The 64,419-nt window shown below is 40.5% G+C and overlaps 7 protein-coding genes across 13 annotated transcripts; 4 read left to right on the plus strand and 3 right to left on the minus strand.

The window, feature by feature from the left end:
* Nucleotides 1–383: 383 nt before the first annotated feature.
* Nucleotides 384–4,116, plus strand: LOC115691036 (vacuolar protein sorting-associated protein 2 homolog 1). Its single transcript, XM_030617586.2, has 5 exons — nucleotides 384–545; nucleotides 1,457–1,587; nucleotides 2,843–2,947; nucleotides 3,395–3,655; nucleotides 3,784–4,116. The coding sequence occupies exons 1-5, from the start codon at nucleotides 509–511 to the stop codon at nucleotides 3,919–3,921; spliced, it is 672 nt and encodes a 223-aa protein (XP_030473446.1). The 5' UTR covers nucleotides 384–508; the 3' UTR covers nucleotides 3,922–4,116.
* Nucleotides 4,117–5,541: 1,425 nt separating this feature from the next.
* LOC115691034 (putative pentatricopeptide repeat-containing protein At5g37570) lies at nucleotides 5,542–8,366 on the plus strand. Its single transcript, XM_030617582.2, has 2 exons — nucleotides 5,542–6,611; nucleotides 7,120–8,366. Exons 1-2 carry the CDS (start codon nucleotides 5,582–5,584, stop codon nucleotides 7,755–7,757), a joined length of 1,668 nt encoding a protein of 555 aa, XP_030473442.1. The 5' UTR covers nucleotides 5,542–5,581; the 3' UTR covers nucleotides 7,758–8,366.
* A 109-nt stretch (nucleotides 8,367–8,475) lies between these two features.
* Nucleotides 8,476–13,538, minus strand: LOC115691035 (developmentally-regulated G-protein 2). Its single transcript, XM_030617584.2, has 12 exons — nucleotides 13,381–13,538; nucleotides 13,123–13,211; nucleotides 12,733–12,800; nucleotides 12,363–12,439; nucleotides 12,085–12,265; nucleotides 11,884–11,940; nucleotides 11,166–11,240; nucleotides 10,549–10,668; nucleotides 10,012–10,182; nucleotides 9,372–9,485; nucleotides 9,101–9,271; nucleotides 8,476–8,932 (listed from the first exon to the last, which is right to left on the minus strand). The coding sequence occupies exons 2-12, from the start codon at nucleotides 13,190–13,192 to the stop codon at nucleotides 8,837–8,839; spliced, it is 1,200 nt and encodes a 399-aa protein (XP_030473444.1). The 5' UTR covers nucleotides 13,193–13,211; nucleotides 13,381–13,538; the 3' UTR covers nucleotides 8,476–8,836.
* Nucleotides 13,539–15,700: 2,162 nt separating this feature from the next.
* On the minus strand, nucleotides 15,701–25,235 carry LOC115691033 (uncharacterized). Of its 7 annotated transcripts, none has more exons than XM_056320334.1 (10): nucleotides 25,013–25,235; nucleotides 22,929–24,008; nucleotides 22,313–22,475; nucleotides 20,518–20,686; nucleotides 19,861–19,919; nucleotides 18,283–19,155; nucleotides 17,918–18,007; nucleotides 16,631–16,912; nucleotides 16,492–16,548; nucleotides 15,701–16,301 (listed from the first exon to the last, which is right to left on the minus strand). In XM_056320334.1, exons 3-10 carry the CDS (start codon nucleotides 22,439–22,441, stop codon nucleotides 16,140–16,142), a joined length of 1,821 nt encoding a protein of 606 aa, XP_056176309.1. In that variant the 5' UTR covers nucleotides 22,442–22,475; nucleotides 22,929–24,008; nucleotides 25,013–25,235; the 3' UTR covers nucleotides 15,701–16,139. The 7 variants fall into 7 exon arrangements, with proteins under 7 accessions (XP_056176309.1, XP_030473441.1, XP_030473438.1 ...); XM_030617581.2 differs by having other exon boundaries at nucleotides 16,631–16,921; nucleotides 22,313–22,431; nucleotides 25,013–25,234; XM_030617578.2 differs by having other exon boundaries at nucleotides 16,631–16,921; nucleotides 25,013–25,234.
* An 8,703-nt stretch (nucleotides 25,236–33,938) lies between these two features.
* LOC115691072 (protein ELF4-LIKE 4) lies at nucleotides 33,939–35,745 on the minus strand. The gene is made up of 2 exons (XM_030617636.2): nucleotides 35,577–35,745; nucleotides 33,939–34,522 (listed from the first exon to the last, which is right to left on the minus strand). Exon 2 carries the CDS (start codon nucleotides 34,481–34,483, stop codon nucleotides 34,151–34,153), a length of 333 nt encoding a protein of 110 aa, XP_030473496.1. The 5' UTR covers nucleotides 34,484–34,522; nucleotides 35,577–35,745; the 3' UTR covers nucleotides 33,939–34,150.
* A 3,417-nt stretch (nucleotides 35,746–39,162) lies between these two features.
* LOC115691030 (uncharacterized) lies at nucleotides 39,163–53,849 on the plus strand. The gene is made up of 17 exons (XM_030617573.2): nucleotides 39,163–39,788; nucleotides 41,083–41,485; nucleotides 41,595–41,669; nucleotides 41,779–41,841; nucleotides 42,218–42,427; nucleotides 42,634–43,212; nucleotides 43,314–44,066; nucleotides 46,175–46,459; nucleotides 46,685–46,837; nucleotides 47,059–47,441; nucleotides 48,007–48,484; nucleotides 48,797–49,132; nucleotides 50,461–51,241; nucleotides 51,347–51,405; nucleotides 51,849–52,334; nucleotides 52,686–52,724; nucleotides 53,398–53,849. The coding sequence occupies exons 1-17, from the start codon at nucleotides 39,409–39,411 to the stop codon at nucleotides 53,581–53,583; spliced, it is 5,649 nt and encodes a 1,882-aa protein (XP_030473433.1). The 5' UTR covers nucleotides 39,163–39,408; the 3' UTR covers nucleotides 53,584–53,849.
* A 1,663-nt stretch (nucleotides 53,850–55,512) lies between these two features.
* LOC115691020 (transcription factor MYB1-like) lies at nucleotides 55,513–57,735 on the plus strand. The gene is made up of 3 exons (XM_030617555.2): nucleotides 55,513–55,928; nucleotides 56,197–56,326; nucleotides 56,890–57,735. Exons 1-3 carry the CDS (start codon nucleotides 55,796–55,798, stop codon nucleotides 57,536–57,538), a joined length of 912 nt encoding a protein of 303 aa, XP_030473415.1. The 5' UTR covers nucleotides 55,513–55,795; the 3' UTR covers nucleotides 57,539–57,735.
* Nucleotides 57,736–64,419: the final 6,684 nt, after the last annotated feature.

Raw genomic sequence — 64,419 nt, forward strand, 5'->3', positions numbered from 1 at the left:
TCCTCATAAGGGCATTCGATTTTTTTTTCCCAAAAAACCGCCGTGCATTTATGGCTTGCAAGGTCATATTTTTACATTATTTCATTTAATCATAGTACGTCTGTCACGTGTCAATCCATGAGTGGATCTGACTAGATAAATGCGCGTCAAGTCAATCGCTGACGTGGCCCTCTGATTCCAACGAATATTTTTTCGTCGCAAAATAGCCTTTTTAGGCCCATGATTAGTTCGCCAATTGGTCCCAATTCTAATTTTTATGGGCCTCTGACGGAAGTCTCGATACAGGCCCAATAATTTAGTTGGGCTTCATACAGGCCCATTATCCAATTATTTGGGCCGTTGAACGGAATCCCGGCTCGATCTTAGCTTTCTTCGTCAGCGACCCGTTTGGTGAGAAGAACGTGCCGGCGAGCGATCGACACCACGAGGATCGGAGCGATCGATCGGAAGGGAAGCTTCGCCGTGCGTGTAAGCTGCGAGGATCTTCTGCGATTTTCCGGCGAGCACGATGAGTTTCCTCTTCGGCCAGAGAAAAACTCCCGCAGGTGCGCAGCTTCTGCTTTGCTGCTTCGTTTTCTGTGTCGAATTCATGAAAAAATTGCACTGCGAGCCTAAGATTTCATGCGCTCGTTACTGATCGTGAGCTGAGCGTGATCGATTCTGTGTAGAAGTTACTGCAGGAGGAGGAATCTGTTGAGGATATGACTCTTTTCTTGTGTTGAGCTCGTGTAAGGGTTTGATGAAATCGGACTGTGTGTTGGCGAAATCATGGTTGAATCACTGTCCGACTCTGCAATTTCAGCTTTGGTTGATTTTTTGATCATGTCTAGCGTCTCTGTAGTTGGCTTTGGGTTACGTGCAAAAATCCGTTCTGGATGACCGATTGATTACCATTTGTGCTGTGTTGCGAGCGGGTATTACGTTATCGAGAAGCTTGGCTTTCTTCAGGGATGACTTGATGGCGATGAATTCGAAACTGTATGCTGTAAGATGTGGCGAAAGATGTAATTGATAGGAGCGATTCCTCTGCTCTTCTTCGTGACCATGCATATAAGTCTGCTGAATTGAACAATCTGGAGTTGCCATTCGGTTTAGCTTTGGCAGTATGAATCTGGTGACGTGGAAGTTGCTTCATTGTCGTGGATCAGATCCATATAATATGAAATAGCAAGTTGCACTATTTGTATAAAGCTAGTAGTCGTCAATTTACCTTCGAGCTAAATAGCATTACGGAGCCTCTTGGCCTGAAATAGCAAGTTGCACTATTTGTATAAAGCTACAGTTTTTGCCGCTGTATAAACCTGGCCATTGTGATTTATGTGAATTACCTGCTCTACCTGCTCTAGTTGGATTTCCGTCTCTGCAGACGTTGAATCTCATGCATCCAATTTGCCGGTGCTAAAATCACTATTATTGCTCTTAAAGTCTAAGAAAACATGTCAATATTTCGGTGCAGAACTTCTGCGGGAAAATAAGAGGATGCTAGACAAGTCCATTAGAGAAATAGAAAGGGAAAGGCAAGGTCTTCAAACTCAAGAAAAGAAGTTGATCACTGAGATAAAGAAAAGTGCCAAACAAGGACAGATGGTATGACTCTATTATTCATTGCTTTTATGTAAGTTTTAGTTCTTCTTTGGGGTAATGATACCGCAAGTACCTGAGCTTTTGTCTGCTCTACAGTTGAATACTCAAGCTTTTTTTTTTTGGTTCAAATGAGCACCTCAACATTTCAAATTACGGATGGATAATGCCAAATTGGGCACTAACACCTTTAGATAGCCGTTAACTGTCCATATTAGCATCCGATTTGGTTTTTTTGAAATGATGTCACGTCAACAGAGATGTATTGGACGACCTAGATCGTCCAAGTAAGTAGTCTCTGTCTCTCCTCATCGCCCAACACTTAAATGGAGATGTCATAGTTTGTGCTTAGTAAGTGAGCCACGTGGCTAATTGGGGTTAGTTTTTGCTAAGCAAGTGAGTTCTGTAAACAAAATCACATAAAAAGGCAATTTATTTAACCAAGGCTTGACACTAAAAAAGTTACTTGATTGGAAAAAATAAAGTTTAGGTGCTTGATTGTAAAACGGACAAAAGTTCAGGTGCTTGCAGTGTCATTATCCTTTCTTTTTTGGTGGCTGATTTAAATCAACCACAGCGCACATTCCTTGACAATATTTCTGCTGCACCGCAGTTTCACTTGTGTTCACTTCTTTGTGTCTCCATTTGCGAAGTTATCAATCTATTTTAGGAGATGGTGAACTTAGGCAGATGAAAGAATGATACATATTCATGATAAATGTTGAAGATATCTTTGTCTGTGCTTAGGAAGTGACTTCATTTCTCAATCTTCCCCAGGTTGGATCTTCATTATTGACTTATAGTTTTGATCAAACAAATAAATATCAGTGGACTTGAAGAATTGGTGTAACTGCAGATCTATCTGGTAGATCAAAAGTATATTGGGAACTTGTTACACTTTAGTGGAAGTAGCTAAACACATATGCAACTGATACCGCACTTGTATGAAGTAGTGTTACTTGAAAGTGACTAGCAAAAATTATTCATTTTCCAAAGCTTCCTCTCCAGATGTCTGGTTATGTCGCTGTTTTCTTCATCTAAGTCATCCTCTCATTATTAGGTAACTGTCCTGTTTAATCTCGCATTCATCACACAGAAGAGGAAGCTTTGCCAGCTCGGAGTTTCTCTAACAATCTGTCTTCTTAGTCATTGCTCTTTGGAAGTTGTTTATCTTTAGTGCTTAGAAATGTTTCAATTGACTATGTAAAATGTGCTTACCAATTCAAAATAAGAATCAGCCGAACAATTGCTCTCCTTTCAGGGTGCTGTGAGAGTAATGGCTAAGGACCTCATCCGAACTCGACATCAGATCGAGAAATTTTACAAGCTGAAATCACAACTTCAGGGTGTAGCTTTAAGAATTCAGGTCTCTCTCTCTCTCTCTCTCTCTCTCTCTCTGTGATGTGTGTGTGTGTGCAGACAAAAATTTGTAATCAGAATTATATAGAGTATTGGTTAAATTTTTGACATGCGTGGTGACTGGACTGCTCCTCAAAGGCAGGCACAGCTGCACAGAATATGTTGTAGAACTTATTATGCCATATAGCTTTTTTATACTTATCATTTGAAAGAAGATATAGCCTTAGATCAAACTTCTGCAAAGGTTTATGTGGGAAAAAAAATTGATGTGGCAATCATATACCTGCATATGGAAAACATCCGTACTTTAGCACAACTGCGAAGAAATGAGAGTAAAAACTAATTATACTGTCGGCAAACTTGTAAACTGCTGAGTTTTCTTCTGCCCTTTTTGGTATGCATACACGTTTATACACCTTCCGGATTTTCTAAATTTTTCAATATATTCTTTTAGACGCTGAAATCAACTCAAGCAATGGGTGAGGCCATGAAAGGTGTAACCAAGGCAATGGGGCAGATGAACAGACAGATGAACTTGCCATCGTTGCAGAGGATAATGCAAGAATTCGAGAGGCAGAATGAGAAGATGGAGTTGGTGAGCGAGGTCATGGGAGATGCTATAGACGATGCCATGGAAGGCGACGAAGAAGAGGAGGAGACCGAAGAGCTAGTTAATCAGGTGCTCGATGAGATTGGTATTGATATGAACTCAGAGGTAATCCAATTCCTCGTCTCCTTTCTCTACCCCAGCATATTGTGATTAAGGAAATTACTTACCAATGACTATAATTATCCAACACAGCTCCCTGGGAGTGCTAATTTTTTTGCCCCTTTAAATTGCAGCTTCTAACTGCACCCTCAGGTGCTGTTGCTGCTCCCGCTGCGACGAACAAGGTTGCACAAGCCGAATCTGCAGGGACTGCTGACAGCGGAATCGATGATGACTTACAGGCGAGGTTGGATAATCTACGAAAGATGTAAATAATTGTCGAAAGGTAAAAGATAGACAAACATTCGGAAGTATGCTTGAATAACGAGATGAATTCAGTCTCACGCGCGCCGCTTCTTTGTAGATATATGGCTACAAGATGTTACCCAATTTTAAGATTGTAAAACGGGCAGGGAATGTAACGTACCCCTTTCAATTATAAGCAGAAATTCTTAATCCTTGTGCTAGTCAGAGGCCTTATCGCGCACATCAGGAGAAAGTTATGGAGGTCTGGGAAGACTCTTATTTTTGGGGAAGAAGGAAAACTGAATATCTAACGAAGAAGGAAAACTGAATATCTAACGAAAAGAGCCTCCTTTCATTCTTTTGCAGAATATCCAAGAAAAGAAGCTCAAAACGCAGTTAAATAGGTGTGCAGAAAATCATCCATGAAATTGAATTTTAGAGAAAATGACAGGCTTATAATATAATTTTAGGTGCTTTTCTGGGTTTAAATTCTCAAATCACTTGCTGCGTGGATAATTTTTTAAAAATATTTATTATATAAAATATCTTTCCATATTGACATCCATATCACACTCCGACGTTGTCTACAATAATTAAATTTTTCCATGCGTTCACGTGGGCATTCGTATATTTTATTCCCCATCATACTTAGGCATAGTACGTTGGTTATGTCGGTTGAATTAGATCGGATTTGGTATCGGAGGACCTTGATTAGAAAGTGCGAATATAAAGATGAAAATTAGCTTTTCCTTCACTGGATTTCGTTAATGCTATCAAAGCACACAACTTGATCTATTGCTATGAGAAGTTCAGTTCCTCGAGGAATTGTGACTCCTAAGGTTTCTTGTTTTTTGGTCGAAAACTCTTAAGGTTAAGAAGACTATTTTTGTTTAGATGATTTCAAATGAAAAAGAATATCATTTTCTCTATAAAGTAACAAATAACTAAGTATGATCATGTCCCCAAGTAATTTGTTTTGCAAATAATCGTCTCTTCTATTATGATCTTTCCTTCTTCTTTTTTCGTAATTAATCGAACGGGAAGCACTAATCCGTAATCAAGAGACGGATTATAAAGAAAATCAAATTTACTGCAAGTGAGAAATCTTCAAAAGAAATATGTTCTTTATTTTGTGGGAGAAAAGGAGAACTACGTCCATCCTTGAATGTTTCGTTGGATTTGTTTTCCCCATAATAAAAGATTAAGAATTCAAAAAAATATAAATAAGAGAGACTAGGATAAATAAAATAATTTCTTTGCATTATAAAAAAGAGATAATGACACAAATATAAACTTTGGTCCAATATGCAATATGGTCTATGAACTTTTAATTTGTTTAATATAGTCCCTGAACTTTAACCTAATGTCAACATAGTCACTAAATTTTTAATTTATTCAATATGGTCCTTGAAATTTTGGTATATGTCCAATGTAATCCTTGAACTATATGAAAATGTTCAATATATTCTCTAAATTTGAATAAATGAAAAGACTACATTGAATATTTTCATAAAGTTTAGGGACTAAATTCAATATGTATGACAAGTTCAGGGACAATATAAAATAAATTAAAAGTAGATGAATCACATTGTATATTTAGTCAAAGTTTAGGAACTGATTGTATTATTTTCCCTTATAAGAAAAAAAGCCGTCATCTTCTTGACCATCTCCACCGGTTTGTCATGCATGAATCGTCGTCACCAAGACCAACCGGCCATTGCTCTGCTAAAACATTACCTCCGAATCAGCAAGACCGTTGATCAACTGAAACAATCTCACGCTCTCATTCTCAAAACCCTGCCTGAACCAAACGCACATCGTTGCGAGAACGAACGTCTCCTGCCCCTTTTGCTCGTCAAGCTCCTCCGGTTTCCTGGCGACAACCTTCGCTATGCACGCCACCTGTTCGACGGAATACCCCACCGCGAGACCCAGTTCCTCTGGGCTTCTCTCGTCCGTGCCCACGTCGCCCGCGGCCAGTTCATCCGGTGTATCTCTTTGTACGCTCGGATGCACCGCACGGGCGTGTCGCCGTCGGCGTTTATCTTCTCGTCGGTGCTCAATGCCTGTGCCCGTGTGCCGGCCCTCTTGGAGGGCAGACAAGTCCATGCGAGAGCACTGAATCTTGGTTTCTTGGGCAACAAGATTGTGGAAACTGCTCTCCTGGACGTGTATGCCAAATCCGGGGCCATATCTGATGCGAGGAATATCTTCAACGGTATGGATGGGAAAGATGTTGTGACATGGACCGCAATGATACGTGGGTATGCCAAGTTGCGCATGATGGGGGATGCGCGGCAGTTGTTTGACGCGATGGAGACCCGAAACGACATGTGTTGGACGACCATGGTCGCAGGGTATGCAAATCGTGGTGACATGAATGCGGCTGGGGAGTTGTATGATAAGATGCCGGGCAAGAATTGTGTTACTTGGCTTGCTATGATTGCGGGTTATGGGAAGATTGGTGATGTGACTAAAGCGAAGAGAGTATTTGATGAGGCACAAGTGAAGGATGCGGCATGTTGGGCAGCGATGTTAAGTTGTTATGCACAGAATGGCTATGCAATGGAAGCTCTGGATATGTATAGGGAGATGAGGAAACTGCTAGTAAAAATCAATGACGTGGCCATGGTAGGGGCTATTTCTGCTTGTACACAACTTGCAGACATGAAAATGGCAAATGAACTGGCTGTGCATGTGGAGGAAACATGCTGTAGTGAGTTACTTTCGTACCTTAACCATTATTTTGATTTTCTGGTTTTGCTGACGTATCTCACAGAATAGGCGAAAACAAATCTGTCAAGAAGTTTTCATATTTCAAGCGAGGAAATTTTCACTGCAGTTTGTAAACTTTGAGGACATGACAACCATGCTAACAAGTATGCTTGGTAAATGGACTTCTCACAACATGAATAGGAACGCCAAGAAAATGAAATTTAGGGTATCGTCTTTTATTAGCACATTATGTGCTGTCATTGTTTTGGCTGCAACTGAATGCTACATCTGTTCTGGCATTGTTATAAGACAGAAGTCATCTGGCTAACCTGATATTGTAGCTGACTTTGCTAACCTCTGACATGAGAGTATCAGTTGAATATGCTTACAAGGGTTGTGAGGTTAAGATCTTGCAGCGTGCAACTACGTAGAAGCCAGAGCCTATATTAATGTTGCTTTAACTGGTTTGATGATCCACGTCAATTTATTTGCATGATTTGTGATTTCAGGAAGGACAAACTTTGTATCTGGTGCACTGATCAACATGCATTCGAGATGCGGAAATATTGATCAAGCATGGAAGGAATTTAGAAAAATGAAGAACAAGGATGTGATATCCTACAGTTCAATGATTAGAGCCCTCAGCGACCATGGGAAGGCTCTTGAAGCTCTGGAGCTGTTCCAGGAGATGCTAAAAGAAGGGATTGAACCGAACCAGATCACATTCGTTTCTGTACTTAGTGCATGTAGCCATGCTGGATTGGTGGAAGAAGGATTGATGTATTTCGGTTGGATGACAAAGACTTTCGGTATTGAGCCATTGATCGAACACTACTCAACCATTATCGACCTCCTTGGAAGGGCTGGCCAGCTTGAGAAGGCATTTGATATTGCGATAAACTCTCAGGGCATCTGTGATGCCGGTGTCTGGGGTGCTCTACTAGGAGCTTGCAGGGTCCATGGTAATGTGGAGTTGGGAGAGATGGTAGCGAGAAAGTTATTTGCGATCGAGCCTGAGAATGCTGGGAATTATATGCTTTTAGCAAGTATTTATGCATCTGCAAATAGATGGGAGGAGGCAGAGAGAGTGAAATGGCTGGTGAGTGAAAGAGGAATGAGAAAATTACCCGGAAGTAGCTGCATATGAATGTGGATATATCAGTTTGACAACATTTTCTAGGATATCTCGTCAGAGAGGCATCCTGTTCTTCTTCCCTTTATCATCGCGGGAGGTTAAGAACATGATTACTTGCTGACTGCTTCCTCGACAGTGCAGGTGATTAGTTTAGTCATCATGAAGCGATAATGGGAACAGCCCCCCGGATTATCCTGGCCGGAGCCTGTCGTGACGGAAGAATTGCAAAGTTGGCGATTTGTCAAACGTCGATGCATTCGTTTTAAGTCCAACTAGGACAATGAGTGCGTATTTATGACCTGAAGCGATAACTCCGAAGGATCAGTGGGATCTACACTCAGAGATCATGTGTTTCCCATAAGCAAGATGCAGAAAGCTCTAGCTTCCAATCCGTGGAATACGGCACACTTGGCATGAGACATGCTTCCTATCCTAGAAGATGGAAGAGGATGGTTTACTGCAGAGAATGTAACAATCTGTGTCTACTTGATTGCCTGGGCCTCGACAATTTCCCGTCACATGGCTCGTGCCTAGGCTTATGCGTAAGCCCTTCGATCTGAGTTTACTCTCTGAAGAAACTAAACACGAGAATTCTTTTCATTAAACGCATTTGCATTTGCAGACTTTGTCGAGTAAACTATCGTTATCGTTTAGGGTTAATCTTGTAAAGTTTTGTCGCTGAATAGCATCAGATATCTCTGATGCTTCATTAGACTCACAGCATACCACGTGATCCTTCAATGATAACCATTTTACAAAATAAGATTCAAAAACACCAAACAATGAGCTGATGTCTTCAAAGATTATCTTAATCTTGTTCCCATCACGATACCATACAAGAATCCTGGACTAGCTCTGAGGATTTCACCTGCGACCAAAGGTCAGAGAGAGTTCGCACTTCCAAGAAATTCAATCGACTCTAGAGATTCCATCTTTCGTCGATGCATGATGCACCGATGGGGTTTCTCACGAAAAGAAGCGAAACTATCAAGCACTTCGAGTTACTATGGCAGTTCAATAAGCGACCAAAATTTCCCGATGACTAATAATTCTTGGCACAATGTCCTGTTGGATCCCTTGCTTTGCAAAATTTATGTCTTCAAAGGAGCTTTCTTCTCTCTATCGGATATTCGAGAAGGAACATTTGAGTGCGACTTAAATCTTCCCCTTCCTCCATCTTCCTTTTCCTGTTCAACACAGATGGCATTTAGCTCAAGTTTGTGTTCGTCTAGTTGCAACGACATTCCAAGGCTTGCTAGCCTCGTCCATGGACATGGAATCAAGTGGCAGTCTAAGAGTGCAAGAAGGCAGAAAGGAGAACAGGACGGCAGAGAAAGTAGGAACTTCTCCCTGACCTTTTTCTTGACAATCTGAACGACATCCTCATCTTGGAGAACGTGACCGAGACCACAGTGCTGTGGATAGTGTCTTGCACTAATACCCCAAACCAGAACATACTTCACATCCTTCACCAAACTCCTGTGAATGTGGTTGCAGAAGTCCTCAACCGAGCAGCCACCTCTATCCTACATCCATGGAAAAGAAAGAAAGAAAGAATGGATGGGAATTAAGAAAACTCACGCCAAACTATAGTCTATGGATTTTCTAATGGCAGGATATACATACTGTGGAAAGAACTACTGGATCAGTAAAATCTGGTTGTTGGCCTTGTGGCTTTGTGTAAATTCTAACAAGCCCCATCTCTTCCCAAATCTTTGAAAGTAGTCGGTCAAAGTTGAGCTGCTTGAGCGATCATGAAAGCAGAAGCAATTAATTTTCCAAAAAGAAAACGTCAGATCCGATGAGCTATTGCAAACAGATCTAACAGTGTGAACATTATTAGAGCAACATGTATTATCATTTGCCTCAAAACTACGAAATCAAATGCTTAAAAGATCCTACAGTCAGTCCGCATGTGTATAAACGACATGCTGAGCTCCCATTGCGCTCATTAACAAAAACCTCTTCAAGGAACACACATCCTATAAAGCAGTTTCTTGGGGGCACCAATAAGATTTCATTAGCGATGTGCGAACTTCTTCGCATAACAAACAATTTGAACAAAAAATTAGATCATTAAGTCAAGTCAAGAAAATAGAGGATAAATCAGAGACGCAGAAAGATTGTCATGATATTTAGAAGAGGGCATAGGCAGCTCTACATGCCCCCACAGACACACTCCAAAGATTCAATGTGAAGTTCCTAACCTAAAAGCAAGATATGACTCCGTCAGCGGAAACTGTAAGAAATCACAAATGGAACTTGCCTTCAGATTGCAGCTAATAACAACGGAATTTGGCTGCCGGGCCAACCTGTCCACATCATCAATACCAATCACGTCTATTTTGTTATAAACATATACACACTTCATGTATTTTCGGTTTCCTTCAATGACATCTATGAGATCATCCACAGTAGCATCCTCACGAAAGAGCACCTGGCACCAGTTCCATTAACATCATAATAAGGTTCTTTTGGACTCCAGAACAAATATCAGAATATCACACGTTTACAATGCAAATTACCCATAGCAACCGGAAATTTGTACTTATTGAATTTATGGAAATCATCAACCCAAAAAGTTTTCCATGATCAAGAATTTAAGTTTTATCAATGAATCAATGACCACCAAGCAGCAACCGACTTTTGTAGCTTTCACAATTTCAAATATATATTCTCATTAACACACACACACACCAAAGAAAGAGATGTTCAACCTTTGACTGCATTTCTTATTATAAGGCCATATCATTACTTTGAATAACAAAAATCCACAAAAGAATAGGCAGGATAGGAGAGGTACCTCTGCATTATGAATTTTGTATTCATGCAGAATCTGATAACAGAGCTTCTCGTCCACATGAGTTAGAGGCATAGTGCTGTTGAACGAAATGCCACCAGTTTTTTTCTTCTTAAAATAAATCTGCCAATGATAGAAAATTTTGATACAAACAAGTCCAAGAATCACAGGGATGTATTTCAAAGAAAGAAAACTTTCGCTAACTATCTTAAGGCTGTTCATCAAATGTTAAATGCCTTCAGAAAAGCATAGTTCATCTTCATCATTAAATAACAGAAAAGGTGGACAAGAATCACAAAATATCATTTGCGCAGACCTTGAGCACGAATTTATTGCTGTAATATATCAAATGACCCCCATCCGCTCCTAAGAGACAATAAACAGCAGTTCTTGGGTTGATACTAAACACATCCTCAAAGAACCACCCTCAACTTGTTGACTCAAATCAATAAAAACATAATAAATGTGAGGTTAGCTTGACGAAAGACATGTTGAGTAGGATGCTAGTCTATCCCAGGCAACCAGAAAATCAGTTCATTGAGAAGAGACAAAACTATCATGGAAGAGAAAGTGTAACTGGGCAAGGGGGAAAAAGAAAAGGATGCTCCAATGAAACTCACTTGAGGTGGCCTCTTGTTCAAACGCAAACCCACAGCTTCCAGCTCCCTCGTCAGTATTTGCCGATGGCCCTCACTCTGCCAAAGTTTCAAGAAAATATCAAACAAGTGCAACGAGACTATAGTAAACAAGGATCGAGGCAGGCTGCAAGTTGAAAATGTGAAGTGTAAATTGCAAATCACAGTCCAACCAACTGAAATTACTTGCGAGGCAGGACAACAAGCACAAGGTACAGCCGAGAACAAATTCCAACACATTGATATTAGCCCTCCATGCCAAAAGGGCAAGAGAATATAGTCGATATATAATATAAAAAAACAGGAAGGCATATCAGGACAAAAAATTTCATGCAGAAAAGTTGCAATTAATTCTTGATTGGGTCTCTGCTATAATCAACATCCTAGGATGCTCTTACCAGCATATGCAGTTTAGCTGATTACGTCATGCTGATTAGAGGATCTGCTAGATGTTACATGATGAGCATCTGCTAGATGTCCCTGAGTAACATTGCTTGTTAGCCATCTGAAATTCATCCTTTATCCAATCTTGGTCTATGGGAGTTATTCAAATTAATTTATAAAACCTCCACTTGAGATTATGTTTTCAAGATTCAGCTCTTTGCTTAGATTGTTCCATGCAGTCATTGACACAGTGCAGGGATTTTACCCAAATAACAAAAATAAAACTTGCTGCTGCCTCTTATACATACATATCACTTACTTTGGAGGCATCAAGAACCATCAATACGATGTCGGAAGACTTTGCAACAGCAATAACCTGAGAAATTTCCATTAACATTCAGCTGAGCCCACAAATACGGAAAGTACAATCATGTAGCAAAATGGAGATCTGATCTAGCTTAACAGTTAAAAATTGAACGGAGAGCATAAGCTATCCTTCATGAAAATTTTACTGATATACCTGCCGACCCCGTCCCTTGCCTTCAGAAGCACCTTCTATAATTCCAGGAAGGTCCAACAACTGAATTTTAGTATCGTTGTAATGTACAATTCCAGGGATGCAAGTAAGAGTTGTGAACTCATAAGATGCAGCTTCCGAATGTGTGCCAGTTAACATAGTTAAAAGTGTCGACTTCCCCACACTACACATAAAACATCAGTAGAATTTTAAAAGGTTTGCTTCGTAAACCATGCAGAAAAGGATTAAATCTGCACCAAATAATATTGATGATAGAGAACCTTGGAAATCCTATGAGGGCCACACGCCCATGGCCATATTTTGTAACTTCAAAGCCCTCTCCAGCTCCACTAGAACCCTGATAAAACATTGTGAAAGCCAATCGGTAAATGACCCGACTCTAACCAGCTGCAGGACAAAGTAAATCTAGCAGAAAAAGAAGAAAACTGACGAAAGCAAATGACTTCAGAAAGTGAAGTTAATAAAGTAAAAGTGAATTTACTTCTGCTACGGCCTCTATATCGAACTCATAAACAGTAAAAAGTAAACCATGGGTTTTGTTAATCCTCTCTCTACATGGAAGTCTAGGCTAAATGAATCTGAACCATTCCGGATATATGTAGGTGAAACTAAAGAAAGAAATCATCATACTTTCGGAGGCTCCAGTAACTGCGTCCTCAGCTTTGCTATCTTCGCCTTGAGCTGACCAAGATGATACTCTGCACATTAAAAACCCGAATTCGAATCGCACATTCCATAATGCATTCCACAAAGAAGGAAAAAAAAAGAGAAGAAAAGGACAACAAACAATAAATAGGACTAACAATGCAATGACCAGCAGATTTCCGGTGCGCAATGGACAACAATACAAACCGATAACACCAAAAATTTAAGCGAACAGAGTTAAGAGACGGACGAGATAACACGAAAAGTTTGAGCGAACAAAGTTAAGCTCAAATTATACATAATCCGAAATTCATGCGTATCGACAAGGTTCAGTACATACGCAACAGAGCAGAAAACACACAAAAAAACACGAACCTGTGGCCTTATTCTTCTGTGTCCGGGCCATCTCGGCCTCAATCTCCTTGATCCTCTCGATGATCCCCATTGCTCAAAGGCTAAACAATCTGCGGGACTCAAAGAAGAAACGCGCGCTCAGGGAATCGGAGCATCCGCAAAGAACCGAGGAGCAATCACGGCTCTCGACGCCGGAATCATCGAGCGAGCAAGCAAGCAACCGAAGCTCGTACAATCATCAGTAAAAGAATCGATCGCTCGAGAACATTCAGCACATACCTCGAGCGCCCTTATGGCCTCCGGATTCTTGCTCGCGAGCAGGTGGAGTGAGCTTCGCAAGCACGGTGGGAGATTGAATCGCGAGGCGGCGTCAATGGAGCGAAGCTCCGCGAAGCATGGATGGCGACCAGAGAGAGAGAGAGAGAGAGAGAGAGGGAGGGTGGCTTTGGGAGGAGAATTGAGAGTGAAGAAGGAGGAAGAGGAGGAGGAGAAGAGACGAGCGAGCGTTAACGGGCCTGGGCGGGCTCTGGCCTGTTTTGGTGGTGGGCTGCGCGTTATGGGCTGGTTCGGGCCCTATTGGGCCAGTTGATTGGGCCCGTCTTCTTAACCCGAGGCCCGATTCGAGAGAGCTCCCGCCCCAGGCCCGCCCATGTTCCCCGCCAGAAGCCCGTGGGCTTCTTTTTTTAAGTGCTCGAATGGGGGGGAATCCGGAGAGAGCTAATCGGGTGCAGTCGTTACACGTGAGCCCCAACTCATATGGACCGTTCGATTGGATGATGCTCGATAACGGAACCAAACTCATCTATCGGTATCTGTGAGTCGGCTATCACGTGTATTGGGTGCATATAATTATTTTTCGGTTAGAATGGCGTGGGCTTTTTTAGGGTATTTTTGATTTTTCATTTATGAGTTCCGTTTAGACCTGATTATGTGCTTGAGCGGTCGAACAAGTTGGACCGGTCCATTCTCGTCATTAACGCTAGCCCATCTTACATTGCAACTCCGCGCTTGCATCTACATAAATTGGGTTTTATGCGTGCACTGCGCTAATGTACGGCATTTCCGCTGGACGAAGAAAATATTATTCAACATTGTTTGTTTTTTTTATAGCTGTACAGATCCTTGTTCATAAAAGGGAAAATTTCAATTAAGGACCCTAATTAGAGTCTTTTTCTCAAAAAAGACCCAAAGTGGACATAGTGTCAAATAAGGGTCCGAAGTGTCCAATCAGTCTCAAATAAGGACCCAAAGTGCCTAATTAGTCTCAAGTAAGGGCCTGGGTTCGCCGACCGGTCAAATGCTCACCGGCAGGCGAGTGCGTTACTGTTCCGGTGACCGGAGCGAGGGCATTTTCGTCTTTTTCTTTTTAATTTTTTTTCCTTTTTCTGTTTTTTTTTCTTTTCCTTTTCCTATCTGTTTTTTTTTCCTTCTTCCCTCCGGCGGCCATAGCCGGAGCCGATGGAGGTCGCCGGTATTGGGCGAGGGCCACCCTCACCTAGGCTGGCGAGGGTCGCCCTTGCCTAGGCTGGGTAGGCGAGGGCAACCCTCACCGGACCCTCGCCCGCCTAGCCTAGTCAAGGGCCACCCGACGCCAGCGTCGGGCAAGGGCGAAGGTGGGCGTCGCCGAATCTGGCGAGGGTGGCCCTTGCCCGATGCCGGCGAGGGTCGCCCTTGCTCGATCTGGCAAGCGAGGGTTGCCCTCGCCGGATCTGGCGAGCGTCACCCTCACCCGCCCAGCCCAGGCAAGGGCCGCCCTCTCTCGACGCCGATGAGGGTGGCCCTCGCCCGACGCCGGCGAGAGCAACCCTCGCCTGAGGGCGGCGGAGGGAAGAAGGAAAAAAAAAAACAGAAAAGGAAAAAGAAAAGGAAAAGTAAAAAACAGAAAAAGGAAAAAAAAGAATTTTTTTTAAAAAAGACGAAAATGCCCTCGTTCCAATCACCGAAACAGTAACGTGCTCGCCGGCCGGTGAGCATTTGACCAACCGCGCGAACCCAGGTTCTTATTTAAGACTGATTAGACACTTCAGGCCCTTATTTGACATTATGTCCACTTGAAGTCCTTTTTTGAGAAAAAGATCATACTTGGGGTCCTTAATTGGAATTTTCCCTTCATAAAATAAAAAAATTTCAATGAACATTTTCTTATTCCTCCAATGACAAAAAAACGAACTGTGCATTCAAATTTTAGAAAAAGATAGTAAGAGAAGGATAAAATTCGACACTTACAATTAAGGATTTCAAGTGCAGTTTCCAGTGGAAAATTGATAGTTCCCTCCACATTTCACGTTTTTGACCTTTTTCTTTGGAAATTTTTTACAGTTTCTCCCTTTGAAGCCAAATTGCATGGAAATATCAAAGTACTCTATAGACATATGTGTACTGTAGATATTTCAAGCTCTTCGGGTAAGTACCGTCTCTTTTACCTTCTGAAGATGAATTTCTAATTACTCTCTTTGTCAATGAAACCGAACAGGTAAAGTGTAAGCTAGTAATCCCACATTGCTAATAAACTATGCTCGGATGCACGCGCTGAACTCATCGGGAACTAAGCTCAGAAATTAGTCCCCAAGAACGTTCTTGCAGAGTTAAGCTCGTTAAATTGAGTTCCCAAGAGGAGAGAAATGATTATAACAGTCAAAGCATACGACATTTATCTAGTGGCATACTAAGCCACGTCAAAATAAAAGGTCAAAGCCTAGGTCTTAAGTCTCTCAAACTTACTCAAGCTAAGCCTTAGTATTTTTGGCTCCCATCTTCATACAGAATACAGATTTACCTGCATATCTAGCTCCGCGGCTGAAATGTTCCTATGATCACGTGCGTCGATACCATAACGGATGACGAACCCCACATCAGACTCGACATTTCGACCCACCAGGTGAATCATGATTACTCATCTAAATCAGGAGAGACCAACAGTTACATACTTACATATGGTGATCCGTCTGATTGCACTAGCTCAAAGTCTGAGAACTTGGCTACTTCGGGGGGGTTTTTATTCAAAGTTAGACAAACTAAACCTGTTTTATTTACAATGGCTACAAGTAACCTGATCTGGTCCCATTTACACTTGCAACACAACCCACTGACTTGCTCGTGCTCAGATTTGGTGAAGCCTGAGCATGCAACTCGGCTAGTTCTCTGACCCGCAACAAGATCTGAGCTGGAATCGGCGCTGACACATGTTTCCTTGGATTCATCTGGAGCATTCACACAAAACAAACAATCCATTTGATAACTGAACTGTTTCTGGATGCAAGTAGACCAATAAAAATGCCTCATAGGCATGGCAGGTCATATAGTATAACAACCTCAAAGCGAACCCAAATCCCCAATCTAACATCCATGTGAGATATTGGGAAGACATGGAGAAAACTAGAAATTGCTTACCACTTTATCTGCAGGTGCTGGTGCAAAGCTAGCCTTCAGCAAGTTTCTCCATTTGTCCTAGATAACACATTCTACTCTTAAGGGAACCAAAAAGGAGTACTCTAGTTTTTAAACCAGACAAGGGGAGTGCATGAAATACCTTAAGATCTACAGAGGTACGGTATGAATAGGATGCAAAGGCAAGCCGTTTGATCTCAGACCACCTCCCAGCTCCATACCTTGAAACGCCTTCTACTAGTCTCATCACTTCTGCAAGAGTCCAAGCTCGATGATGTTTCCTTCTTATTCCACCTTTTGCTGTTGGCACGGTAACTATATTGTCTTTTGATGCATCATCCGATGAATCTCCATGCTTCGCCTCCAGATTCTGCTCAGGCTCAACTCTATCAATGGCCATGCATTGGTTATCTTTCTCCACCAACTGAACACCCTGAATCAGGCCAGTAAGACTCAAACTAATGCATGTAACTAACTGGATCATCAAAAATCAAACCAAGATATGATGAAATTATCTTGACAAACAAATGGCACAAAAGTACCAATGAAAGAATGCTGAAGTAAAAGATTTGCAACTCAAAAGGCCCTTCTCATTCATCTTGTTAAACCAAGAGAAACAGAACCACAATATACATTGACAGAACATTAATCTTACTACAGATCACAAGAATTCAAAATTCTCTGAACTAGTTTCCTCGAGTGAATAAATCCTCTCACATAAAGAATCAGAGTCCCCTCGAACCAAAACTTCCAAGGAAACAAATACATGAAGAAGACTGACGTGTTGAATCTCAGGAGATTGTCCACTACTCACACTTCCATTTTTTCCATTATTATCTTACTATGCATGTCCAGCAATGTCAAATGTTTGTCTACGACTTCTATCATCTTAATGTGAGGGAGTCCACAGCCAAGACAAACTAAGACTCTGCATTTCATTGAATGATTCTCAAGAATAACGTGCTTAGTTCTATGTATAAACATACTCAATCAGTAAGGCTATGACAAAGATTCATACATCTTTTTGGTATTATTAACCTCCTGATCTCCTTTTCTGGCTCGACCCTAATCCCATTTTTCATGTTGATATTAACAGCTCAAAAGTTTTAGGTCAATAAGTGACGGGAAAATAATATTAAAGAAATGAACTAGCTGTGCCAGCTTCCTTCTCACATATTGAGTCAAGCTCCCCGGTTCTGCCACAGGATCTACTTGATTACTGTCTTCCAAAATTGAAACACGAACTCCACAGAGATGAGCGTGAAGTTAAACGTTCTCATGTAGATGAGCAACAACAACAACCAAAACCCACATAGAAAGAATCACTCAGGGATCGAGTAACACATAGTCTACTTCTCAAGATCAAATAATCAAAGCCCCATATACAAGATTTTAACGCATAACATGAAAACAAAAAGTCTTATCTTACTTGGTGTTGTATCTTTTTAGGATCAGAACTGGTTCCAAGGGTCTTGCTCACCAATTTCCCAGACAAGCCCCCACTACTATGATAAAATCCCTACCGAGTACAGGCAAAAGAAGCATCAGGGATTGCATCAATTAGAATAATATCAATCCCTGCTAATGGCTCCACGTAAATGATAAGACAAGGTTGTAAAAAGTTCCCACTCAAAGATATTTCCCATCACTTCCTCTTATAAGCCTTTTGTACATTCACAAATGAAATGTTATTCTACAAAGAAAACAGACACTAACAGATAAGTTATTAAGTGTATTATCCCAAAGATATCACACTCTAATTGTAACTTGAAAGAATAAGAGTCCGCTAATTACCACAAGAGCCATAATATCTTTACGGGGACGGCTTCTTCTGACCCGAGAAACACATGGGACTCGTAGACCGGCAAGAGAATCCAGCCTTGTGACATAAGTTCTACTATCAAGAGAGACATTTTTGGCAGGTCTAGCACAGGATTTCGGACAATCCCATCCACAGCTTTTAGCTGGACTTATTGACCTCCCAGTACGCTCATGATGTTCAACTTCAGAAACTTCTTCGATATACCTTCTTGTAGGCTTCCGTAATCTCTTGACAGTTTTCTGCTCCTGACTTAGAACTTCTGGCTGAGAATCCTCAATAGACCCACAGTTTCTCAATCTCTTGACAGTTTTCTGCTCCTGACTTATAACTTCTGGCTGAGAATCCTCAATAGACCCACAGTTTCTCAATCTCTTTCCAGATAATTGACAATCTTCCAACTGCTTTTTCTGAGAAATGTCCGAGTCCGTGTGTTGGTCATTTATTGCCACAACATCCTGATCAGTCGCAACAGCACAATTAAAATTGTTGGATTTTTCTTCTTCACCAAGTTTCAGTATTTGGTTGTCTTTTATGACAAAACTTGTACTTGGAATATCGCAAGAGTGGATCAATCCCATGGCAATTCTTCTTTTTAGCCACGTCTTGTCTTTGACAGTAGTCACTCGCCCAAAGGTAGCTCTAAAAGTTTCATGTAGTTCTCTGATAGATAGATTATCTAGGCAGATTTTTCCTTCTAATTTCGAAAAATCAGGCACCAAGCTGGTAGCGGCACATGACGACTCACTTTCTCTTATTTGATCTGGAGAATTTGAGCATTCTGCAGCATCTACAGATTGTTTCATCTGATCGATGTCCGGACTTGGAGCTACAGGAGCAGCAGTTTCCTGCATTCGAATACCAAATAGGAGCTTCTAATCAATAACCGGTAAACTATATCCTTACAAAAATACTGTGCGCCCAATTTCAGTTTAGCCGAAAAACTATGAGCAGATCTGTAACGTAAACAGATATTCTATTCCTGTTGGTAGAAAGAGCATAGACTATAGTCAAGATACCACCAAGATGAATCCGACTACACCTACTCGGAAAAACAGGGGTTGTCACACATTCAGAAAAATACGCTTCACAAGCCAAGCCACAGATACTAGACCCCACCCAAGGAGAGTTCTACATTTATATGCTGTCAAGAAAATAATTATCATCCTACAAGGACAGAAACTGTATTTTGCTCAACGAGCACAATGAGATTATAGTAAGAAACTCAATGGTGCCCTAAACTTGCAAACAATCACATTGAGTATCATAGAGCCGTACTTAAATTACCATTCCGGCTTTAACATCGACCATTTGCTGTGAAGGAGAGAAAACTAGTAGCAGGAATCACACACTTTAAAATGGAACTAGAGGAATATAACATAAGGGAAAATATGATGATCATTAACCATATCAAATAACTAGTAGCATACTTTTGGAGGATGCGCAAAAAACTACTAATGTATTAAAGTGACTCAGTAGTATTACACTGCTCCCCCCCAGTCTCTGATCATGCAATCTGTAATAAAAAAAAAAAAAATCAAACGAATCAGTACCTGAATTGGTGCTTCCAAATTCTCTGCATCAGCATACACATCCTCAAGCTTGGAAAAACCTGGGAAAACAACCTGTGAGATGGAATAGAACAAACTACACATGCTACAAACATTATGTTCTGCTATTAGTATCTGATCATGTCTAACTAGAACTCTGACGAGGATGTTAACTATCCAGTAAGTCACAGAAGCCCACATTAAGAATAAACCACCGCAATTAAGAAAGAAAGTCACATGCCATTCTAAACTTCAGGTTTAGGAAATAAGCAAAAGAACTTACTGATACTACTCTGAATGGAAAAGACAACAAATGAAATGTGAAATTCTTTTTATTTGCTGAGAATTATGACATCATAAATGCCAAACCAAAAACAAGGAGAAAAGCAAGAAGGTCGAATGAAGCTTCCCAGATTCAGTGAAACTGACTAATTCAATGCACAATGAGTACACAGGGAAGAAACGGATGAAGGGAGTTACAAACAGATATTCAGGCACTAGACACACAGCTTTTCTTTTTTAAATCATGCAGAGCATAATCATTTTTTAATGTATTTTCATGAGCTACGAAGAAGCAATGGGGTTTTGATGCCAGAAAGGTCTTCGACACTGTGTTGACTGTGCTGGTGGTGAAGACAGTATCAACAAATGGCTACAAACCTGAAATCTCTGACAGAGATTTGCCGGATGAAGAATCCTCAATGGAAATTCCCATTGCCTGCCCAGGCTCTGGAACAATATGCATTTCGTTGGTGTCATCTTTAAGCAGATCCACAACCTCCATGATTTCATCATCTGTTGCAGGCACTAGTCTCCCATCACCTTCCACCTAAGATCAAGTAAACTAATGATAAGAATGAACTGAAAGAAAGGATAATTCGGCAATGCAGTAGAGAAACGAAAATCTTTGCAAAAGATATGGTGCGAGCTACACAACACGATACCCAATGCGAGGTAATCTTGTTCCACCTCCTGTCTTCCATCAAAAGGAATCGCTTCATGGACAAAGAAAACCAAATATACTTCGTAGAGGTCACCAGCGTGCCTACCATTGGATAATTTGCCTATAAAAGTATGATGTATGATCGGGATTGCTACTAAAATTATCCCAATTTGAACAACTTCCCACAGTTTCTGATTAATCTCATCGCTTATGCTATTTTAAGTTTGTGCAGAACCAGATTGATTTTCTTCATTCAATTCCTGAAACGAAGTCCTATGAAACTTTCCAAAGGTCAGGTTAGGCATATCCTTGATCAGATACTTGACAACCAGTAAAGATAATAAGGTTGAAGCAGAAGAAGTTTTGCTGCGCAAGATAAACAACGGAAAGAAAAGTAAAACCTTAAATATCCAAATTTAATGACCCAGTCAGAAAATTCAATTTGTTAGTTTCCTGGTTGAGTTTGGTTTGAACAGAAGAAAAAGAATTCTTTTAATTCAATATTGACGTGCCAACCGATGACTCCATATGGCATCTTTATTTCATGTTCAAATCTATAATCGACAATATGTGGATTATAGTTCACAAAGATATGGCAGAAAAAGTATTTCGAAAGCAAATGAAAAGCGAAGCAAACTAAACTTACATTCCAGTCAATTTTGTTTGTTGGTTTCTCAACTTCTGTCTAATGTGGTTCTGGTTTGATTATTCCTCTAAACAAAAATGGGGTGCACAACCCTCACTGGTCAGTATTGGCAGATCAGAGAAACTGTTGGCAATTACCACCACTATAACCCAAATATGATGATGGTTTTATCCTTAGTATACCGGTCGTGAATGGTAGTAACAAAATTTGATTCCAAATGACCAAGCATCCATTCAAATGTCTTCTTCGAATGCATCAATTATGACAGCCATTCGCTCCTCTAGTTTAGGAATCAAGACACCAAATTCTGAGCATATAATTGCTACCTTTCTCATGGAAATGTCAGTCGAGATATTTAACTGCACTAGATTAGCCTTCTAAATCAACTATACCAATTTCCATTCACTAATACGATAAACTTTAACCCGAAAAGGGACGGTAAACATTAATCTAAGATAACAGCCATAGATAACAATTTCAGCCAAAAATAAAAGCAAATAAGAGACCGGCTTTGCTACATTGAATTATATTTTATTTTTATGGATTACAAAAATTGATCAAAGGTCATTACTTTGGCATCCCAATCTACTTCGGCAGACTTGGAATGTCTTCTAAGAGTTGATAAGTTTAGCCAATTACCGCATTGAGATGGCCTATACCCCTAGCACAGCGTGTCTGTGACTCTACTTAGCATTTCCATCTAAGACATCCGAGAGAGTACCAGACAGTGTAACACTACCGCAGGCGTTCAACATAATAACATTGGTCGAATGATCAAACACAAGGACCCAAACACCAAGTGCAGCCACAAATATGATAACTTGTTGAAAAATATCTGATACGAGGATGGCCAGGAGATCAATTACCCGGACGAGCTTATAGACGACTGGGTCCGAAATCTGCTTTGTGGGGGAAGTCGAGGGGGAGATCTTCCCAACCCCACCATCCTCGAACATGGCTTCATCAACCCCCTCAGCTCCGGCCACTGTTTCCATGGAAAATCCACCACATGCAACTCAAATACACTAACTGGAAGCTCAGAAAATTACCAAAAGAAGAAAAAGTAAGAACATTTCCCCCTCAAAGTTCGCAAATTTAAGACATAAACGTAGCTATCGAAACCATCCTTCCTCTACCGAACACAGAAAAATCACTCCCACGCATCAAACTCATTCAATCCGGCCCCCGATCATCAAATTCAAGCAATCGCAACACAACCAATTACCAACGCCCTAAGGAAAGACGCATTCCCCCCCATTCGACAGATAAAGGAAGACAAGACATGCACGGGCCTCCTCGCACGCATTGCGAGATCAAGAATCCGGAATACAAAACCAACTCAATCCAGATAAGGCGAAACCGGGAACCCCCACCCGCGCGAAGCACCAAACCCCAAAACCAGAGCACTCGCCGGTTTCCAATCGGACTGAGAAGCGACCGACATTCCAATCGCGGGGAGCCCAAGAGAGCTCCGGCACTCACCATGGGAGGGACCGGCGCCGCTGCGGCGGCCGACCGAGCTCGACCCAGCCACCGGAGACCGAAGGTAAGGTAAGGTAAGGAAGGAAGGAAACCCCGCCGGCAGCAACCGGGTCGGTGGCAAGACTTGATCGACAAGGAAATGGAATTTGCCGGGAGATATGTCGCGACCCCTTTTTTGGCTTCCTCCTCTTCTTCTTCTTCTTCTTCTTCGCTGCTGTTTCGGGCTCTTTTTCCTCTATTTTTTTCCTCTTTTTTTTTTTTGGGGTTTTTTTTGGGTTGGGTTCTTGCTTTTGTAGTACGCAGAGTGTGAGAGTCCACACTCCGCGGACTCCAAAGCGCCTCTGAGCTGCAGTTTAACGGGCTCCCGTTTGAAATCCGCGTTTGGTGGGTGCGGGGTTGACTTGTACGGGCTGCCAGGTCAACGGTCGGTTCCTCTTCATCTCTAACGAGCTTCGGATGGTTCGATGATGGATCGAGCGATCCGAACCGCCGGCTAGAACTGTCGTCCCGTCCGTCCGTGGCGGACCGAGTAGGTGTCGTTAGCAATGCTTTTGCTTTTGGTAATGCCGTGCCCGCAAAAGAGAAGTTATTGCGTGGACCGGATGCATGCGCTTTCTAGTATTGATGCCAAGAGTGGATAAAGGAAGGAGTCAATTGCGAATTTTCCGATAGATAAGATTAGGGAAACCATACAAGGTTTTTTCCTTCCGGGTACGATGCTAAACTAAGAGGTGCGGATCAAAGCTAAGAGACGCGAGAAACAAGTTCAGCAGAACCAGAGAAAAAGGAAGGAAACAGGGGCTGTTAATTGAATTTAGCTCTAGAAATAGCCATTTTGGCCATCAGTTCAACTGCTGTTGTGAATGCAGCAGAGCTCATACAACCCATTCCGCAATTTAAAACCCGAAATGGCCTGCCGCCCTAGACCGTGCTAAAAGTTGAGCTCTTCCCATCCGCGGGAGGATGTCGCCTTGCAGAGCACGCGGTCTCGTCGGTGGACTTACTCCGCCTGCGAATCGGTCTTCGAATGTCACCCACCCCCTCGGCACACGGACCCTCCGATTCTCTGTTCATAGTAAGCTGCGAGAAGCAACAAACGCAGTTAATGTTCATTGTCGTGTTTCTGCAGCAGAAAGCGGGTGTACGGTTAACAACATAGTAGTAACTGATGGCGGATGCAGAGAGACTGAGAAATTTCCGGCAAAGTATCCACCGGAAAATTGAAACACGAAAAGAATTTAAAAGGGTCATTATTGGGCAAATCATCAAAGTTCCAGCGTCTCCAAAGACTTTAAAAGGGTCATTTGTGACCGATTATCAGCACAAAAAGATTCTGTTGGCCGGAAAACAGCAACGGGTTCTCAATTACCCTTTAAATAATCAAAGGGATCAAAGCCCGTGCTCGAGCAAAATTCACTGAACCGATCATTGCGTTCGTGGTAAAACGATGATCGGGATGCACGGGGACGATGTAGGAGAAACCGAACTCCGAGAACTGAATGAGCCGTTCAGAGAGACTAACTAACTCCATCGAATCAATATGAGCATTCTTTGAGATCCCCTCAACCATTGTCATTAGGGAAAAGAAGACTTGTATCATGAATGCTAAGGACTAATAAACTTCTCATAAAAGAAACACCATTTCAGATCACCAAAAAGAAGAAAACATGATGACGTTCACCTTTAACACCTTCACAAATTATAGATCTTCAGCTTAGATCCATGTTAGAAGCAACATCAAGACCCCGACATCTTGCATGAATTCGCCTGACTAAAGTTCATCTTCCGCTTACAGACTATAAAGAATACAGATCCTCATTCATCAATGGATCTGTCTTCTACAGTTGCAGGGAAGCAAAGTCTCCAAACTACACAGATCAACGATCCGTTCTTGCTTTCCTTGTTCCACCGAATTTCCACCGGTCACACGCACAAGCAATCAAAAACACGAGTAGAAAAACAAGAAAGAAAGCAGCAGCAGCATCGATCTATAGTTCCAATTCGATGGAACTAAAACAAAAACGAAATGATACGAATAAACGCAACGGGGACCATGATAAAACTCGAGATCGAGCTGTACTCACCCATCGCAGCGACAAACCGACCGAGAGAGCAACTACAGGCGCGAGGCCATGGTTAAGGAGCTCGAGAGGATTGGGATGGAAACAGTGAGACTTTGTGGTGGAAATTGGAAGGTGGGGACACGATCTGCCGGCAAGAATCCAATGAGAAGCAACTGAACAGGATCTACGAGGTTCGCGCGGCCGAAGGACACTTCGGTCCGGTTCGAACCGTTTCGGAGAAAAAAAGGATTAATCAACAACAATTTAAGGCTACGTATTTTTGTTGACGGTGAAATTTTTTTCGATTATTCATTTGTGTAATCAATATAACCGATCATTATTCTAGCAAATATTTTTTAAATTATTCATTTTTGCGAATCAAACGAAGCGTGGAGTCGTGAATCCAATCGATTTGAATTATGGTATAGAGTCGGAGCGAACAAGTCTTTTTTCTTTAAGTAGAATATATTTTGTGTCGCACATCACGATAATGTCATATGACAGGGATTTGTGAAAAAGCAAGCCCAAAGAAAAATACCGATTGGGAAGCATGCCATCCGGTAATGTGATCGATCGAATTATGCCAAGTCAATGATACACATTATATTTAAAAGTACTTTCTCCTAAGAACGGATCATACTTCGAAATAAGATCTTTGGTATCTTCAATTCATGTGAAAGCATCGCTTATATGAATCCGCTCGGGATAATCACAATAAAATAACTACTCTCGCACTTTAAGTATTATGTACATAACTTTGAATGATTTAAAAATACCGGCGTTTACGTACTTTCTAACGATTTAGAGCGTTTAGTAATAAACAAAATCAAATCCGAGATATCAACAGTGAAAGCCAAAGATGTTCAAAGGAAGAGTCACTTCATATGTGCAAAAAATGGGAATTGTTTGAGAATTAAGATGAGACATATTATTCTGTATTAACCATTTTATATAGACGTTGGTAAACAAAAAAGTGACTAATAAGTTTCTTGTTTTTAGTAAAAATGTGAGGTAAGTTACCGGCTCTTGTGTTGTTTTTGTCAACTTTTATTTGATTGTTTATAAATTACAAAGAACTTAATAATTTATCGACTTCTTTTGCATAACTTCCCAAAGCGTCGAAATTATCTAACTTTTATATGAAATTATCGATCCTAATTTGAGCGAGTTATATGATTCTTCTTTAATTAAGTCGCAACTAATTATAGATTATCATACCTAACTTGAGCTACTTGCGAATGTATTGGAAAGGCAGCTGTGATATGCTTTTATTTAGGCCGTTTACTTAGGAAGTTTTGTGTGCACATCTTTTATTACTTTTTATTGTGTGATCCTTGTATTTTTAGTAGTTTAGCCTAATTAGGAGTTTGTTTGATAGCCGTATCTTCTTGTATATATGTTACGTTTCTGTGGCAATGAAGAACAGAATTCTCATTCCAAAATTCCTCAGTTCTTTTACATGGTATTAGAGCCATGGCTTATGGAAAAAAAGATGAGGAGAGTTCTGGAGCGGACAAGAAAACCTTTAGTCCTTACACATTGAATTCGAATGACAACCCGGGTAACCTGATTACCCAAGTTCAGTTGAAGGGCGAGAATTATGAAGAATGGGCGCGAGCTATGCGGACTGCATTACGAACCAAGAAGAAATATGGTTTTATTGATGGATCTGTCAAGCAACCAGCAGATGATTCACTGGAACTTGAAGATTGGTGGACGGTTAATTCCATGTTGGTTTCTTGGGTGTTTAATACCATTGAACCGACACTTCGCTCGACTATCTCTCACATGGAGAATGTGAAAGATCTGTGGGAGGATATCAAGCAGAGATTTTCGATTGGGAATGGTCCACGGATGCAGCAACTAAGATCGGATTTGGCCAATTGTAGGCAAGATGGTCAACCCATCGTGTCCTATTTCGGTAAACTCAAAACCTTGTGGGATGAAATAAATAACTATGATCAGATACCAGTGTGTGTTTGTACAGGTTGCAGATGCGATCTTACCATTGTATTGGAAAGAAAGCGTGAAGAAGAGAGAGTTCATCAGTTTTTGATGGGCTTAGATGAAGAAGGATATGGAACAGTGCGCGCTCATATTTTGAGCACTGAACCTTTGCCTAATCTGAATCGTGTCTATGCTATGGTTGTTCAGCAAGAGCGAGTGCGAACTATGACACGAACCAAGGATGAAAGAGGCAATCCCATGAGTTTTGCAATCCGGACAGGTGGTCAAAATTCAAGGGGGGATAAAGATAAAATCCCGTTTTGTTCTAATTGCAACCGAGAGGGACATGATGCTGAAAGTTGTTTCCAGCTGATAGGATATCCAGAATGGTGGGGCAATAGACCACGTGGAACCTTTGCTGGACAAGGTAGTGGTCAAAAGTGTGGTAATAGAGATGGACGAAACAAGGGAGGAGGTGCTCGTGCCAACGTCTCACAGGCAACTGGAGTTGATGGTGGGCGAGGAGTTGTGACGGATTCAGATCGAAAGGGTCTTAGTGGATTGAATGATGAGCAGTGGGCGACTTTGCTAGGAATGTTAAGTTCTCATTAGAATGGTGCCCATGAGAGGTTGATAGGTAAGCAGAGTATTTTTCCTTGGATTATTGACACGGGAGCTTCCCACCATATGACAGGAACGTTGGCATTTTTGAGAGAATTGCGTGACATTATACCATGCTCAGTCGAATTACCTGATGGAGAAAAGACCATGGCAGTGAAAGAAGGAACTGTGTTGCTTGGAGGAGACTTGAAATTGCGACGAGTTCTTTTTGTGCCCAATTTGAAATGCAATCTGATTTCTGTATCACAACTTCTTAATGATTCAAATTTGGTTATCCAACTCACTAACAAAATATGTGCTATACATGACCTAAATTCGAGGAACCTGACTGGAGCGGGTGAGCAACGCGAGGGGCTTTACTTTCTCAAGGGAGTGACTTCGGTACATGCTTGCAAGGTAGATGATATGGAATCCTTTGAACTTTGGCATAAAAGAATGGGTCATCCTTCTTCTAAGGTGGTGGAGTTAATTCCAGAAGCTGGCAAAATGGTTAGGAAAACCAATAAAACTTGTGAGGTTTGTTTTAGAGCAAAACAAACAAGAGAGATCTTCTTTTCTAGTGACAATAAAGCTAAAGATTGTTTTGAATTGATGCATTGTGATTTGTGGGGACCTTATAGAGTCCCAGCTTCATGTGGAGCAATTTATTTCTTGACAATTGTTGATGATTACTCTCGTACTGTGTGGATATATTTGCTGAATGGAAAAAATGAAGTGGCCTGTGTTCTTAGGAAATTTGTTGCGATGGTTAAATGCCAATTTGAGAAAAATGTGAAAATCGTTAGAAGTGATAACGGAAGTGAATTTTTGTGTTTGAAAGAATATTTTGATGAACATGGGATATTGCATCAAACTTCTTGTGTTGGAACACCTCAACAAAATGGCCGAGTGGAAAGAAAGCATCGCCGTATCCTTAATGTTGCAAGAGCTTTGCGTTTCCAAGCAAATTTACCCATAGAATTTTGGGGAGAATGTGTACTTGCAGCTGGGTATTTGATTAACAGGACTCCATCTATATTGTTGAATGGTAAAACCCCATATGAGATTATCTTTGGCCAACCTCCTTCTTACAAATATATTCGGATTTTTGGTTGTTTGTGCTATGCGCATAATCAGAATCGGGATAAAGATAAATTTGCTAGTAGAAGTCGTCGGTGTATTTTTGTTGGTTATCCGTTGGGAAAGAAAGGGTGGAGATTGTATGATTTAGAAGCTGATGAATACTTTGTATCAAGAGATGTAGTGTTTGCTGAAACGGAATTTCCATATCCTGATGAGAAAACAGTAAGTGATGAACTCATTAAAAATAGAGTTATGGAGTTGGGTGATGAAGTTGATGATTTAAAAAGTGACTTGAGGGAGGAATTGATCCACACAAACAATGAGGACGTGGAAAGAAGTGAAGTCATCGCCGAAAGTGTAGATAGAGAAAATGAAGTGAATCATGAAATGGAGGAATTGATCCACACAAACAATGAGGACGTGGAAAGAAGTGAAGTCGTCGAAGAGCAGCTAGGCAGGGGACAAAGGGTCAAGCAACCTTCTATTCGTTTGAAAGATTATGTGACAAACGCCATCAGAATAAGCCCCTCGACATTGTCATCTACCCAATCTGATTCCTCAGGTACGCCTTATTCTATAGCACGTTATGTGAGTTATGAAAAATTTTCTGCGCAACACCGGTGTTTCTTGGCAGCAATTACTGCAGGACATGAACCAAACTCTTATGCGGAAGCGATTAAAGATGAACGGTGGAGAGAGGCCATGAGTAAAGAAATACAGGCTTTAGAAGATAATGGCACATGGACAGTCGAAAATTTGCCGCCTGGAAAGAAAGCAATTGGGAGCAAGTGGGTGTATAAAATTAAGTACAATTCTGATAGAAGTGTTGAACGATACAAGGCGCGATTGGTGATACTGGGAAATAATCAAGTTGAAGGCATAGATTATCAGGAGACTTTTGCTCCTACGGCAAAAATGTGCACTGTACGCACCTTTCTTGCCATTGCGGCTGCAAAGAATTGGGAACTTCATCAGATGGACGTTCAAAATGCTTTCTTACATGGCGATTTAGAGGAAGAGGTTTACATGAAGATGCCACCTGGCTTTGCCTCTCAATCATCAGGGAAGGTATGCAGACTCCGGAAATCTCTATACGGTTTGCGGCAAGCACCTAGATGTTGGTTTGCGAATTTGGCTACATCTTTGAAAGCTTATGGATTTCAACAATCATATTCAGATTACTCCTTGTTCACTTTTCGAGTTGGGACTGTTCAATTGAATGTGCTTATTTATGTTGATGATCTCATTATCTCCGGTAATGATATTTCCGCTGTGCAAAAGTTCAAGAACTATTTGAGTCGTTGTTTTCATATGAAAGACTTGGGGAAGCTGAAATTTTCCTTGGGGATTGAAGTGGCGAGAAACTCGGATGGTATTTTCTTGTGTCAACGTAAGTATGCGTTGGATGTGATTTCTGAGGTCGGATTACTGGGTTCCAAGCCGGCTAAAACTCCTCTTGAACAAAATCACAAGCTAGCCCTTACTGAGAGCGATGATGTAGACAACCCTGCTCAGTATAGGCGCCTAGTGGGTCGGCTTATTTATCTAACAATAACTCGACTTGAATTGTCTTACTGTGTGCATATTCTTGCACAGTTCATGCAGCGGCCAAAGAAAGCTCATTGGGAGGCAGCTGTGAGAGTTCTGCGTTATCTGAAAGGAAATCCAGGTCAGGGTATTATGTTGCGTGCCAATTGTGACTTGAAATTGTCTGCTTACTGCGATTCTGACTGGGCTAGTTGTCCTTTGACGAGACGATCTTTGACTGGTTACTTTGTTCTTTTGGGAGAATCTCCTATCTCGTGGAAGACTAAGAAGCAACAGACAGTGTCTCGCTCATCCGCTGAGCGGAATACAGGTCTATGACTACTACAGTTTGTGAACTTAAGTGATTGAAAGGATTATTGGATTCTCTTGGTGTGGCACATTCTCAACCTATGCACTTGTATTGCGACAATCAGGCAGCTTTACATATAGCCGCCAATCCTGTCTATCATGAGCGTACCAAGCATATTGAAGTGTACTGTCATTTTATTCGTAATGAGATACTTAATGGTAACATTCAAGCAGATTACGTACGTAGTTCAATGCAGCCAGCTGATATCTTCACGAAGGCGTTGGGAAAGGATCAATTTAACTTTATTCTTCGCAAGTTGGGCATTCGAGATCCCCATGCTCCAACTTGAGGGGGGTATTGGAAAGGCAGCTGTGATCTGCTTTTATTTAGGCCGTTTATTTAGGCCGCTTACTTAGAAAGTTTTGTGTGCACATCTTTTATTACTTTTTATTGTGTGATCCTTGTATTTTTAGTAGTTTAGCCTAATTAGGAGTTTGTTTGATAGTTGTATCTTCTTGTATATATGTTACGTTTCTGTGGCAATGAAGAACAGAATTTTCATTCCAAAATTCCTCAGTTCTTTTACATAATGTATATTTGGTCAACTCCGAATTGCCCGCTTTCCTAATGACATGTCCATTGATCAGTTGTATTCGAGTCACTCACCAACTTCCATCTCTTATAAAAGTAATAATGAGTTTTACATCATCAACTCTCGTTTTTTATCACTAACTAGCATCGAGTAGGTCATTTTCGAATAACTAACTGTTTCTAAATTTTCCAACTTTTATTGAATCTGCCATCTCTTATACGAACTTACTAACTCTATTTAAATTACTTGTCAACTCCCTACCAATAAGTTACCAACAAGATTAACAACTTTCATTTGTACCACGGTTCATTTATTCGACTCCGAATCACCAACTCAAAGGATGAGATGTGGCATGATGGTTGGGAAAGAATTGGACATTTTCCAGTTACAAACGAATCTAGTCATCTCATCCTTTTTTTTTTTGGTCAGATAGTCATCTAATCTTGAGCAATTATTCTGGATCAATTTTTGCAAGTTTAGAGTTGAGTGAAAAAAAAAAAAAGAGGGGCATTTCGAGAGACCAATCCTTCGTCCTAATACTTTGTACCAAATTCTTGTAATTCCTCTGCAAAGTGCCAAATCACATAAATGACTGTAAATAAGGAATTTCTAAACAGTTATATGATGCGACGTTTCTTTAAAGAAGTTGCGATAGAACGGACTTGAATATGACTTGTCGTCACGATATCATGAAGGGATAACTCGAGGAGAGATCCGTAGATAAAACCCGGATGCCTATCCTGTACTTTGTGAGAGATCTAAATGTAGGGCAAAAAAGAGGATTCGCAAGTTAGTGCGCGTCCATCCGAAAGCAAACATATCAGGCCGACGACATGGAGTGGAAGTAATCTCATGTATCAATCCATGGACAAAGAAAGATTCAAAGAAAAAATCTCCATCACGAATCACTTTCGACAAAGAAGCATGGAGTCCCAACTTTCCTTCCCTTCACTTTCTCCTTGCAGTATCTCGCTTTTTGGATGTTACATGTGTTCCTGCCTTTCGCCCTTTCTTCCATGGATGAAGATTTCAGGTGGTCCAAAAAAGATCTCCGAAAGTCATCCCACAGATTCCATACAACAACCACCCACGAAGCAAACAACAGAGAGATACCTTCACATTTCATACCATGACCAGATTAAGTAATTCATGCTTTCCCCATAAGTTGTCCGGTTAAAAGGTAGGTAACAGTTGCCGAAAGCAATACACTCATTCCCGGAAAGATTTAAACAAGGAGGCTCGGTCGTTACATGTCCGGAAAAGATCTTCCCAGATGAACATGTTCCTTAGAAGTTCTGTTTCATGCTGACTTCTTGAATGCTTGTACCAATCGCATTGACAATTCACAGATCAAGCCGCCGCCCGGATAAAAGTGCAATTAGCGGTGTTGTTTGACAATATCAGAAGCTTCTGATGCACGACAGACCGAGATATTTGAATTTACATCATGAGATAATATTCTAATCCACCATTTTATGCCACCCAATTGCACAAAAGGAACATATATTCTATGCTCACATGTTTCCAGTACTTTGATTAAAATATTTTAAGTCTCCTTGACTTCCAACAACTCCAGAAACGAGCAATGCATAATGCTACTGTGCCAGAGAATAAGTTTGGTAATCTTCCAACACATAACTTTGAATTGTCTGACCCATCCCATGATTGCAATGTCGAAAACAAAAGGCGAACAGCATAATGCTTTTTGCTACCAATAAAAAAGCAACTTATACTATAAAAGAATATGTAAGAATAAATCACACATCTTTAGAGATGTGATCAGACATGTATTCCCACAGTCAGTAGATCAATAGCACGAAGCCACAGATTGTCTTGCTAGACAAATTAGGATGACCATCTTCCATGAACTCAACAGCTTAACTAGTATGCAACTTTGAATAAGACACTAGCTGTTATGGCATTCATTATAATTGTCTTCCACCCACTTTTATGTAAATGCAAGTTAAATTGAATGGAGTAAGTAAATAAATTCCAGTAAATTTCATCCCATGATCACCTGCGAGCTCTTCCCTACATGCTATCTAATCTGGAGGACAATTCAGCATACAGAAAACCTTTTACCCTATTCCTACAGCTAACAAATAGGTCTACTACTTGAAGAAAACTGACGAGCAGTAATGAGAATATTGAAAGTAGTAAATTTAAAATAAAACTAAAGCTAACGCGCAAACAGGAAAACTGTGTCCCTAGTAAATGATACAAGATTAAAGACAAAGGGTAACTATAGGCGAAATGAGAATCTGACATACGGCACATAACTCAAGCTAAGCTATCGTTTTTAAGCCAAAGCATCTTCAACAAAGGGCCTGACAAATTCCAAAGACATACAGGGAGTGCATGATTAACACAAGCCAATACATATATAGGGCTGAAGGGATCATGCGCACACAAAGTGGAAAAGAAAGAAAGCCATTCCAGGGTCAGACGAACAGCATAGAACAAAACCATTCCTGTAACCATCAATCAGCATATTCGCATCATGGGGATTTCATTTTACACAACAAAAAGAAGGTTGAGAATTCAGATCGATATCTCACACAAACCAAATTAATAGAGAAGTGATCAGGATCAGTCAAGACTTCATAACCAAAAAATGAAGTGAATCCACATTGCTTAAGTATTGATTGGCTTCAAGTGCAGGTCAAAAGACCAAGCACTCATCCATTAGACCAAAGCCTATAACCGTGCCACGAGGTTTTGATCCTCCAGAACCACACTCCGTCTTTAAGCCCAAGGCCGTGCGTAACCCACACCAAAGTCTCAACTACCTCCAATAAGGGATCCAAGCCCCATATCTCACAATTAGGAAAATAACAAAAAACTCAAGACTGGCTATTCAAAATTCGAAGAATTGATATGAACCTCCATATTGAAATACTATAAGATGAATTTCATTGATTACAATTACAGATTTGCACGACTGTCATGTTTTTATTCAAGTAATGACAGGTAAAGAAAGAGAAAGATCCTAAAGTACTTGTGGATAAAACAATCCAATATTTTGATGCATCCTTCCCTGCTCATTGCATGGTCTACTCTATGGTGAAAGATTAAATGAGGGGAATCTTTCCTTCATTAGTTACCCAGATCTAATTCTCTTCTGAATGGATTTACCATCTGATCTAGATTCCCCCTCGGAGGAAGCTTCCACAGACCTAGTAAATGAGCTGGAGAGATCAGCATAGAGATCGACCACTCTTCTGATATTGTTATTCAGCTCTCTAATCAGACCTACGTTCCTGCTCAAGTTATCGGGGATCTTCGACTCCTGATTTAGGTTAATCTCATTGATCAGTAACCTATTCTGATCCAATATGCCCTGAACCTGCAGAAAGCTCTTTTGGAACATCTGCAATATCTTGGCATCAACTGGCGTTCCATTACTGATGCCTGAAAAAATGTCACCTTCCATTTCAGTTGTTCTCGAACTGGATCAATCTTACAACAACACCTGTAACAAAGATGATACGAAGAGTAAGAGCACTACAACAAAAAACCCTCGGCGCAAGGCAAAAGTCGCAGTCTCAAGCCCAAGATATCGATACAGACGAAGTTCTCAACCAATTTATGGATGCTGAAAAAGTTGCGAATCCAAGAACTACATTGAATCTTCACTATCACAAACCACAATAAAGAGAAGCTTTTATGGCTCTTTCCTACTTTTACCAGTCCTGCAATTCAGCTGCTATCTTAATTCTATTCAACCATTTGACAGAAAATCAATGGTAAATAAGGGAAGACGAGATAGACAGTCTAATGAACTCAAATGACTTCAACTTTTCTGTTGCCTTGCTCTACAGAAAAAGACTTGAATAAATAACAAACAGGACCCAATAAAAGCCGACCCAAAAGCCTCTATGCAATTGGCACCAATACCCAAGGAAGAAAATTCCCAGCTTTCAGGTGAATGGTTGCAATTTTCCGCTCTCGTGTCTCATTTTCCTTCACAATTAATATAAAGAATAGAAAAAAGAGAAAGGTCTTGAGAGGCAAAAGGAATGAAAGAAAGAAAACACGAAAAGTTGAGGCCTGCCAAGCATAACCCCATTCTTTCTTTCTCCTTAATTTATACGCATCGCCACCCAAAGGAACCTTCCGACCAAGTTCTCTCAAAAAACCCATGCCGAGTCCTTTTCACGGCGAGAGACAAATTTTCAGTAGCCCGTAGATCCCAAAGAAAAAAGGCAAGTCGTCGTCAAGCTCGACGAGCTCATAAAGACACAGACACCCTCTAAGAAACTAGCAAGGCCCTGCAATCATCACGAGCAATCACGAAATCGAGAATTCGCGAAGAGCGCGAAGACGAAGACCAAAGCAATCAGCAGCCACGACAACGCGTCACAAACAAGGTGCGAACTTGCGAAACCCGGGGGGAAAACCCAAAAGAAAGATCAGGGCGGCCGAGCTCATCAGCCGAGCGTGAGCACCGCAGCAGCAGAGCCGGCAGAGCCGACAAAGCGTGGCGAATTAGATTGGGTTCCGCGACGCCAGCGCGCTTTGCTTACCTCGATGACCGCGTCCTCGTGGCCCAGCGACATTGTCGGCGGCGGTTTCGAGCAGGGGGGAAAGAAAATGTCAATGGCGTCGAGGGTGGTCCTCTGCGGATTTTCTCGAGAAAGGGGGGAGAAAACTGGGTGGGGAAATCGAACGCAGGGTCGGAATCCCACGAAAGGAACGGGTAGAGGTAAATAGAGAGAGAGAGAGAGAGAAAGAGAGAGAGAGACTGAGGTGCGCGAGATTTCTTCGTCGACCTTCGCTCGTTTTGGTCGGAGAGCGAAATCCACTTTTGTTTGTTTTTTTTTTGGGAAAAAACCACCAAAAACCCCAAACTTTACCTGTGACACATTTACCCCGAACTTTTTTTTGTAACACCAAAAACCCCGAACTTTACTTTTTGTGACACATTTACCCCAATGTATTTAGTCCATAGGCATTTTCGTTTTTTTTGCTTTTTCTTTTTTTTCCTTTCCGGCGAGGGGGGGCCTCGCCGGATCCGGCGAGGGCTACCCATCGCCGGATCCGGCGAAGGGGGCCCTCGCCGGCGTCGAGCGAGGGCGGCCCTCGCCGGCGTCGGGCGAGGTTCGCCCTCGCCTGGGCGAGCGAGGGCGGCCCTCGCCCAACTCAGGCGAGGTCGACCCTCGCCCGACGCCGGTGAGGGTCGACCTCGCCTGAGTCGGGCAAGGGCCGCCCTCGCTCGCCCAGGCGAGGGCGAACCTCACCGGATCTGGCGAGGGCCGCCCTCGCTCGACACCGGCGAGGGCCCCCCTCGCCGGAAAGGAAAAAAAAAAAAAGCAAAAAAGACGAAAATGCCCATGAACTAAATACATTGGGGTAAATGTGTCACAAAAAGCAAAATTCTGGGTTTTTGGTGTCACAAAAAAAAGTTCGGGGTAAATGTGTCACAGATGGCAAAATTTTAGGTTTTTGGTGGTTTTTTCCCTTTTTTTTTTGAGTACTTTACTCTCTTTTTAGGTGAATTCCCCAAAAAAAAATTACAAACTTTAGATCAAGTTTCAAATCTACCCCGAACTTTTTTTTATTCCAGAAAAAATCCCAAACTTTATTTTCAGTCTCAAAAATATCAGTTCCAACTTAACGTGGCACTTCCACGTTATAACAAATCCATATCAGCAAAGTAATTGAGCAATAGGTACAGACCAACATCGCATTTCCACTTCAACAATAAATCAAACCAAATGAAAATTATTGAAATTCTCAAAAATAAAACCATTTTAGGATATGAAAGTTAGGGACAATAATAAATCCACCCAAAAAATAATTTAATTTAAAAAAAACCTAATTTTTAACGTTCAGTCCAAATTTGCTCCGAACTTTTTGTTGTCTAAAAAAAAAACCCATTATTTTGTTGATGTGGATTTATTATCGACGTGGAAGTGCCACGTCAAGTTGGAACTGAAAATTTTTGAAAATAAAATTTTTGTGATTTTTTTTTACACAACAAATTTCGGGACAAATTTGGGACTGGACTTTAAGTTTATGGTTTTTTTTAGACAAAAAAAAGTTTGAGGCAGATTTGGGACTGGACCCAAAGTTGGAGGGTTTTTTAGAAAATTAGGCCCTCTCTTTTTTAGACACTTATCGAATTTACCTGAGCAAAATGATACTTCATTTTCTAAAGGGAAAATGATACAAAGAACTTTGGCCAAATGTGTAATGTGATCCTTGAACTTTTAATCTATTCAATGTTATCCCTAACCTTTGACTCAATGTGCAATGTGATTACTAAACTTTTAATTTGTTCAATGTCGTCCTTGAACTTTTGGTATATGTTCAATTTAGTCCCTGAACTATTTGAAAATGGCCAATGTAATTCTTCCATTAATTCAAATTCATGGACAACATTAAACATTTTCATATAATTCAAGGACTATATTGAACATGTTTCAAAAGTCCATGGACCACATTGAATAAATAAAAGTTCAAGGATGATATTGAATATTAAACTAAAGTTCATGGATTACATTAAACAAATTAAAAGTTAAGGGACTATATTATATTAGGCCAAAGTTCCGGGACTGTTTGTGTGATTATCTCTTTTCTAAACGTTAATCATGCATAATATAGTCATTGTAATTGTACTGTATCGGATTGTTTAAAGAGCATCTCGAGAGCAGCTTTCGACGAACCCATTCCATAAAAGTAAAGCACGTTGATTTTCTAAAATCGCAGGACGAAATTTGAAGAAATTACTAATTTGGTGAGGACCTTTTATCGTTAATCAAAATTTTGTTACTTCTGTGTTTCTGCATTGATTAGTGTATTGTTGCTTCTCTTTTGATTACTTCGGTTGAGATTTAATTTCTTCTTATGGGAAAAGTGAATATGAGAGTGGAGACGAGTGTTGGTGTGTTTATTGGTGAAAGCCGGCTCGAACACACGAGAGGAGCCAAGAGCTCATAGGATTTAGCATGCTAGTTCCTCAATGGTTTACCTCATTAATCGCGCCGAATTAACCTCATTAATCGCGCCGAATTATGTTATAAGTCACTTGACTCATTCATGCATATCTAATGTTCTTATGAGCATTTTCAATTCACTTGGACCCATTAATACGCTCATGCATGTCCATCCGGAATTTAAGTAGGCTTCGATTCATTTTTATTCTCGGTTTTGTAGCTAAAAAAATGGCAAAAATGGATTGTTTTCACAAGCACAGTAGCATCACTCCGTAGGTGTAATTTTCATTAAATCGATTTATAGTGATTTGATGAAACTCGTGAATCGAGAGCTTATAGAGCTTAGCACGCTAATTTCAAGATGATGAACCTAAACGGGAAATCAGGCTAATGCAAAACCCAACCCGAACTTCAATTCATCTTGAGCGATCATACACTTGTACTCAAGTATCTTGAGCTCAACTACTGGGGCTGCGTTTGGTCGACCGGATAAAAGCCAGGATATGATATGTTTTATCCTATCTTGTGTTTGGTGGTGGTCCAGGATAAGATAAGGTCGGATATAGACCGGATATAGCCCGGATAAAAAAATCCGAGGGGGGATGGGATAGACCTGGATAGGATTTCTAATGCCTATTTTTCCAGAAACTCTATGCTCCACTCGCTGTCATCCCCACACCTTGTGCGCTTTCACCAAAAAAATTTCTCTGCTTTTTTCCTTCACCGACTCCTCCGGACCTGTGAATAGCAAAAAAAAAAAAATTATCCTATCCGACTTTAAATTCGTAATCCACCAAACAGTGGATAGGATATGAAGAAATCCCAGGATTTCTTATCTTATCCTATCCAGTCCTATCCTGTTTAGAAATCCGGACAACCAAACGCAGCCTGGGGTTTACCCCAATGGCCACCCTTCTCACTTGAGAAAGGGGGAGGTGGGGAGTTCGAATCCCCACCTTCGCAGGGGGTAGGAGTGAGACCGCGTAGTTTAAGATGTGGGTTTTGACGCTCACGCCCTGCAAGAGGTGAGGCGCAAGTCTGAGTGTGTATTGTGAGTGAGAGATAGAGTAGGACCGATAAAAAACAAATATCTTGAGCTCGGTCCCACCTAGAAAAATCCCATAAGGCAACCTCTTTTTTTTTTTTTGGACATAATCCATAAGGCAACCTCGTATGATCGATCATATGATGATCGAGCGAAGCCCGGGCTATTCAGGCGGGCGGTCAACCCGACCCGTTTTCGAATCCCGGACCTCCACCTCCTCTTCCGCCGCCCCCGCCACGCCCCCGTGAATCTTCCCAGGCAAACACTTTCTCTCTCATCGCCGCCAAACGCCGCACAAACACACACACACACAAACTCTCTGTCTCTCTCTCTCTCTCCGTCTCGCTCTCTGCGCATGCCCTCCATCTCCGCCTCATGGACTCCATCACCTCCTCCGCGCTCGAGGAGATCTGCTCGGCCGGCGGCGCCGGCCTCTCCCTCCCCAGCCTCTGGTCCAAGCTCGCCCCGACCCTCTCCTCCGGCGGCCTCGACCCCTCGCCGGGCGTCAAGAGCGCCGTCTGGACCGGCCTGCTGAGAAACCCTAGCCTCGAGTTCCGCGCTCGGGGCCGCGCGCTCGGCCCGGCCGACTGTGAGGCGACGATCCAGCGGTTCGAGGACGCGGAGAAGGCGGATGTGAAGGTCGTCGCCAGCGAGAGCCTGCGAGACGTCTTCGTCGGGCTCTACGACGCTCAGTTCGCCACGGCGAACATCAAAGGCAATCAGCGCCGGGCCCTCGAGCGGTTGGCTCTCGGGAGGTAAGTCTCACTAAGAGATATCTCTCCTTGCGCGGCTTTATAAGCACATTGGCTAGTTCATATGGTACGGAAATGTGTGTGCACATCACGAAGTTGTGGCAGTCATGGAAATGGCGCATCTTTTGTTTCAATCAATGACAAGGGTGTTAGAAGTTCCTGCAGCTTAAGCTCGGGGTGCATTCAATTCTTATAACAGTTAAATGAAGTCCGATAACTTGAAAAGAATCGTGTGAAAGTCTCTCCATTAGCTCCACTTATGTTGTGTGTAGAAAAAAAATCCTACATGGCTTAGTTTAATCGTCTATCTCTCCCACATTGCTATTAGAACTATGGCTTCTAGATAACCACCAAGATGATGCCGTTTCCGATATATTTTGTTCAAAGCACCACCGTGTCGCTCACTTGTGTCGCTCACTTGGCCAAGTACATTTGCTTGCCTATCCATGCTGAAAGCACCCGATTGCCGTTTGGGCTTATCGTAGACCCTTTTCATTGACGTATTTTTTCGTCATCACTGATAGTTTGGGTTATTTCGAGGCAAACATAGGCAAATTAGCTCTGAATTGACTTCCATAGAAGCTATGCCAACTATTTGCCTCATGTTTCTTATACTCACCATCCCTCTTTTGGGTAAAAAGAGAAGGCCAAAAGGCTGTATATCGACTCAAAATAATATTACGCAGTGCACAAACTTCTACCTAATTACCAAGTAGCATAGGAATCAAATCTGCAGGTGGAAAATCTAAATAGTCATGTCACATATCAGAGTTCAAAGCAAAATTCGCTACCCAATCTGTGCAAGAATTTCCTTCTCTGTACACATGAGAAAGCCTTATGTGATCAAAATGCTAAAGCGGATCTTGGATACGAGGAGTGAGACTATCTGCAAAAGAAGTTGGCTTAGATTTAATAGTCCAATTATGGGCTGAATTGAACTTTGTGGAAGAGGGTCGTTTTGAACAATCAGTTCGAAAATGACATCGTTTTCATGGATATTACTCTCGGTGAAGAAGATACTTTCTCTCAGTCGATCTTGAGTTTGCCTTAGTCAATCATCTCTGAACGCCATGCAGGAAAGAGAAATGATTAAAATAAGCCATCCAGTTTGGAAAAACAGATGAGCTATTGAAGAGATTTGATTGCACAATTTTCACTAGTTTTAGGACGGGAATACACTATTGGAAACTTTTAAGACTTGGTTGCACTTGGGTGTAAGCATTAGGATTTTTGGTGCACTCAACCCATTTGTCATTAACAGTTGATGATGTTTGCTCGTTGCAATGGCTGTGCTCAGGATGAAGGGAGTGACTCAGAGTCAACTTTGTAAGGAATTCGGCATGGGCGGGAAGTACATGTTCTATATACTAAAAAGTCTCGAGTCTCGAGGCTTAATTATGAAGCATTCAGCTCTCGTACGAACTAATGAACCTGGTGCTGAGGGAGAGTCTATAAACAGTTCGAGTGTGACGACTAATGTGTTATACTTGTATAGATACGCAAAGCAATTAGGACTGCAACAAAAGTTTGAAATTACCAAGGACGAAGAGCAGACTTACGAGGGTTTTGAGGATTCTAGCGAAACTTTCGTGAGTGAAGAATGTTTACCTGGAGATTATGCTAAAGAAAATGTGGTTGTGAAGGATTATCTACCAGCAATGAAAGCTATATGTGACAAACTTGAAGCCACAGAAGGCAAGGTATGTCATATCTGAAGTTCTGTGGCAGAAATTTACTTACCCAATTTCTTTTCATATTACATACTTTTGCACTAATTTCGATCGTATCGAACCGTTTTTTTTATTCAAGGTTCTTGTCGTCTCAGATGTCAAGCAGCATCTTGGTTATCATGGAGCACCATCGGCCCATAGGGCTTGGAGAAATGTAAATTTGCAACCACTGTCACACTTTATCATTGCTACTTGAATGGAGTTACTGGTGATGATGGTGGTGATAAAATTCCTCTAATATTCCTCAAGTTCTTTGTTCCCAGATTTGTCGGCGACTGAGGGATGCTCATTTAGTGGAGGAATTTGAGGCAAAAGTGAATGGGAAGGTGATAATGAAGCATCTAAGTTGGACTGCGCGTTCATTGACTATGTTTGCTATAATACAATATATAGAAATGTGACTTCATTTTTCAATCTTTGCTTGAAGGCAAGCTGTTAGCTTGGTTTGTTGCTGGAAATAAGTTGTTCCGCATGTTTTTGTTTTACCATTCTACTAGTAAAGATATCTGCATATGTCTTTACAAGCTATCAATCGAATGATCTAAGTTGGGTTTCTGTTGCTTTTCATGCCTGTACCTCTTCCAGCTTTTAGTTTGAGGTTGGCATAAAGGTCAACAGCGCAAAGCTCCCTCTCATTTCTTTTGTTAGTGCGAGTATCCATGTAATATAGCTTGATGAAAAATTTCAAACTGTCTTTTGCAGGTTCAAAAATGCTTACGATTACTGAAGAATTTCCCTCCAGAAAGTATTGAGCCTCAACCCCTTGGAAGTGGAAAGAGTGATCAGAGTGAAGAGTTTCTGAACTTTGGGAGGAGATCTCTTATTGCTGAGCAAACTGCCGAGCTTCCTATTGAGCATCAAATTTTTGACATGATTGATGCTGAAGGACCTAAGGGTCTAGTGATGAAGGAGGTCTCCGTACTTTCCTCTTTCTTTTGAGAAGCTTCTTATTATGTTTCCACATTAATAATCTGTAGTGGTTATGATTCCTCGGGAACTTAAATTCAGCTGGAGAATAGTACGATGTACAGAGAAAAAGGAATAGAGGAAAGAAAAGGGGATTTAGATACTCTTGTACACAAACTGTTTCCGTACATCTCACATCTTGTTTTCAACAGGCATGCAAGAGGCTTGGTATTGGTAGTAAACAGAACCACAGTCGGCTTCTTAACATGTTCTCTAGATTTGGGATACATCTTGAGGCTCAAAATAGTAAGAAAGGTTTTGTTTATCGAGCCTGGACCCCAAAAAATTTCAATAAGATTGCAGCTGATGCATTTGCATTCAAGGCAAAAAATGTTGATAGTGGCAGTGGAAATTCAAAGCTAGACCTGGTCGACCAAGTAGCTCCATATCCGCCAGAGAATTTTACCTCATCTTCTGAAAACGCCTTTGTTCAGCTGAATAGCACGGAAACTTTATCAGAGCTTCCTTGTGGAAATAAAGGAGATATAGAGGCTGACAATGTGCTCGCCTCAGTGGTTGAGGCCAAAGGATTACTCCATCAGCCTGAAGTTTCTGGTCCAAATTCAGAAGTTGACTTAGTGGTTTTGCCAAATGAAAAAAGCATCGTCCCTTCTGAGGCAAGCCCTCCTCCTTCGAGATCTTGTAAATCAGAGTCACATCAGAGGTATCCATGTTTATCCTTGACCGCCGATGGAGCTAGGAGGGAGCAGAGGATATTGGAAAAAGTGCAGGTCTTGTTCTCCATCTTTTCTGGTGGCTTATGTACAAACCTATTTATATTTTCTCCTGTGACAAATATATAATTGGAGTTATTTTCTGTTGTCTTTTGCAGAGGGAGAAATTTATCTTGAGAGGTGAACTTTATAGGTGGCTTGTGAGTTTCGAGAAGGAAAAATGCACAACAATGGACAGGAAGACTATAGATCGCATAGTAAACAAGCTACAGAAGCAAGGGCAGTGCAAATGTGCTTATTTGGAGGTCCCAACTGTCACAAATTGTAGGCGTACCCGCAGCATTCAGGTGGTTCTTCATCCATCTATCCAAAATTTGTCTCCTGAACTGATCAGTGAAATCCATGACAGAATGAGGTCCTTTGAGATGCTGACTCGCGGCCATGGCTCATCTAATCAGAAGAACAAACAATCTGTTCCTGTGCTTGACAGTGTTGAAAGGATTCAGAGTCGTTTATATTCTGATGTGACTGCTACCAAATCAGAAGCAATGCGTGCTAATGGATTTGTGTTGGCAAAGATGGTCCGCGCGAAGCTGTTGCATTGCTTTCTTTGGGATTATTTGCACACTGCTCCTGGTTGTTATCATGAATTTGTGCCTACATCAACAAGTGATGCAAACAGTCCTCATAGCAGCTGTAGACTGTTTTCTCTAGAAGAGGCTATTAAAGCCATTCCACTGGAGTTATTCTTACAGGTTGCAGGTTCCACTCAGAAGTTTGATGACATGATTAACAAGTGTAAAAGAGGCTTTTGTCTCACAGATCTTCCTCATGAGGAATACAAGGTCTTAATGGATACTCAGGCAACAGGGAGACTATCCGTGATCATCGATATTTTACGGAGGTTGAAGGTATATTAACTTTTGGACCATGTTTTCCTGCAACTAGTTTTTTGATTGGTGGGACAGAATGATGAATATCGCCCACAATTTATTTTTAGTTATGTTTGCAAGGGGGTGATGTCCATATTGGGTAATCCACCAGTTAAAAGCATGGCAGAGGAAATTTTCTCCTATCAGGGATGGAGGAAATATAGCCCTTAATTTTCACCATTCATGTTCTTACGTAGACCGAAGGCCATCCTCTATGGCTATTGCCTATTGTCTGTGTTTTATCTTGTGGAGTAGCTTCATTGCTTCTACTTTGACGTTGAAAATAGCGATGATACGAAACCCCTTTGTAATTACTTAAAATATTGTGATTAAAGTCTCGAGTATATATGCCTCCAAAAGTTTGCATAAATGCCCCAGAGCTGACCTTGTGTTTCTACTTTCTTTGGTGGCAATTAAAAAAAGATAGCAGTCAAGTAAAATGGTTCATGAAATCCCGTAAACCCCTTTGTAGCCACACATATACTAAGATATTCTATGTGTGCATGTTGACGTATGCTATTAGTCATTCTGGAAGCTAGCAGCTTGGATGAAGGAGACATAAGATTGGTGAGTTGCGTGGAACAAGTGGGAATTTGGTGATAAATATATGGGTTGTCAAAACTGGTTCCCGACTTCTAGCTGTTAATCAAGATCACAATTGGTGATATGTGATATGATTTGCATGCTTGAATAATAGAGGAGCATCTGCATAGATGGTAGTCTACGTTGTTTCATCGTTGGTCCTCATCAGTTCTTAGTGGAGAGTATGACCATAACCACAGCAAACTAAGCTTTTTCTCCTCTTACGGGATTTCATGAACCATTTTACTTGACTGCTGTCTTTTTTAATTGCCTCCTCCATGTCCTTTTTGGTCTTTTACTTCCCTTTTCGTTTGAGTGTCCATCTTCTAATTATATATTGGCCTTGGAGTACTCGGAGGTCTTCATTGCATGTGTCCAGACCACCTCAAATGACGTTTTTCATTTATCCTCAATTGGGGCCATACCACCTTTTCTTGTATAAATTCATTTTCAGTTGTCCTTTCTCTAGTGCTTGCGCGTCCAACAAGACATTTTCATTCTACTACGTATTTTGTGCACGAATTGGCATTTGTTGGTCACATAGAACACCAGATGCACTTCGATCTATTTTTCTTGTACTTAGCAAAGATAATGGAAGATCGAAACCATTTTGTTGAGGTTTGATTTGGGTTGCCTACCAAAAATAACATTTAATTCCAAGTTCATTGACCTCAGATCTATTTTTATACAGTTTGTATTGTTTCTTGAAAATATTGTTCTTTTTCGTATATGGTGTCACGACTAGTTTAGCATCAAAACTTTTTTGTCTTTTCTTAGCATAGTTTTTGCACTAAGCCTTTATCAATTATGTCCATTGGTGCTGCTTTTTTGGTATTATTTTTTGGTCAGAGCTTTTTTGGTATTATTTTTGGTCAGAGCTTTTTTGGTATTAGCTGCCATTAAAATCATACACTGTTGATTGAGAACCCTTTTTTTCGTAATGTACATGATTTTTTTGCTCGAACTTTGTACTTCCCATTTCATATGTTCATGTTTCAGTGACTCTGGTTCGTCTTTAGTGTAGTTAATGACAGTTTTGTCTCGGACGTTTTTCATTGCAATTTATGTGTATGCTTAGGATTTTGCAGGATTTTCTTCAACTACTGACCTTCTCCAGTGGAGTTTTTGGGTTCATTATATTAATGGCATTAGCATAAATAAGTGCCTCAATTGTAGATCTTTCTTCTGGGCCATTCTTCAACTGCAGATCTTTGAATGCCATAGAACATAAGCAAAGCTGCTTCTTCATAAACTAAGTCCTGAGAAAGTTCTTGTCTATGATACAAATTAAATGTGTATAACTTTCTAGGATCGTTCACTGATTAACTCCTCAGCCTTCTATAGCTAGATCACATGGTTGCTTCGAATAATCAATGTGGACCTGCGTGATCCTTCTGAACTAAAATGCTAACTTTCACTTTAAAGTTTCCTTCCATTTGAAGTTAATATGCATTAAAAAATTTTCTGACTGTAATAAGGTTTTAACTGATAATTTTATCGTGTAGTTGATCAGACTGGTGAATTATGGGCCTAGGGAGGATGGAGTCAAGGTTCCACATGCAGTTTTAACACATGCAATGGAGCTTAAACCTTACATTGAGGAGCCACTGTCAAGTGTCGCAGAGTCAATGAGTCTTGTATCTCTTGATCTCCGCCCTCGAATAAGACACGATTTCTTTTTATCAAACAGAGGTGCTGTTGATGAATACTGGCAAACTCTGGAATATTGTTATGCTACTACAGATCCAAGGGCAGCTATTCATGCATTTCCTGGATCTGCTGTTCATGAAGTACTCTCTCTCTCTCTTTCTCTCAGACTTAAGCTCTTACAAAAGAAATGGAATACGATGTTATTTTTGGTTTTTGCCCTTTTCGATGGTCCTTACTAGAGACTAGCTTTTGCATAGCAGCTTGTGTTTGTAAGCTACTGGACTCTAGGACATTAAGCATCTCTCAAATGGTCAATACTGTAGCATCGGGGAGTGATCTGGTGATGGGATACTTAAATTTTGCAGGTCTTCTTTTTCCGTTCATGGGCTTCGGTTCGGGTTATGACGGCTGAGCAACGTGCTGAACTTCTCAAGCGCATTGTGACTGATACCAACGAGAAACTTCCATACCATGAATGTGAGAAGATCGCAAAGGATCTCAATATTACCTTAGAACAGGTGATTGTCCCGTCAGTTTGAAGCTGATTGCCTGTATTAATCATCAACTTTCTAGCTTGCTCCACTTATCTTATTTGCTTATATGTATATCCGCTGGTTCATAATTTTCTTTCCAATTTGTCCCGACACCCTTAACACATAAGCATCCTTCCATTCAATTGAACCTCAACAGAAAAGTTTCTTACATATAATCTGCATCACTAGTTTGTACCTCTTATCAGGTGCTTCGAGTGTATTATGATAGGCGCCAAAAGCGTCTGAATAGATTTCATGGCGTTCGAAATGCTTCCCGGAAACGAAAGAGATCTTCAGAAGAGGTGCTGTCAGAGCATAATGGAATTGGTGCGGTGACCGAACTTGGCCATGGTAACAATGATCTACTATCTGATAATGCTGAGCAGTTTACTGAAGAGCAGGTTAAATTCTTACCTTCATTAGACAAGCCCGAATCTCAATGTCAAGATGGTGAACTCGTTGATTGCTTTGAAGAGCCTGGACCAAATGAAGGAGATGAAGGGTGCTTTTCCAGAACTAGCCAGCATGAGCCTACAGGGACTAGAGCAGCACGGCGAAGAAGGTTCTTGTGGTCGGATGAATCAGATAGGTAAGTGGGTGCAGGAGAAAGGCTAAAGATCATTGATAGGTGACCACCGCAATCTGTCGTTGACTGTGTGGAGAGCATTGGTTCTTGTAGAATTTCTTGACTAATTTCCCTACCAGCCATCAATTATTTTGTGGCAGCTTATCGGATCCGCTAACAAGATTTTACTGCCCCAATGACTATTTTATTTTCAGACAGTAATAAATAAAAATAACGCTTCAAGCAGGTCCTATTGAAACTTGGTTTATAGAGACGTAGTTTCTCCATTTGTTGCATACATCCAGAGGATAACTCCAGTCTGAGTGCTGAATTATTTATTTTGAGTACTTGAGGAAGTGGTTTGGCAAATATAGCCAGTACAGTTTCATCAAGCTTATAGATGGACGATCTTGAACTTTGCCTTTTCCATAAGTTTTTGTGGGTGGCATTAGGGATTGGGCAGCCTTCTATCGAATTAGTAGCATTGTAATGGTCTCTTCATCTTTGATACTCGGTTTCTTTGTTAAATTCTTACAATGTTCTTGAATGTGTTTTTTCACCTTTTGAATTCACTAGCGTATCTCTTCAGGCAATTGGTCATCCTATATGCAAGAAACCGAGCATTTGTTGGGGCAAAATTTCACAGGACGGATTGGGCTTCTCTTCCTGACCTTCCTGCACCACCAAGTGCCTGTGGCAAAAGAATGGCATCTCTTAAAAAAAGTGATGCTTTTAGGAAAGCTTTAATGAGGCTTTGTAACTTGCTTGGTGAACGATATATCAAGCACCTGCAGAAGAATCAAGAAAAGCCATTTAATTGTGGTGATGATGGACAACTTGTGCGAAGTACAGACGAGCATGGTCGCAGTGCTGATTTCTCTACCATATCTCAAATAACTGGGCATAATGCTTTTGAGGAAGAGAGATGGGATGACTTTAGTGCTGAACCCATCAAGACAGTGCTTGAGGAGGTTCTCCGGTGCAAGAGGATGAATAAGATGGAGCTCTCTAAAAGTGTTGGATCTAGCACTAGGGAATGGTCTAATCTAAATATTGGTTCCCAGCATGTAAGTGGTAGCTTCTTGCTTATGTGTTGTATTTCCTCTGTTAGAGAAAGAAAAATGAGTAGAGTAAAACTCCCAACCCAATTGCATATTGAAGCACTTTTCTGGTTGCGTATCCTCGCAAACTTTGGGTAAAACCTGCCTGTGTTTTAAACTTGCTCCATCGTTCATAGATTCCTGTACTCGCTTCAGTTTAGTTTGCTTCTTTTGAAGGATTTAATCCTACTCATTACTGCACTTTTTGGTGTCATGTGAGTTTTTGTGCTGTCAGGTGCTTTGTTTGCTATACTTCGGGATAATTTGTTTTACTCGCAGGATTCCCAAGTTTTGGGATATGTTTCTTCTGCTAATACCCACAAGGATATCCAGGAGAAAACTGGTGGCCAGAATAAGGGTACTCTCCGTAGATCTAAGTCCAGCTGCCGTCGTTTTCAACGGAAATTTATCAGGCTTTGGAATGATGGAGGGCACGTAGGTGGACATATCTGTGAATCATTGGCCGTTTCGAATGCCATAGAGCTGTTCAAGCTTGTCTTTTTGAACTCCTCAACAGCTCCCGAAGTGCCAGGTCTCTTGGCAGAATCTCTACGGCGATATTCCCAACATGATCTTTTTTCAGCCTTTAGTTATCTCAGAGAGAAAAAAATCCTGGTAGATCATTCTTATTTAAATAATTCCTCATTATTGCCGACATCATTCCATTAAGTTTACTTTTCATGCGTTGATTTTCTTGATACACGGTTCTAGTTGCTAAAATGTTACTAATAACATGAGATTACTTAGTTGCTCTCACTGAATATTTGCTAAATTGGTGCCGTCTACGGACCCTTCACACAATGACTTGGTTTCCAGAGATTATTCATAATTGGTTACCTTTTGCATAGCATTGTTCTGCCTTGTCTGAATGTCACTTTTTCTGAATCTACAATGGATGTGCTTTCCAGTCATGTAACTAGGTTGAAGGCATCGATCGGTCATGTGCCTCAATTTTGGCATAAGAATCTAGGAACTCATTCTTAGCACCATTGGTCGAGTAATTTCACATATATCTGCCATTATGGGCTAGCTTCATTCCCAGAACTAGGGACTGATCTGACAGAATCTTTCAGAATTTTGTTAATGTTTGCTATTCCAGACTATTTAATATCAGTTAACACATCAAATGAATTCAGAAACTGCAGCTGGATCACCATGGTGCCCATGCTTAATTCTTTCGACTTGTTAGGTATCAATCAACCTAAATTCTGCTCTGACTTCTAGCACAGAATGTGCTTGAGGAGGTCATAGGCATTTTTTAAAGCTTTTTTTGGTGATTACAAGATGTTTCTAGTAGTAGCTGCCATTTGATGCTTCAAAGTTCTGGCTGCAATAAGCTGGAACAAAAGTTTTATGCTGCACATTCATGTGAAGTTACATCCTCTTCTAAGCCTGTGGTGTAACTGGATACTTTTGTAACGCTCTCACGGGTCATTAAATAGTCTCTTCCCTCTTTCTTCCTTCTACTGCTTCCCATCTTAAAGAACTTATAATGATACCCAAAGTGCTCTCTGAAGGAACTGAGGTCAAGTATGTTATGGGTGCATCAAGGCTGATTATAGAATAGAGATTCTCTTCATCTTTGGAAAGGAGCTTCTATGTTGGATGTTGCCATAATGTTTGTATTTTTGTCTAGATAACTATGATCTGTTGTCTTAGGGTACATCTAGAACGACTTTTCTATCACCTTTTTCCTTTCCCTTGTAGCTTTTCAGTTGGATGTCTATTTGACATGAACACCCAAAACCTTGTAAAGCATAAAAATGTTGAGATATAAAGTCTATTAGAATTGTTTTTCATAAGTTTTAAAACTCAAGATTTGTTTGTCTATAAGAAAATATCAATTATTTGTTTTCACATTTTCAAAACTCTGGAGGGAATGCAAAACACGACTTCTTTTAATGCGCGGAGAATAGACCCTTACCTTTTCCTTCTTTTGGCAGATTGGGGGTAGTGGAAGTCAACCATTCACACTTTCTCAGAATTTTTTGCACGACATTTCGAAGTCTATGTTTCCTGCCAACACTGGAAAGAGAGTTGCTAAATTTTCAAAGTGGCTTCATGAAAGGGAAAATGATCTTGATAATGAAAAGATTGTTCCTACAGATGATTTGCAATGTGGGGATACCATCTACTTGTTTGCTTTAGTATCTTCTGGTGAATTTTCTCTCTCTCCCTCTTTGCCAGAGGAAGGTGTTGGAGAAGCTGAAGAGTCGAGAAATTTGAAACGTAGAGCTGATGATAATGAATCTTATGGTGGAAGTAAATATAAGAAACTGAAGTCTACATCAGAAAGTGAGGTTGTTTCCCGCAGGGAAAAAGGATTTCCTGGTATTATGGTGTCTGTACAACGTGCTACAATTTTAAAGGCTAGCTCTCTGGAGCTGTTCAAGGATGCAGAACTTCGTGCTGGGCATCTGAGTATCCAAAATAATGACACTAGATGCTCTATGTTGCTTCAGACAGAGAGCAATCCATCTAGTTCTGCTTGTGTGGAGGAAATAGTCACTTCTGCCAACACTACCAACATTTCAGGGCTTGGTAATGGAACAATCTGGGATTCTATGACAAGATATGCAAATGAAGTTTATTTTTCCCATACTGCTCTCAAACAGGGAAGTGTCATTAATCCTAATGTCTTCAGAGTTATGTATAGTGCAATTCAAAGAGCTGGTGATCAAGGACTGAGCATGCGAGAAATTTCAGATGTTGTAGATATGCCTGGTATGTTGGTTTTCTTGTTCTCGTCTAGATAATTATCCTTAAAACACTATTTGGTGAAATATGTCTGTAATCTCCTATTGTTTTACTTCATTTTCTGTTCCTCAGGGCTAAATACGCCGGAACTTCTTATTGAAGTGCTGCAGTTGTTTGGTTTGGCATTAAAGGTTCGTTTTACTGTTTCAAAGCAAATCTGGGACTCTGCATTCCCTTTCAAGAGTTTCAGCAACAATGTGGCCGGAATTGGTGGTCTTTCCTTTGTGTATCTCTTCCTTGGCATCTCCTTCTAATGTCTTGTCTGATAATATTTGCCTGACAATGGTAGCAAAGTGGACCAGAGAACTGATCTGCTGAGTTACATTTTGGCTGCACATGGATATTCGTTTCATAAGTGAACAATCACGTCGGATCTTATTGGCTTGTAAAGAGTTAGTTGCAAATTTTTTTACGCAATAAATGCTTTTAGTTTACGGATATTACTCTAGGAGACTAATCTTAAATTAGAAATAAATGCTGCAGCCTAAGAAATTGAAGCTGGTGTTCACCCTGTCACAATTTTTGAAGTGTATCGCAAACTATGCACTTCTGATACTCTAATGCTTTTGAACAGGTCAATTCTTTTGACTCTGTTCGTGTTGTTGACTCTCTGTATCGTTCCAAATATTTCTTGACGTCAATTGCTGGTTCTGGTCGAGACCTAAAAGAACTATCGTCAATGGAGTCATTGATGAGGATCGGCGAAGATCACCTGATTTGTCATCCCAAGAAAGATGATCTGGGTGGTGATAATTCCAAGAGAGAAACAATCACGAATGTTGATCAAATGCATAAAGTTACCATTCTTAATCTTCCCGAAGAAATTGACGTATCTGCAGCTGAAGTTCAAAATAGTAATTCACTTGAAGGGCCTATGGAGGGAGAAGTCAATCTGCCAAGAGGCACTCTTGAGATTGAATGTTCCAACTTTTCATCTAGCAGGTTATGTATGCCCATTTTGCCTTGGATTAATGGAGACGGAACTGTCAACAGGCTTGTATACAGGGCTCTCTTACGCCGTGTCCTTGGTATTGTTATGTTAAATCCTGGGATATTGGAGGTACAAGCTTTCTTGAAGTTCTTTTTCTCTTTTACCAAATCCTTGCCTTAGTTATTGTGCTTCTTTTTACTTCAGTCTGCCATTTTTATTGCGTCGACTCCTTCCATCTATTGTAACAGCAGCACATTTTTAGTGATGCTATAAATGTTAGCCGTTGCCATATAAGTCTATTTGCTGTCGAGAGCGAATTCATTGACTTAACTAGTTTGCTACATCATTTTTTTACCCTTGTAGTTCTTTTGAGATGTTTGTCTTTGACTTGAAGTTTAGTTGGCAGCTTGTAAGGGGATCTTTTTTTGAAGTTTGTTGTTGAGATTCTTGGTTCTAAGTTTTGTCTTCTCCAATCTGCAGGATGAGATAATTGGCCGATTGGATGTTCTAAACCCTCAGGTATGCACTGATAAATATTCAAATTAGCCCACAATAAATGTGGAGGTACCTTTTCTGTCTGATTAACCTGTATACAAAAAGAATATATTGTATGGAGTTTGAATGATAATTGGCCCCCTCCAAATTTTGAGAAAAATTTCTAAAGTTTAAGTAGGAGTTGGTAAAAAAGAGATTACCATTTCAACTAGTCTGTCAGTTTTTGATGGAATGAGATGCTCATATGATAAATTTGCGAACCATGTAATTAAGAATTAATGCTTCAGCATTTGTGGGTTATTGCATGCATGGATGCAATTTTATGTGGTTAATGGTCTGTGAGACTATGGTTGACCTTTACTTGTAAATGAAGGTTCAGCTATTATTCTATGCTAATGTTGTCATCTGGATAGACTGTAAGTGCATCCCCTTAGCAGACTCTTTTGTGGACTGTACTTGGGTTAACTAGTGTCAAAATTGTTGATGTGATACCAGTTGAAGGTGGGTGATCAAATGCATGTTTCATTTCTTAACTGGAGAGATTTTCTCTGTAGCTTTTGTCCTTCGAAAGGCACCTGTCCGATTTAAGAAACATCTGGTGCACCTATTGCCATGTTAAGATTTGCAACTGACATTGTCTTTGTAGCAATTATTATTATTGTTTGTTCAAAAGTAATTCTTTGAAACCTTTCTGCAGAGCTGTAGAAAATTGTTAGAGCTGATGGTTCTGGATAAACACCTCAATGTCAGGAAGATGCATCAAACTCTGGGCTCTGAGCCTCATTGTGTAATGACGTCTCTTCTTGGTAGCCATTTCAGAAAATCAAAGTTCATCTGCCGTGAGCATTTCTTTGCTAATCCAATGAGCGCGTCACTATTATAATGATGTCATACTCCGTTGTATCTGTAGCTTCCTCTGCTAAAGAGAATAGGAACGAGATTCATCGGTGGACTTCGCACAACCTTGCGAGTGTTTACCTTCTTATATCCTTCTCACTTTTTAAACTTTTGTATATCTCTCATGTGTATAGCGTTGTAGCTATGTTACTAATGTGCTCCATCTCTCGCAGAGAGACCTTAACTTTGCTGAGCTGTCTATCTGGATGATGGCTTTCAAGAGTGTTATGTATTTGTTAAGATTTATGTCGATGTTAGCATAGCAAGTACATATCCATCCTTACCCTTTGTTCGTTGCATGTTCTTAGTTGATCATCAGTTATACAGTTTCGAGTTTGACCATGCCTCTGCCACAACACTTAGATCAGTCCATAAGCGAAGTGGTCTCTCAGCCGGAGCATGTTTATTTCCTGTTTGAACTTCAGAGTTGTAGGTTTTGGACGATTGAGCTTTGTTCATAATGAACAAATTGCGGCGACGGTCCCCCATTTATATCCCTATGTTGCATGGTGGTATGCAGGTTTCTCTGGTTATGGCTTAACAAGTTAAGACAGCTGCTTCAAGCTTGGCGATTTAACAGATGGGTCGCATCGGTTGTTGATGATGTGATAGCCGAGATAGGAAGCGATGGTAGGATTAGGGAAGCTTATTATTCTGCTCTACTTTTTGCACATGCTTCTCACATGGGATATTTAGCTACCCAAAGATTTTATGGAGCATGTGGATATAAATGTACAAGAGGGCATCTTGCCTTTGGGACCAAGCTCGTGGGCTTATAAAATGCAGTTTTAGCTGCGTGTTAACGCGAGGCCAAACGCGCTCCTGGAAAGGCTTCATTCTGGCAACATGTACAGAGAATCTGACCTAAAATGGATAGCTAGTGAAGAGGACTCCCGATTGGAGGACAGAAAGTATGAACATGTTTGCATGGATAAGGCATGTTCTATACCAGAATATTGGTTGCAAAAATGAGTGGTCCAATCCAGTAAATTGGCCACATGCATAAATCTTACGTCGACCTCTGGACCACCGGTCCATCCCCTTTCTGGCAGTTATCGTTGGATGCAGTTCTTTCTTTGATTCCCCTCTCGTTTTGGCGTTTGGACCAAGCCCCTAGCCTCCATCAAGAACCAAAACTTGCAGCAAACATCCGAATGCCTCTTCTGTCTCCTTCCTGTCAAGCTTTCTGATAGAATGTCCCCGTCCAGTCAAGATCGTTCTCAGAGAATTTTTCACGGGACAAATACACGTCTAATGAGAAAAAATCAAGAGGGGTCTTTGCAAGCCCTTGGATTCAGCTTAACTCGGCTTCGCACTCGAAATTTGGAGGAAGATGAATTTGCACAAATCTTGCTTTTCTACGTCACTGTATGTGATTCCCTCCGACTCTAATTGTCATGTAACAACGAGTTTTTTTGAACGAACCCGTACTTGTTGCGTGTTGGTCGTACAAAGTTGAAAGAAAACGAAGGTAAAAACGTTATTTGATCTTCGCGTGAAACGCGCTCATCTTCACATTCATCAACCGTGATGAGTAGTCAATATCGGTGGATTGCGATGAACTGGGGCTGTAGCTACAAGATATAATGACAAGTTATTCCATCCATACTTATTCTCTGTTACGAGCTGAAGAAAAATACATTGAAAAAAGACTAGTACGAGTCAATCCGAGTGTTCTCTCTTTTCAAATTTTCTTTTCGTGGGTGAGGGTTCATATTTCACTTGGACGCATTCTAAGTATGCGCACCATTTGTAGTCACTGAACGGTTTAAGTCAAACATAAACTTTGGTTGTATGGTCCTGCTACTCACCGTCCTCTCCGTATGAGACCCCACGAAATTAAACAACATCTCTCTCTCTCTCTCTCTCCACATGTTATTTGCCATATGCCTGGCCTGTCCATGGCCATTTAATGCATCTGAATACAATCAAGCCCAGCTTCTAAAATGCCCACTATTAAGAAGCGACGTATCCACCAAAAAGTTTCTACACTTAGTCTTGTAAACTTTTGAGGGACAAAGTTTTGGTAGAGAGAGGAAAAATGGTGAGTGGAGGAGACCATGCATGTTGTGAAAAGCATGGGATGAAAAAAGGAGCTTAAGTTTCTACACTAGTCTTGTAAACTTTTGAGGGACAAAGTTTTGAGGAGAGAGAGAGAGAGAGAGAGAGAGAGAGAGAGAGAGAGAGAGAGAGGAAAAATGGTGAGGAGACCATGTTGTGAAAAGCAAGGGATGAAAAAAGGAGCTTGGTCTGCTGAAGAAGATGAAACCCTCATCAGCTATGTCAAGATTCATGGTGAAGGCAAGTGGAGAAGTGTTGCTCAGAATGCTGGTACTATATCCTTTTTATTTAATTTTTCCCTTTTTATACTTTCTCTTCTTTTTCGACCAAAAAAAAAAATACTTTCTCTTCTTCAAATTGATGGAATGAAGCGTTTGTTTTGAGAGTGCTTAGTTGGTAGGAATTCCAATTTGTATCAATGTTTGTCCTTTTTGTTTTTGCGGGTTTCTTTCTTCCTTCAATAGATAAGTTTATTTGAGAAAGTTTATTTATTTCGTAATCTTTTAAAGATTTTGAATTTTGGGATATTGCTTGGAAGGTCTGAAGAGATGTGCCAAGAGTTGTAGGCTTAGATGGTTGAACTACTTGAGACCCGGCATCAAACGAGGTGACATCACCGAGGATGAAGAAGATCTCATCATCCGGCTCCACCGCCTTCTCGGCAACCGGTCTGTAAACCTCGCATATTCTAAAGTAGACTCACTCCGCTGTAATTATTTGATTTGGTGGACACAATGAATCATAACATCGAGAGACAAACTGATGTTCTTTATGTGGAGAATATGGTTTGAGATGCAGTGCAATGGGCTCTCATCCGGAGGTTCTTGCGAACAAACTGAGCTGTTCATCCAAGCATAGAGATCCGGATTGAACTGCTCTGTGCAATGCTGCATTGGCTTACTCTATGAAGTTCGCATAGTATAGTGCTCCGCTGTTTAGCAGCGCTCAGTGGCTCTAAATGTCCCTATCGATTGTCCTTCTCGCTCAAAGAGCTGTAAGATACGTGTCTAGGAGTTGCTTTCACGATTTCGTGCATGCTCCATTCATGGGGTCCACTTGAATTAACCGCTTTGTGGCCGGGGGAAAACTTTTCCCCCTTATTCATTATTGCCCCAGTCACTGTCAAGATGTCTCAACTAACTGTCTTCTAAACTCTTCATGCATTACAGATATAGTCAGAGGATTAAGTCGTGATTATTTTGTTCTTAAGTAATTTTTCATGCACACGCAGGTGGGCCTTGATCGCGGGGAGGCTTCCAGGACGAACGGACAATGAAATAAAGAATTACTGGAAAACCACCCTCGCCAAGAAGTGCGGATCTTTCTCGCCCCAGCCTTGTACGAGAACATCGAACCACGAAGAGGAAACTTTGCACTGCCGAAATCATGGGTCGATGAATCATTTTGATCAAGTTAGTGCAGACCAGCCATCAGTGGCCGGCATGTGCGGAATTCCTATTCTACCCCAAGAAGAAAAGCACTGTTTGGTGGACAAAAGCATAGGCTGGATGAATAACAGCTGCAGCATCGACAGTCAAGGCTTGTTCTCTTCACTTCTGGTCGGAGATGATGGCGATGAGAATCACCTGAGCTTTTTGATGAACGCCGACAACGATAAAGATTTCATAATGGGTGTTCCGGACTCGAATTCAGAGTCATTTCCTGGTAATAGAACAGTGCATGAAGATTATAATTATGACATATTTGGTGGGCTTGACAAGAATGATCTCATGGCTTCATCTCCTTCTGATACCGGTTCTGATGATCAAGTAGTCAGGGTTGAAACTGAGGTGGTGTGTGATCAGCAACCGTCGCTACATGTGGAGCTAAAGAAGCTGGCTTTGTTTCTTGATTTGGAAGATGAATGGAAGGAATTCTGATCTGACAAAAATTAATAAAGAGAAGTAGTAGCAAAATAGATTGACCGACAAATTGTTCGGGTCACCTAAATTTTACATTGTAAGCATTTGATCAATGTTTGTTGTTTCTCTCTTCTAATAAAATGGAGATTATTGTATCCTAGTTTAGTTTTACGCTAGGTTAATGGCACCACGATTGTCCTCGAATTTTAAGCTAAATTCATGTTGTCATGAACTTCCTTTTAGTTCGAATCGAGTAAGTCTTATTTTTTAACATTGTTCGACATGGTCTCTATATTGTTTAGATTAACAACAGCAGCTGATGTGGAAATAAAAGAACGTTTTACGGGAGCATCTATTTTTAATAAAGCTAACGATCCGCGTTATGACATTAATTTTTTAACGGTTGAGTTCACACCACATCATAAAAAAGAAAAAAAAGCGCAACATCTAATACCACTATATAGAAATGATCAAACCAAACAGTTCTGAAAATTCAAAGTACCCAATTGATTCAATCAGACAAAGTTCAGCGAATGGTATCTACATATGTGAAAAATGCTTGGAAACTAGAGATATAGTTATCCTAACTGGTGAATTACTGCCACTATTCCGTATTGTTTGAGTTGAAAAGTGATGGATTTATACACAAACAAATCTGCCGAAGCGTTACATGGAAACATTCAATATCTGTCAGCAGGCCTATATTCTCAGTGACAACACAGAGAGAGATAGAGAGATTTGGAGGATTAAAGTTTCCATTATAATACTATAATGAATGAGTAGAAGTGCAGTCGTGGATGCTTTGGATGATAATGGGAGATTGTGGTCAAGGTGTGACCAACAGAACAATCTCTCCATATCTCATGCAAACGAATGATGTCACGATGGGAAAAACGCCTCATCATGATTTATATCGTTGTCATTTATGTGGCTCCTAAGGAAGTCAAAAGTTTTTTTTTTTTGGTAAGAAAAAAAAAAAACTGGAGCAGTAATCTGGAAGAATCTGGAAGAAGACGGGTAGAGAGAAGAAATACTTAATGTGATGTTAATAAGAAGTACGTGAAGAATACTGCACGAAGCTAGCTAGGGTTTGTCAGTAAATCCATAAGGAAAAGAAAGAAAAATCCATTATCATGTTTCAAAGGCGACCTCTCCAGAGTCTAGTGTCTTTCAGGCAGAGAGATCTTCGTACATAATCTAAAAAAGAACACAGATTGTTTTTGGCCTGATAAATCAATTCGTAGTTGTATGATGTGGTCACTTTGCATGGTCATCTGATCCCGCCACCGTTTCACGCAAGATAAAAAGTAGCAATTCTGTCATAAACTTGCAGGGAGAGCAACAAAAGATTTCTTTGGAAGCAAGCGATAGGGTGAAAATTATAACCAAGCTCAAATCATTCAGGTACCAACCCGAGTAGCATCCGATATATTTTTAGAATAGCACTTGCAAGAACTCCGGCGAAACCAAGATAAAATCTCATGGAGAACTCATCCAAATCTCTCTCTAATGGCGAACATGCTAATCTCTCTGTTAAGGCCGGCTAACATCGGCTAAGGCTGCGCATGATAATTTGCCAAACAGTGTTTGATTCTGTTCTTTTGTTCCCAGAATCAGTTTGGAAACAGAAATGCGTTTGTTTAATTTTTTTATTCTGGGCACAATTTTGTCAAAAATTGTTCCCAGAATCAGTTTTCAAGAATAAAAAAAAAGTAGCTTCTTGATTCTGGGAATAATTTTGAAAATCAATTTTTTTTTCTTCTTCCTTTTTTTGGTTTTTAATGTAGCTTCTACTGTCCGGCCCGAGGACTGCCCTTGCCGGATCTGACGAGAATAAAATATTTTAATAAAAAATATTTTACCGACCATGGCCGGCAACCAGGCCATGGCAAAAAAAAAGAAAAAAATATATTTTTAATAAAAAATATTATTAATAAAAAAAATATTTTACCTACCATGACCGGTGACCAAGCCATGGCAAAAAAAGAAAAAAATTATATTTTTAATAAAAATATTTTCATAAAAAAAAAAATTTACCGGCCATGACCAGCGACCAGGCCATGGTAAAAAAAAAATGTATATTTTTAATAAAAATATTTTAATAAAAAAATATTTTACAGGCCATGGCCGGCGATCAGGCCATGGCCAAAAAAAAGAAAAAAATATATTTTTAATAAAAATATTTTAATAAAAAAAATATTTTACCAGCCATGGCCGGCGACCAAGCCATGGCAAAAAAAATAAAAATATATATTTTTAATAAAAAATATTATTAATAAAAAAATATATTTTACTGGCCATGGCCGGCGACCAGGCCATGGCCCAAAAAAATAAAAATGTATATTTTTAATAAAAATATTTTAATAAAAAATATTATTAATAAAAAAAATATTTTACCGGCCATGGCCAAAAAAAATAAAAATGTATATTTTTAATAAAAATATTATTAATAAAAAAAATATTTTACCGGTCATGGCCGGCGAGCAGGCCATGGCCAAGAAGGAGGAAAAGAAAAAAAGAAAAGAAAAAAAAGAAAGAAATATTAAAATATTTAAAAATATTATTAATAAAAAGAAATTTTGTGGTGTTACCAAACGCATTTCTGTTCTTTTTCTATTCCAGGGATGGAATTTTGGGCCGTTAACAAACGCCTTAAAATGCTCAGAATCAATTTCGGGCACAGAATAAAAAAGAATCATTTCTGAGCAGAATCTGTTCTTGGGTATAGAATCGTTGTCATGTGCAGCCTAAGAAATCTAAAGCACTTGAATGTATAGAAAACCAAAAATACTCGGAACAGAGAAAATCCGCCATGTGCTAATTTCCTAATTCGTCTCAAACTCAATGTACATATTTCACATTTACAAACTTCAACAGTGGATCACCTTCAACTTTACTGCATTAGACGAATCATTTCTTGAACTTTTATTATGTTACAGCGTCGACGACCCCTCGATTTGCGCATTTTGTCAATCTTTTGACATTGACAAGATTTCAAACTTATTCTACGAGTCCCCTTTTTTCCAATTCAACGGGATGGTTCCCCATGATCTTTTTGAATGATTTTCAGAATTTCCCATGAATTGGCTGGGTCCAATTGGAGTTTATTCATTGATTTTAATTTTTCTTAAATTTCTTTTTTGTCGGCGATGTGAAATAAATGAATTTGACTAAAGAACGAACTTTTCCACCAACTTTCCCAATTGGACAATTAATCGCAAATTTGAGCTAAAATACTATGCCTGTGACCACGTTATATTAACTGAGATTCAGTATCACGCACGTTGTCTTAAATGCTACTTTGGCGGCCAAAGTCAGGCAATTATTCCTTTAATTGCTTCGGACTAATTCAAGCTGGTCATTGATGATGTGAAAAAGGTTTTTCGAATAGATTGTGTTGTGAAAAATGAAAAGCTTTCATTTTATTGTGAGCTGCCCAAATATACTCAAAACCTAGGTTTATTGTTTGTATGCTCTAAACCTAGCTAAGTTCGAATCACCGTTCTTGTACACTCTTTTAGAATTACTCTAAATAGAATCACGTGTTCCATCATATGTCACTAGCCCCTAAAATGCCCACCAATATAATATTGTCCCCCGTTTCTACAACCTTGGTCAATGTTCATAACATGTAAAACATGGGTGATGTTCATAATTTGTAACCCACCAATCAAAAGTATGGTCAGTTTACTTAAAAGGTGATGTTCAAACTTAACTAGAGTTGTAAAGTACATGCCCCATTTTGGTCAGTTCACTTCAAAGTATGTGGTTAACCTAAATAGGCCGTGGAAATAGTCCAACCTTTAAAAAGTTTAATTTAGTCTTAATAACATGGAAAATATTCGCACTGTATTGGCTATGCACATCATAATGAAAAGGGTAATGACATGGATATTCCCTGAACTTTTCTTCAATATTTAATGTAGTTGCGGAATTTTTTTTTTCTAATATAATCTCTGACCTTTCAAAATCTGCTCAATGTAATCCTTCTGTTAAGTGAATTGCCACGTCAGCATTTTTTTGACTAAAGTAATGATGTGGATTGTCATATCGTTTTCCTAAGTTAACATATCTTTTTTCCCCCTCATTTCTGCTTCTTTTTGGCCCAAAATAATGAAGGAAAGAGATCATCACGCAGAAGGTAGAAGCCTCATGTAACCCACGTGAACTCCAACATGACAAACTAACGTCAAGTTAATAAAAATTAGGGAAAATGACACAAACAGTCCTTGAGCTTTGGCCCAATATGCAAAATGATTCCTGAACTTTTAATTTGTTCAATGTAATCCCTAAACTTTAGCTTAATGTTCAATATGGTCCCTGAACTTTTGGTACATGTTCAATTTAGTTCTTGAACTATATGAAAATGTTCAATGTAGTCTATGAACTTGAATTAATGGAAGAACTACATTGAACATTTCATATAGTTCATGGACTAAATTGAACATATACCAAATGTCCAAGGATCACATTGAATAAATTAAAAGTTCATGGACCACATTGAACATTAAGCTAAAGTTCAGGAACTACATTGAATAAATTAAAATGTCATGGACCAAATTGCACATTGAGCCAAAGTTCAGGAACTTTTTGTGTCATTATCTCTTTAAATTATGGTCACATTAGCTAACTATTTTAGAATATTTAACCTTAGAGTAGCTACATTAAAATGAACAAAAAAAAATTTGAAGGCCACCATTGAGATTTGAATAAAAACAATAGGACACGATAAAAAAAAATACCGTTTGTCAAATACCTACTGCAAGCGAGGTTGCTGCATTTTACAGGCTCAGAATATGTAATGATATAGGACGGCCACTTCCATTGACTAACAAATTTTTTTTTTCCTTTTGGCAAAGCAACTAACCATACGACTCAAACCACCAAAAGGTTTATTTCACCTTAACCCAAAGAAGGGAAGAAAAGTGATCCATGATCTGCATTGCCCTAACTTCTGGCTCGTGCTTTTCATCTTTCCATGATCAAAACTTGGCTTTTGCTAGGCACCCAGAGATGGGGACGGGCGTAGTAAGCGACGAAATGCTTCGGGGAGTTGAAAATAAGCGTAGATCCGAATAGGTCAACCTTTCGAACTTTGTTATTTAAAACTAAACAACTGGAGGGAGAAGTCAATTTGCCAAGAGGCACTCTCGAGGTTGAATGCTTCGACTGTTCGTCTGGCAGGTTATGTATGCCCATATTGCCTTGGATTAATGGAGAGACGGAACTGTCAACGGGCTAGTATGCAGGGCATTCGTACGCCGTGTCCTTGGTATTGTGATGTTAAATCCTGGGATGTTGGAGGTACAAGTTTTCTTGAAGTCCTCCTCCTCCTTTATCAAATCCTTCCCTTAGCTACTGCACTTCCTTTTTACTTCAGTCTGCCATTTTCATGGTGGCGACTCCTTTCCATCCTTCGTAACATCAGCACATTTTTTAGTGACGCTTTAAAATGTTAGCCTTTGCCATATAAGTCTAGTTGCTGTCGGGGAGCGAAGCCACCGACTAAATTAGCTTGCTACGTCATTCTTTTTACCCATGTAGTTCTTGGTTCTAACTTCGCTTATGGACTGATTCGGATGATGGCCTTTCGAGCATGTTGTCTATTTGTTAAGATTGATTTCGGTGCTAGCATAGCAGCTCCATATCCATCCTTACCCTTCATTCGTTGCATGTTCTTAGTTGATCAGCAGCCATACAATTTTGAGTTTGACCGTGCCTACGCCACAACATTTAGATCAGTCCCCAAGCGAAGCGGTCTCTCGGCTTGAGCATATTTCTTTCCTAGTTCAACTTCAGAATAATAGGTTTTGGACGTTTGAGCTCTGTTCATTTTGAGCAAATTGCGGCGAAGGTCCCCAATTTGTATTTCTATATCATATCAGTTATGCAGATTGCTGTGGCTATGACGGAACAAGTTAAGACAGGTGCTTCAGGCTTGGCGATTTAATAGATGGGTCGCGTCGGTTGTTGATGATGTGATAGCCGAAAAGGAGAGCAATGGTATGCTGAGGGAAGCTTATCATTCTGCTCCACTTTTTGCGGATACTCGTCACATATGGTATTTAGTAACCAAAAGATAATATGGAGCATGTAAATATAAATGTCCAACAGGCATTTTGGTATGCGTTTTTAGACACTAAGAAAATATGGTGAACCAAACTGTCCTATGTCAACTTCGACCTTCAAATAAAAGAAAAAAAAAAAAGTGAACGGAAAAAACCCCCAAAATCACAGAGAGAGGTTTGCCAACGTACCCAAGAAGCCTTTGCCTCAGAGACAAAGCTCTTGGACTTACAATGTGCAGTTTCGCCCGTTTTCTGTTGCGAGGCAAGACGCGCTCTGAGAAAGGCTTCGTTCTGTCACCATGTACAGCGAATCGGACCTCGGACCAACGAGTTAGAACTGACAGAGATCGCGAGTGAAGAGGAGGGCTCCAAAATGGCGGAGAAAGTATGAACAGGGTTCGTGTCTGCACGGGACAAGGTATGCTCAATGCCGAATAAAGGTTTGCCGTGTCTGATAAACAAGAATGGTTGGTCAGAGCCATTAGATTGCCACATGCATATAAGTCTTACGTCGACCTTCGGTTTGTTTGGACCACCAATCCATCCCCTTTCTGGCAATCCACAAGTTAGTCGGCAAATGCAGTTCCTTTCTTTTATTCCTTTCATTTTGGTGGTATGAACTCTCTTGTCTTTTAGCCTCCCCAAAAAAGCCAAACTTGCATCAAACAATTGAATGCCTCTTCTGACTCCTTCTTGTCAAGTTCTTTGATTAGTAGTGCGGCCGTCCAATCAAAATGGATCTCCAGAATTTTTCACGCGACAATAGCACGACCATTCAAACGGCATGGACAATCTTTATAGTTTTATGAAATGTTTTTCCTTTTTTCTTCC

The sequence above is a fragment of the Syzygium oleosum genome, unplaced genomic scaffold (assembly GCF_021117445.2).
Source record: "Syzygium oleosum isolate NSW1041296 unplaced genomic scaffold, Sole_v2.1 Sole_v2.20, whole genome shotgun sequence".
Taxonomy (NCBI): Eukaryota; Viridiplantae; Streptophyta; class Magnoliopsida; order Myrtales; family Myrtaceae; genus Syzygium; species Syzygium oleosum.

What these genes read in the sequence shown, in the direction of transcription:
- LOC115691036 (XM_030617586.2), top strand. Translation starts at nt 509, where the DNA reads ATGAGTTTCCTCTTCGGCCAGAGAAAAACTCCCGCAG. An exon ending in GTGTAGCTTTAAGAATTCAG is followed by an intron (nt 2,948 to 3,394) that starts GTCTCTCTCTCT and finishes ATATTCTTTTAG; the next exon opens with ACGCTGAAATCAACTCAAGC. An exon ending in GTATTGATATGAACTCAGAG is followed by an intron (nt 3,656 to 3,783) that starts GTAATCCAATTC and finishes TTTAAATTGCAG; the next exon opens with CTTCTAACTGCACCCTCAGG.
- LOC115691034 (XM_030617582.2), top strand. Translation starts at nt 5,582, where the DNA reads ATGAATCGTCGTCACCAAGACCAACCGGCCATTGCTCTGCTAAAACAT. An exon ending in TGTGGAGGAAACATGCTGTA is followed by an intron (nt 6,612 to 7,119) that starts GTGAGTTACTTT and finishes TTGTGATTTCAG; the next exon opens with GAAGGACAAACTTTGTATCT.
- LOC115691035 (XM_030617584.2), bottom strand. Translation starts at nt 13,192, where the DNA reads ATGGGGATCATCGAGAGGATCAAGGAGATTGAGGCCGAGATGGCCCGG. An exon ending in ACAGAAGAATAAGGCCACAG is followed by an intron (nt 12,801 to 13,122) that starts GTTCGTGTTTTT and finishes TTTAATGTGCAG; the next exon opens with AGTATCATCTTGGTCAGCTC. An exon ending in ACAAAATTCATAATGCAGAG is followed by an intron (nt 10,183 to 10,548) that starts GTACCTCTCCTA and finishes AACTGGTGCCAG; the next exon opens with GTGCTCTTTCGTGAGGATGC.
- LOC115691033 (XM_030617578.2), bottom strand. Translation starts at nt 22,441, where the DNA reads ATGGAAACAGTGGCCGGAGCTGAGGGGGTTGATGAAGCCATGTTCGAG. An exon ending in AAGATATTATGGCTCTTGTG is followed by an intron (nt 18,008 to 18,282) that starts GTAATTAGCGGA and finishes TGTACTCGGTAG; the next exon opens with GGATTTTATCATAGTAGTGG. An exon ending in CAGCACCTGCAGATAAAGTG is followed by an intron (nt 16,302 to 16,491) that starts GTAAGCAATTTC and finishes TGAATGCTCCAG; the next exon opens with ATGAATCCAAGGAAACATGT.
- LOC115691072 (XM_030617636.2), bottom strand. Translation starts at nt 34,483, where the DNA reads ATGGAAGGTGACATTTTTTCAGGCATCAGTAATGGAACGCCAGTTGAT.
- LOC115691030 (XM_030617573.2), top strand. Translation starts at nt 39,409, where the DNA reads ATGGACTCCATCACCTCCTCCGCGCTCGAGGAGATCTGCTCGGCCGGC. An exon ending in GGATATTGGAAAAAGTGCAG is followed by an intron (nt 43,213 to 43,313) that starts GTCTTGTTCTCC and finishes TGTCTTTTGCAG; the next exon opens with AGGGAGAAATTTATCTTGAG. An exon ending in TCAGAGAGAAAAAAATCCTG is followed by an intron (nt 49,133 to 50,460) that starts GTAGATCATTCT and finishes TTCTTTTGGCAG; the next exon opens with ATTGGGGGTAGTGGAAGTCA.
- LOC115691020 (XM_030617555.2), top strand. Translation starts at nt 55,796, where the DNA reads ATGGTGAGGAGACCATGTTGTGAAAAGCAAGGGATGAAAAAAGGAGCT. An exon ending in AAGTGTTGCTCAGAATGCTG is followed by an intron (nt 55,929 to 56,196) that starts GTACTATATCCT and finishes ATTGCTTGGAAG; the next exon opens with GTCTGAAGAGATGTGCCAAG. An exon ending in CACCGCCTTCTCGGCAACCG is followed by an intron (nt 56,327 to 56,889) that starts GTCTGTAAACCT and finishes ATGCACACGCAG; the next exon opens with GTGGGCCTTGATCGCGGGGA.